Source organism: Phyllobates terribilis, unplaced genomic scaffold (assembly GCF_046119375.1).
Source record: "Phyllobates terribilis strain yellow unplaced genomic scaffold, ASM4611937v1 Scaffold_1__5_contigs__length_1240528914, whole genome shotgun sequence".
NCBI classification, from domain to species: domain Eukaryota; kingdom Metazoa; phylum Chordata; class Amphibia; order Anura; family Dendrobatidae; genus Phyllobates; species Phyllobates terribilis.
Window position 1 is genome coordinate 796,007,783 of NW_027362761.1, and position 72,089 is coordinate 796,079,871.

Here is a 72,089-nt window from a genome sequence, read left to right on the forward strand (position 1 = left end):
TCTGGAGAAGAGGAGACTCTCCTCCAGACCCGGGTACCATTAGTAAAAAAAAGAATTAAAACTTAAAAAATAAAAAAAAAACATTATACTTACCTCTCCGGTGGCCCCGGTCTCCTCTCCGGTGGCGTCCTCTGTCCTCGGCATCCCCCGGTGTTCAGAAAGGACCTGCGGTGACATCATTTAGACAGCTGACAGGTCACGCGACCACAGATGTCAGCGGTCGCGTGACCATCACATGACGAACTAACGTCACCACAGGTCCTTTAAGAACACCGTGGGACGCCGAGGACAGAGCACGCCACCAGAGAGGAGTATAATGTTTTTGGTATTTTTTACATTTTAATTATTTTTTTTACTATTGATGATGCATTTAAAGCATCTAAGTTGGTCACACAAGATAAATCCATGCCAGTTGAATGGATTTATATTGTGTGACCAACTTGTCAAGCACTTTTCCAAGTGATGCACAAAATCGCTTGGAAAAGCGCTTGAAAAAAAAAAACGCATGCACAATAAGCATGCGTTTTTTCTGCCATGGAGAGGCAGAAACGCTCAGGAAAAATCCGCATCCTGGGCACATAGCCTTAAATGTTAACACTCAGTGACTATAATATTGTATTGGTATTTACAGCCAGTTGTAAAGTAATTTAGATATCTTGGCAATTGTAGCTTTACCATTGATCCACTTAACCACTTCGCGCCAGAGCCTGTTTTTGCCTTCGTGACCGGGCCAATTTTTTGAATTCTGACCACTGTCACTTTATGAAGTAATTACTCTGGAACGCTTCAACGGATTCCCCTGATTCTGAGATTGTTTTTCGTGACATATTGTACTTCATGATAGTGGTAAAATTTCTTCAATATCACTTGCGTTTATTTATGAAAAAATCGGAATTTGCTGAAAATTTAGAAAATTTAGCAATTTTCAAACTTTGAATTTTCATGCCCTTAAATCAGAGAGATATATCACACAAAATAGTTAATAAATAACATTTCTCACATGTCTACTTTACATCAGCACAATTTTGGAACCAAAATTTTTTTTTGTTAGGGAGCTATAAGGGTTAAAAGTTGACCAGCGATTTCTCATTTTTCCAACAAAATTTATAAAACCATTTTTTTAGGGACCACATCACATTTGAAGTCACTTTGAGAGGTCTTTATGACAGAAAATACCCAAAAGTGACACCATTCTAAAAACTGCACCCCTCAAGGTGCTCAAAACCACATTCAAGAACTTTATTAACCCTTCAGGTGCTTCACAGAAATTTTTGGAATGTGGAAGAAAAAAATTAACATTTAACTTTTTTCACAAAAATGTTACTTTAGACCCAATTTTTTTTATTTTCGCACGGCTAACAGGAAAAAATGGACCCCAAAATTTTTTGTGCAATTTCTCTTGAGCGCGCTGATACCCCATATGTGAGGGAAAACCACTGTTTGGGCGCACTGCAGGGTTCGGAAGGGAAGGAGCGCCATTAGACTTTTTGAATGTAAAATTTGTCTGAATAATTAGCAGACGCCATGTTGCGTTTGGAGAGCTCCTGATGTGCCTAAACAGTGGAAACCCCCCACAAGTGACACCATTTTGTAAACTAGACCCCTTAGGGAACTTATCTAGATGTGTGGTGAGCACATTGGGAGACATAATAAACAAATCAGTAGCAGATGAAGAATTGGTTTTATTTATTTTTTACGCCGTTCCCCGTGCGGTAAAAGTGATGAGATTACTTCATTGCGATTACAGAGATACCAGATTTATATCGGGTTTTTATGACAGCTGTCAACACTAAAAGACGCTTTTTTTTGCAAAATCTAGTTTTTGCATCGCCATATTTTGAGAGCTATCATTTTTCCATATTTCGGCCGACAGAGTCATGTGATGGCTTGTTTTTTGCGGGATGAGTTGACATTTTTATTCGTACCATTTTTGGGTACGTAACATTTTTTGATCGCTTTCTATTCCGTTTTTTGGGAGGTAAAATGAACAAAAACCAACAATTCAGGAATTGTTTTTTGAGGTTTTTTTTTATGCCGTTCTGCGTGTGGTAAAAGTGATCAGGCAGCGTTATTCTTCGGGTCAGTACATTTACAGCGATACTACACTTACTGTATATTTTTTTATGTTTTGGCGCTTTTACACAATAAAACTATTTTATATAAAAAATATTTTTTTGCATCGCTTTATTCTGAGCTATAACTTTTTTATTTTTCGGCTGATGGGGCTGTATGGCGGCTTTTATTTTGCGGAACAAGATGACGTTTTCAGTGGTACCATTTTTATTTCTATTTTGCTTTTTGATCGCATTTTTTCCACTTTTTGTTTGGCAATATGGAAAAAGCATAGTTTTTTGCTCCGTTTTTTATTTATTTTTATTACGGTGTGCACAGAAGGAGTTAATTAGTGTGACAGTTTTATAGCTCGGGTTGTTTCGGACGCGGCGATACCAAATATGTGTACTTTTTTTGTTTTTGCATAAATGTACGGATTTATCGGTTTAATATTTTATTTATCTATTTTTATTTATTTTGTGATTTTTTTTAACAGTTTGAAAACATTTTTTTGACCTTTTTTACATTTTTACTTAGTACCTGCATGGGACATTAATTTTTATTTTTCTGATCACTGATCTCATGTAATGTAATAGACATATATTACATTGTATGAGACCACTGCTGACAGTTTCACACTGTGTCTCCTGCTGGACTCAGCTTGCAGGCTGAGCCTAGCAGGACACCATATATGGCAGATCTGGAGGCGGTCATGTGACCTCCAGCTGCCATAACAACGCCAGGTCCTGGAAGGTATCAGGGGTCGTCGGAGAGGTAAGTAGACGACCCCCTCTCCTCTCACTATCTTCTATATGCCGCGATTACTATAGATCGCGGCATATAGAAGATAGCAAAGGGTTAACATCACTGGGACCTGATCCAATCAGGTCGCGATGATGTTCCCTGTCAGAGCTATCGCTCGGCACCGCACCCGCAGCACTTGCAGGACCCTGGGGGTCCTGAGCGCTGCGGGACCACTCACCGTTTTTAAACATCGGCGCTGCACAGAGCCCAGGCAGCGCCGACGTTTATATACAGTGGGCGGTCGAGAAGCAGTTAAAAAAGAAAAACAGCGCACAGATGACACCGGAGTTGCATCATAGTTACGTCCATTTTTCACTGACTACAAATTAAGTATTTCCACAGTACAATCTGCCTGTTACATGCTGATGTTATCATGGATTTGCAGTTGATTTCACCATATGCACCCCGTGCAGAATTATTAGGCAAATGTGTATTTTGATCACATGATACTTTTTATACATGTTGTCCTACCCCAAGCTGCATAGGCTTGAGAGACAGCTACCAATTAAGTAAATCTGGTGATGTGCATCTCTGTAATGAGGAGGGGTGTTGACTAATGACATCAACACCCTATATAAGGTGTGCTTAATTATTAGGCAACTTCCTTTCCTTTGGCAAAATGGGTCAGAAGAGAGATTTGACGGGCTCTGAAAAGTCCAAAATTGTGAGATGTCTTGCCGAGGGATGCAGCAGTCTTGAAATTTCCAAACTTTTGAAGCGTGATCACCGAACAATCAAACGTTTCATGGCAAATAGCCATCAGGGTCGCAAGAAGCGTGTTGGCCAAAAAAGGCGCAAAATAGCTGCCTATGAATTGAGGAAAATCAAGCGTGAAGCTGCCAAGATGCCATTCGCCACCAGTTTTGCCATATTTCAGAGCTGCAACGTTACAGGAGTATCAAAAAGCACAAGGTGTGCGATACTCAGGGACATGGTCAAGGTAAGGAAGGCTGAAAAACGACCACCTTTGAACAAGAAACATAAGATAAAACGTCAAGAATGGGCCAAGAAATATCTTAAGACTGATTTTTCAAAGGTTTTATGGACTGATGAAATGAGAGTGACTCTTGATGGGCCAGATGGATGGGCCAGAGGCTGGATCAGTAAAGGGCAGAGAGCTCCACTCCGACTCAGACGCCAGCAAGGTGGAGGTGGGGTACTGGTATGGGCTGGTATCATCAAAGATGAACTTGTGGGACCTTTTTGGGTTGAGGATGGAGTGAAGCTCAACTACCAGACCTACTGCCAGTTTCTGGAAGACAACTTCTTCAAGCAGTGGTACAGGAAGAAGTCGGTATCATTCAAGAAAAACATGATTTTCATGCAGGACAATGCTCCATCACATGCATCCAACTACTCCACAGCGTGGCTGGCCAGTAAAGGTCTAAAAGAAGAAAAAATAATGACATGGCCCCCTTGTTCACCTGATCTGAACCCCATAGAGAACCTGTGGTCCATCATAAAATGTGAGATCTACAGGGAGGGAAAACAGTACACCTCTCGGAACAGTGTCTTGGAGGCTCTGGTGGCTGCTGCACGCAATGTTGATCGAAAACAGATCAAGCAACTGACAAAATCTATGGATGGAAGGCTGTTGAGTGTCATCATAAAGAAAGGTGGCTATATTCATCACTAATTTTTTGGGTTTTTGTTTTTGCATGTCAGAAATGTTTATTTCTAAATTTTGTGCACTGATATTGGTTTACCTGGTGAAAATAAACAAGTGAGATGGGATTATATTTGGTTTTTATTAAGTTGCCTAATAATTCTGAACAGTAATAGTTACCAGATATCCTCCTAAGATAGCCAAATCTAAAAAAAGCCCACTCCAACTTCCAAAAATATTAAGCTTGGATATTTATGAGTCTTTTGGTTGATTCAGAACATAGTTGTTGATCAATAATAAAAATAATCCTCTAAAATACAACTTGCCTAATAATTCAGCACACAGTGTACATTGCAAAAGGTGAAATCCACAATGAAAATCAGCAGAAAGAATTGACATGCTGTGGTCAATTTATGTGCAGAAAATCCATACCATGTGAATTTACAGCCCCCAAGTGACAAAATCAGTGAACTACAATAAAAAGTGCCCACGAGCTTAAGCTTCATTCAGACCTCCTTTTTTCACAAGTGTGCTGGATCCATTTTTTGGTTTCAGTATTTATAACCCCTGTATATTCTGTTTTTCTCTTATGAAGAAAAAAAAGGGTTTTCCAAGATTCTCCTATCAACTGCTCATTAAACCCTTCATGACGGGGTCAATTTCCATTTTTGCGTTTTGTTTTTTTCCTTCTTCCCGGAGCCATAACTCTTTTTATTTTCCTGTTCACATAGACATATAAGGGCTTGTTTTTGCAGGACGAGTTGTACTTTTGAATGACATCATTCATTTTACCACATAGTGTACTGGAAAACGGGAAAAAATGTCCAAGTGGGGAGAAATCATGAAAAAAAACAAACAGAATTCTGACATTGGTTTTTGGGAATTGTCTTTACGGTGGTCATTGTGTGGTAAAAATGACTCTGCAATATGATTCTGATCATCAGTACGATGACGGCGATACCAAACAAGTTCAGTTTTTTTTATTATTTTAGTGGTAAAAAAAAATCTGAAGTTTGCAAAAAACATTTGTTGGAGCTGTGTTGCCATTTTCCAAGAACTGTGGACGTGTGAGATCGCTTATCTTTTGCGGGTTGTGACGGTTTATTGATACCATTTTGGAATAGATGTGATGTTTTGATCGCTTATTACAGCATTTTTGTGGAATTGCAGTGACCAAAAAAATAATTTTGGTGTTCTTGAATTTTTTTCATTTAGGGTGTTTACCGAACGGCTTAATTATTTTTGTATTTTGATAAATCGGACTTTTCTTAATGCAGTGATTCCACTTTTGTGTATTTTCTTTATTTTTTTAAGTCACACTTTTTCCTTCCACTCAACTTTCCATTAACACCTTTCCGACCTTGTTAGTAATAGTACGTAGCAGCGCCCTGGGACTATAGGTGCCAGCTACGTACTATTACGCGCGATCTTTAATGCGGTCCTGCGACTGAAGTCTCGGTGACCGCATTAAATTTCCGGCGCCATCTTACCTTAGGGTAGATGGTGCCGCCCCCCCGCTATCACGATCACTGTGATTGACTGTTCAATTCTCAACAGCCAATCACAGCATTTCTCACTGTTTCCGGCAATTAGATTGCCGGAAACAGTGATGTGCAGCCTAGGATCAGTGCTCCTAAGTGCACCAATCCTATGCTGTTGCCTAGAGACCCCAGCCCTCTCCCCAACCCGTTATGATCGGTGCGATCGCCAATCACATCGATCGCGACCGCGCGGTGACAGGGTGGTCACGGGGCGGTGACCAGCTTGTGACCTGCCTGTCACCACCCCATGACCCCCTGTAGTGTTTGTCCAGGCCCCAGCCACCTCTGATTGAAGCGATCAATGATGACATCGATCGCTCCAATCAGAGTACCTGAACACAGGTGACAGGGTGGACACCTCACTGTGACGCCCTGTGATGCTGCCCAGGCCCCAGCCATCTCTGATTGGTGCGATCGATGAATACATTGATCACACCAATCAGAGTACCTGACCGGGAGGTGACCAGGTGGTGACCGGCCTGTGACCTGGCTGTCACCACCCTATCACTTCCCTGTGACCGCCCTGCAGATCCTCACACTTGGTGAGGATTTCTACAAAGCGGTCACGTCTGATCTGTGCTGTGCTGGGCCTTGTAGTGCCACATAATTTTCTGTGACACTACAAGACCTTTCTTCTACCTGCTCCGGTCTTCTGAATCTCCTGCTTCGGTGTCCAGCTGCTGCTCCGGTGTCCTGCTCCAGTCCTGCTGCGGTGTCCTAGATCTCCTGCTCCGGTCTTCGATCTCCTGCTGCTGCTGGGCTCCTGCTGCTGATCCTGCTCCTGACCCTGCTCCTGAGAAGACTGGTAAGTCCATCTCTGATCTCCCCTCATCCACCTCAACCCCCCTTCCCCCCTCATTTTACTCCCCCTCCCCATCCCCTTTTTCTGCCACCGAGCGCATTTTTTTTTCATGCGTCCTGCAGCAGCCGAGCGCTGGCCAGTGACTAAGTCACTGATCAACGTCCGTGCTCGCGGTTTTCCAGGACTTTTTTTGTCACTGTCCATTTTTTCTCCCCCACCCTCCCACTTTGCACCACCTCCATGCATGCATCCAACAGCCGCTGAACGTTGATCGGTGACGCAAATCACCAATCAGCACTCGCGCTTGCTACTTTACACTTTTTTTTCCACTAACCTTTTTTCTTTTGTAGAGGGCAGTCGTGCTGTCCTATTGTGCGCCACAGAAGCCTGTGACACCACAATCGCCGCTCCTGCTACAGAAGACATCTGACAGAAGACAACTGTAAGTAGGATTTTTTGATCCGTCTTCATCCACCCCAAGCCCCCTCTCTCCCCTCTCCTCCTTCCCCCCTTCCCATGCGCCTTTCTAACACCAAGTGCTGTTCATTACTTGATCAGTACTTGATCGCTCGACTTTTGTCCGTTTTTTTTTTTCGCGTTTTCTGCAGCGGCTGAGCGTTGATTAGTGACCACAGATCACTGATCCACACTCGTGCTCGCAGTTTTACACTCCCCCTCATTTGCACCACATCCGCGCGCACACCCAGCAGCTTCCGAGAGTTGATTGGTGACATAGTTCACCGATCCGCACTCATGCTCGCTGTTTGCACCACCTAGGGTTGTTCTTTTTTTTCCAGAAAAAAAAAGTTCACGCCAAGCACACTGACTCACACACACATGTCCCGCTCATCCCAAACTCGCTATTCAGCGGAGACATAGGCTTTCCTTGCCTCCAATATTGACAGCGAGGGCGAGGGTCCCACCTTTCTTTATTTTTCTGATTCCTCGCCTAGCTCCTTTTCTTCTTCCTCCTCCTCTTCCTCCTCAGGTGCTGCTGGACCGCCATGCAGTCGCCCCAGGAGAGAAGATGAACCAGCACCCCCCATTATTGACCCCGTATGGACCTCGCCCCCCGAAAATTATGAGCCACTGATTCCTGATTTCGTGGCGGAATCAGGAATCAAGTTTGACACCACCGGCCTCACAGAAATAGACTTTTTCAAAGTCTTTTTCTATGAGGATTTTGTAAGCCTCATGGTGGGCCAAACTAATTTGTACGCTCATCAATTTTTGGAACAAAACCCCTCTTCATCATTTTCTAACTCAGGGTACACTCGCAAGTTTAGAGTTTACGAAGGGAAGGACTCCCGGATTGAACCCCCTGAATGCCCCCCTGTCCTGGGAGTGAGTGGGAAAATTGTGTGGGATTTGGTGCTCCCACAACTGGATAAAGGTTATCACCTCTATGTGGATAACTTTTCTACAAGCGTCCCGCTGTTCAAGTCCCTCTCTGTGCGACGTACCACAACCTGCGGTACTGTCCGCAAAAATCAGAGAGGCCCCCCCAAAGACGCTAATTGGGCAGCTGCTCAGAAGGGGTGAGAGCAGAACCCAATGTAGCGACCACCAGTTGGTGGTCAAGTACAAGGACAAGAGGGATGTCCTTATCTTGACCACTATACATGGTGATGGCAGCACCCTCAGCACTGTACGAGGTTCCACTACACAGGTCGTCAAACCAGACTGTGTAGTGGGGTACAACAAGTATATGGGGGGAGTTGATCTCTCTGATCAAGTCCTCCAGCCGTACAGTGCTTTGAGGAAGTCCAAGGTATGGTATAAGAAGCTGGCCATGCACATCGTTCAGATGGCAATGCACAACACTTTCCTTCTGTCACAATGTGCAGGCCAAACTTCTACGTCGTACCTTCACTTCCAGGAGGTAGTTATCAAGGCACTGATATTTGGCAGTGGTGATGGAGCGAGCCCCACTACCTCCGAAACTGAAGGACCTTGAATTGTACCAGGCCAGCATTTCCCGGGAGAGGTCCCTCAAGCAGGAAAAAATGTAAGTCACAAAAGAGGTGCAGAGTGTGTTGCAAAAGGGGAATACGCAAGGACACCACTTACCAATGCGACACCTGCCCCGACAAACCTGGCCTGTGCATGAAAGAATGCTTCAGAAGGTACCATACTTCCATGCACTACTAAATTAATTTCTGACGTATGACAACCTGATGAACACTACACAACTGACTTAGTGTTCGTCAGGTTGTCATACGTCAGTTGTCTAGTGTTCGTCAGGTTGTCCTACACAACTGACGTATGACACTCCATTATAGAATTCACAAATCAGGTATCAGTTCCAAAAAGGAGGCACTTATTGGGCATTTGCACTGTTTAGGCACATCAGGGGCTCTGAGAAAGTGACATGACGCCCGCAGACCATTCCATCAAAGTCGGCATTCCAAAGCGTCACTCCTTCCCTTCCGAGCCTTGACGTGCGCCCAAACAGTAGTTTTCTCCAATACATGGGATGTCAGCGTACTCAGGAGGAATTGGACAACATATTTTGAGGTCCACTTTCTCCTGTTACCCTTGTGAAAATATATTTTTTTTACATTTTTGCGGAAAAAATGTATTTTTTTTTATTTTCACAAGTCAACGTTATAATTTTCTGTGAAGCACCTGGGAGTTCAAGATGCTCACAACACATCTAGATAAATTCAATGGGGGTCTAGTTTCTAAAATGGGGTGACTTGTGGGGGGGTTTCCACTGTTTAGGCACATCAGGGGCTCTGAGAACGTGACATGACGCCGGCAGACCATTCCATCAAAGTCTGCATTCCAAAGTGTCACTCCTTCCCTTCCGAGCCCTGACATGCACCTAAACAATGGCTTTCCCCACATATGGGGTATCAGCGTACTCAGGAGAAATTGCACAACAACCTTTGGGGTCCAATTTATCCTGGTACCCTCGTGAAAATAAAACAATTGCGGCAAAAAGATAATTTTTGTGGGAAAAAAATGATTTATTTTTCACAACTCTACGTCATAAACTTTTGCGAAACACTTGGGGGTTTAAAGTGCTCACCACACATCTAAATAAGTTCCATAAGGGGTCTAGTTTCCAAAATGGGGTCACTTGTGGGGGATTTCCACTGTTTAGGCACATCAGGAGCTCTCCAAACGCGACATGGGGTCCACTGTCAACACCAGCGAGTTTTGGATTGAAAATGTCAAATGGCGCTCCTTCCCTTCCGAGCCCTGCCGTGCGCCCAAACAATGGCTTTCCCCCACATATGGGATACTAGCGTACTCAGAAGAAATTACACAACAACTTTTGGTTTCTAAATTCTCATGGTACCTTTGTGAACGTGAAAAAATTGGGGTCTAAAGTAGAATTTTAGTGAAAAAAAGTTAAATGTTCATTTTTTCCTTTCGCGTTCAATTAATTGCTGTGAAGCACGTAAAGGGTTAATAAACTTCTTGAATGTGGTTTTGAGCACCTTGAGGGGTGCAGTTTTTAGAATGATGTCACTTTTGGGTATTTTCTGTCATAAAGACCCAAAAGACCCATAAAGTGACTTCAAATGTAAAGTGGACCCTAAAAAAAATGGTTTTGTAAATTTTGCTGTAAAAATGAGAAATCGCTGGTCAACTTTAAACCCTTATAGCTCCCTAACAAAAAAAAAATTTTGTTTCCAAATTTGTGCTGATGTAAAGTAGACATGTGGGAAATGTTATTTATTAACTATTTTGTGTGACATATCTCTCTGATTTAAGGGCATGAAAATTCAAAGTTTAAAAATTATGAAATTTTATTTTTTTTTGCCAAATTTCTGTTTTTTTCACAAATAAACGCAATTGATATCGAATTTTTTTTACCACTATCATGAAGTACAATATGTCATGAAAAATCAGTCTCAGAATCAGGGGATCCGTTGAAGCGTTCCAGAGTAATTACCTCATAAAGTGACAGTGGTCAGAATTGTAAAAATTGGCCTGGTCATTAACGTGCAAACCACCCTGGGGGGTAAAGGGGTTAATATGCTTGGATACAGCACTCTGTGAACAGCCAGCTTCTTTAGCAATGACCTTTTGTGGCTTACCCTCCTTTCCCATGATTGTGGAGCCTACTGAGACAGGCTTAGGGACCTTTTTAAATGCTTAGGAATCCTTTGCAGGTGTATTTTGTTAATTATTCTAATTTACTCAGATAATGACTTTTCTGTTTTCATTGGCTGTAAGCCATAATCATCAACATTAACATAAATAAACACTTGAAATAGATCACTCTGTTTGTAATAACTTTTTGATGATATTCTAATTTAGTGAGAAGCACTTGTATATGGTGTAGGGGTGCAACTCTCCGGTAGACACTAGTGCACACACGGGGATCCGATTTTGGTGTTCAAACAGTTAGCAGTTTATTGAAAGTCCATAAACAGTCATGGCTTATAAAACAAAACAGCCTTTTCCTGGCATAAAAAGTAAAAATAAACAGTTCACATGACAGCACGGGCACACCAGTTTGGATAACAGTCATATTCTCACAGACTCTGGCAGAGACTGTTCTACATAGAAGCTGGTATTGCACCTCCACACATAGACAAATTTCTGAGGCAGCACAGCTGCCTTATAAATGACCTGCAAAGCCTTGATTGGAAAATAGGAATGACCAGTTCCGCCTAGCTCTTCCAGTCGTTCCTTAAACCCAGACCCAAAATACAGGATCATTAACCCCTTTACCCCCCAGGGTGGTTTGCACGTTAATGACCGGGCCAATTTTTACAATTCTGACCACTGTCACTATGAGGTAATTACTCTGGAACGTGTCAACAGATCCCCCTGATTCTGAAATTGTTTTTTTGTGACATATTGTACTTTATGATAGTGGTAACATTTCTTCGATATCACTTGTGTTTATTTGTGAAAAAAATGGAAATTTGGCGAAAATGTAGAAAATTTTGCAATTTTCAAACTTTGAATTTTCATGCCCTTAAATCAGAGAGATATGTCACACAAAATACTTAATAAATAACATTTCCCAAATGTCTACTTTACATCAGCACAATTTTGGAACTAACATTTTTTTGGTTAGGGAGCTATAAGCGTTAAAAGTTGACCAGCGATTTCTCATTTTTACAACAAAATTTATAAAACCATTTTTTTTAGGTACCACATCACATTTGAAGTGGCTTTGAGGGGCCTTTATGGCAGAAAATACCAAAAAGTGACACCATTCTAAAAGTTACACCCCTCAAGGTGCTCAGAACCACATTCAAGAAGTTGAATGAACCCTTCACGTGCTTCACACCAATTAATTGAACGTGAAAGGAAAAAATTAACATCTAACTTTTTTTCACTAAAATTTTATTTTAGACCCCAATTTTTTTATTTTCTTAAAGGTGCCAGGAGAAATTAGACCCCAAAAATTGTTGTGCAATTTCTCCTGAGTACGCCGATACCTCTTATGTGGGGAAAGCCATTATTTGGGCGCACGGCAGGGCTCGGAAGGGAAAGAGCAGCAATTGACGTTTTCAATGCAAAACTCGCTGGAATTTACAGCGGACACCATGTCGCATTTGGAGAGCCCCTGATGTGCCAAAACAGTGGAAACCCCCCACAAGTGACCCCATTTTGGAAAATAGACCCTCAATGAATTTATCTAGATGTGTGGTGAACACTTTGAACCCCCAGGTGCCTCACAGAAAATTATAATGTTGACTTGTGAAAATTAAAAAAAAAAAAATTTCCACAAAAATGTTAAAAAAAATATTTTCACAAGGGTAACAGGGGAAAGTGGACTTCAAAATCTGTTGTCCAATTTCTCCTGAGTACGCTGATACTCCATGTGTTGGAGAAAACTACTGTTTCAGGACCCAGAAGGGAAGGAGTGACAGTTTGGAATGTAGACTTTGATTGAATTGTCGGTGGGCGTCATGTCACGTTCTCAGAGCCCCTGATGTGCCTAAACAGTGGAAATGCCCAACAAGTGCCCCCTTTTTGGAACTGATACCCGATTTGTGAAGTTTATAATGTAGCTTCATACGTCAGTTGTGTAGGACAACTTGACGAACACTACACAACTGACCTCACAACCTGACGAACACTACGTCAGTTGTGTAGTGTTCATCAAGTTGTCATACGTCAGAAATTAATTTAGTAGTGCATGGAAGTATGGTACCTTTTAAAGCATTCTTTCATGCACAGGCCAGGTTTGTCGGGGCAGGTGTCACATTGATAAATGGCGTCCTTGCGTTTTCCCCTTTTATAACACACTTGGCACCTCTTTTGTGACTTACCTTTTTTTGCGACTTGAGGGATCTCCCCTGGGAAATGCTGGCCTGGTACAATTAAAGGTCCTTCAGTTTCGGAGGTACTGGGGCCCGCTCCATCAACGCTGCCAAATATCAGGGCCTTGATAACTGACTCCTGGAAGTGAAGGTACGACACAGAAGTCTGGCCTGCACATTGTGACAGAAGGAAAGCGCTGTGCATTGCCATCTGTACAAGGTGCACTACCAACTTCTTTTACCACACCTTGGCCTTTCTCAAAGCACTGTACACTTGGAGGACTTGATCAGAGAGATCAACTCCCCCCATGCACTTGTTGTACCCCACTACACAGTCTGGTTTGACGACCTGTATAGTGGAACCTCCCTGTGACCCCCTGTGGTGCATGCTCTGCCCCAGCCATCTGATTGGTGACATTGATTGCACCAATCAGACATGGCTGGGGCAGAGCATACACCATAGGGGATCACAGGGAGGTGACACCTCCCTGTGACCGCCCGGTCATCTGTATTCAGGGACTCTGATTGGAGCGATGTCATCATCGATCGCTCCAATCAGAACAGTCTGGGGGCTATCATCACATTACAGTGGGTCATGGGGCGGTGACAGGCAGGTCACAAGCCGGTCACCGCCCCGTGACTGCCCTGTCACCATGCGGTCACGCTACGATCGGTGCGATCGATGTGATCGGCTATCACACCGATCATATCGCTTTGGGGTCAGGGCTGGGGTCTCCTAGCAACAGCAATCTGATTGCCGGAAACAGTGAGAATGCTGTGATTGGCTGTTCAGAACAGCCAATCACAGCGATCGTGGATGCGGGGAGGCTGTGACACCCACCAGGATGCCGGCGCTATCTACCCTAAGGTAAGATGGCGCCGGAAATTTAATGCGATCACCGCGACTTTGGTTGCAGGACCGCATTAAAGACCATAACCTAATAGTACGTCATTGGTCCAATGGGCCCAAGTCACCAAAACGTACTATTAGGTCACACATCAGAAAGGGGTTAAAACAAATCCTGTCAGCACTATATGTGTTGGAGCATGCTCTTTCCAGGTTTCACATTACCAAGGTGCCTAGCCTTGGCGGCACAAATCTCCCATCCAGTACCTGTCCAGCTGCATCCTTACAATGGCTATGGGTAAACTGACTTCCTTATTGCTGATAGGGTGAATGAGCGCTCCCATTTGATTGATAGTTCAAACCATGGGCTTTGTACTACAGGCTTAAATTGTGAGATCCCAAGTCTGCGCAATGAGGCTGTTTTGTCTCTGCAGCATTGGAAGTGCAGCAAGAAAGAAGTAGACCAGAATCAAAAGCTAACTTATAGTCCAGCAATCTCAGCCAGCCACAGTTCAGTGCTTACAAGCACAGTAGGAAAGAGCTTACAAGCATTGAGCATATATACAGTGCCTTGAAAAAGTATTCATACCCGTGAACATTTTCACATTTTTTCACCTTACACCCACAAACTTAAATGTATGTTATTGGGATTTTAAGTGATATACCAACACAAAGTAGCAAGTATTTGTGAAGTGTAATGGAAATAATACATGGTTTTCTAATTATTTAAAAAACATATATCTGAAAAATGTGATGTGCATTTGTATTCAGCCCCCTGTAGTCTTATACCTCTAAATAAAATCCTGAGTGGACAATTGCACCCAGAAGTCCCATAATTAGTAAATTGAATCCACCAGTGTGTAATTTATTCTCAGTATAACTACAGGTGTTCAGAGAAGGCCTTAGAGGAACACATCACAAAGGTCAGGCATAACGTTCTGGAGAAGAGTAAAGCAGGGTTAGATTATAAAAAATAGCCTAAAATCTGAACATCTATAGGAGCAGTATTCAATGCACCATCTAAAAATGGGAGGAGTATGGCATAACTACAAAACTATTAATACATGGCAGTCCACCTAAACTGATAACCCAAGAAAGGAGAGCACTAATTAGAGAAGCTGCCAAGATGGTCACTCTGGAGGAGCTGCAGATATCCACTGCTCAGGTGGGAGAATCTGTCCACAGCACAACCATTAGTCACATACTCCACAAATCTGGCCTTTATGAAAGAGAGTCAAGAAGAAAGACATTTTTGAAAGCAAGATATAAGAAAGTAACCCTGCACATCACTCTGAAAACACCAACCTCCCCATCAAACATGGTGGTGGCGGCGGCATCATGCTGTGGGGACGCTTTTCTTTAAAAGGGACAGAGAAGCTTGTCAGAGTTGATGGGAAGATGAATACAGGGCAGTTCTGGAGGAAAAACTGCCAAGAGGCTGCAAAAGACTTGAGACTGGGGCATAGGTTCACATTTCAGCAGGACAATGACCCTGCCAGAGTTATAATGCCATAACTGCCAGAGTTATCATGGGATGGTTTAGATCAAAGCAAATACATGTGTGTGTGAAAGGCCCAGACACAATCCAAACTTAAATCTAATTGAGAATCTGTGGCAAGACTTGAAAATTGCTGTTCACAGACGCTCTACATATAATCTTACTGAACTAGAGCTAGTGTGCAAAGAAGAATGGGCAAAAATGTCAGTCTCTAGATGTGCAAAGCTGGTAGAGGTAGTACTCAAAAAGACTTGCAACATTAATTGCAGTGAAAGTTGGTCCTACAAAGTAATGACTCAAATACAAATGCATGTCACAATTTTCAGATTGATATTTTTAAAATAATTAGAAAACCATGTATCATTTCCTTTAATTCCTTTACACTTCACAAATATTTGCTACTTTGTGTTGATAGATCACATAAAATCCTAATAAAATACATTTCAGTTTGTAGGCGTAACATGAAAAAATTCACAGGGTATGAATACTTTTTCAAGGCATTGTAGCTGTGGTGACTGGTTTCCATGGTAATCAGCAGTAAAATATAAAATAAAAGCATTAACATCAGGAGAACAGGGCTAAATTGGAAACTTGCTTGTTTTTTTGAACACTATCCAACCATTTCTATTTATGAAGGTGTGAATAACTTTAGAGTAAGGCAGAGGCTTAGCTAGGGGTTCAGCTCAGGGGAGTGAAACTTCTGAGTGGGCCCCTAACCAGGTAACCCTGATTACAACTACGGTGGTGCACCCTAAGGCCACGGCTCCACTATCAGTATTTGGTCAGTATTCGGTCAGTATTTTTTCTCAGGAGTGGGAGCCAAAACCAGGAGTGGGTGATAAATGCAGAATTGGTGACGTGTTTCTATTATACCTATTCTCTGATTGTTCCTCACCTGGTTTTGGCTCCCACTCCTGAGAAAGCATACTGATCGAATACTGACCAAATACTGATAGTGGGGCCGCGGCCTAATAGTGGATGTAGGGGAACCTCAGCAGATGACCGCGCTTACTGAAAATAATCTCTATACAAAGACCAACACTGATAATGTCATATGGCAACCATATAGTGGTAGATACGAGTGATGAGCGAGCACTAAAATGCTCGGGCACTCGTTGCTCGGGTCGAGCAGATTGGAATGCTTGAATGCTTGGTCCAAATAACGAGCCCAATGTAAGTCTATGGGAAACTTGAGCATTTTTCCGGCGCCCCCCCTGGCCGTCTGTAGAGGGCCTAAAAATTGCCCAAATCAATGGGAACAGTGCTCAAATGACATGGGAACAGCATGGAGAAGACCCCTGGAAGCATTTCTGACTCCCAGGTCACTGCTGTCAACAATGTTGTCAGAGGTATTACGCCACAATAAAACATACAAAAACGAAACCAAAATAATTTATCAGGGAAAAATGTTAAGGAACATCCTTTCCAGGGTAATGACTTGTATATAAGGCAAAATAAATATACAAAAACAAAAATCCTCCTCCACACCTTGGGCTATATTCATACGTACCGTTTTTGATGCGTTTTTGCACTTTTGCATTGCTTTAAACGGTGAAAATACATTCACCGGTAAATGTCATTTTAACATTTTACTACTTTATCTTGCCATGTGGTGTGTGAGACATAATCAGACACATCCTGTTTCATTTATGAAGGAGGGACTCTGAAAGTCACAAACACAATTTTTATAGGGCCATCAGGCAGCCCTTACTATTCTTAATGGGCCAGCAGTCGGCTATGCTTTGTTGTTCCCATTATTAAAGAGTGGGTCTCCTATACTGTTACTGGGTATGCAGTTGTGACGCCCCTGAGGGTTCAGTCGCCACAGAGGTACTGCACCTCACCCAGAGGTATGGCATCTCCTTCTCTCAGGTAAGGATGGACTACTGCCCTGGGACCCCAACACCTGCACTCAACATTACACTACTCCAGGCCGGCTGGAAGGACATTATGCACTTCTTCTGCTGCCCTGTCCCTGGCTGGAGTGGGGGGAACCAAAGAGAGGGGGAACCAGTAGTGGGTGTGGGTGGAGGACGTAGAACAGGGGAGCACTTAGAGAATAGATATATATAGGGAGCCATCTTAGTTAGTGAGTTAGAGTGGGTTCAGTGAGTGAGTGATGCAGTGAGAGAAAGGAGGAGGGGAGCAGAGTCTCTTCAGGAGCTCTGCTCCATAGTGGGGCCTAGTGAGAGGGGAGTCAGGGAGGAAGGCTCCGTTACAGAAGGGATCCCAGGGGGTGCGATGAGTGCAGGACGGCAGCCGTACGCCCGAATCTGCCAAGTGTCAGAGGGATCAGGCCGCAGGAAGGGAACCGGTCCCTGGCCCAGCCGTGTTACTCCAGGTCTCGGCTGGAAAATGAGAGGGTCCTGCACTTTCATGGTGCAGTTGCCACAACCTCACCCTAGCCGCCGTGAAGGGCACCAAGTAGGTCAGGGAACTCCAGGTTGCCCAGAGGGATCTCAGAGTACCCGATCGGGACTGTGTGTGGGGGAGTGCAGGGCAGGAGGGAGAAGACCCAGCGCGGGAAGTCGGTCAAGGAAGGAACATAAAGACAGGGGGTCCCGTTAAGTGCTTCTAATATACCTAAAGGAGTGCTGAACCCCTGCCTGGCAAACGCAGTGCGACGCGGGAGTCTGACACCTGGACAGTGTACCTAAGGAACCTTAAAGAACTGTGAGTAAACTCGGATGACTGCACTCCGCTGTCTCTGTCAGTTATTTCCACCCCGCTACCGCTCCTGCACTACAACGCCCGGCATCACCAACTGCACCTACACTGCCCCGGTGGCCCGCTCCGCCTGTGGGGAGCAGAAACATCACAGCTGCCATCCCATCACCCCCGGAGATCTGCAGCAGCGCCGGTACTCATTACCGGGAACCACAGGTGGCGTCACGAGACAAAACTGTTAACAAAACCCCCCTTTTAAAGGAGTGACCCCAGGGTACGGGCCCGGGAGCCGACTGCCATGACATCCCACAGAAGGTCAAGGCCCGGGTACCGAGTTTCCCCCATATCCCCCTGGGCGAGTCACAGTGACTGCAAGGGCTGCCAAAAATTCGGACGCACCCCTATACCCCTTTGAAGAGACAAATAGGAGGGCCTCAGTAAAAAAAAATGGAGTGGGTCTCCTATAGTGGTAATGCCCATGCAGTGACTGCAAGGGCTGCCAAAATTTGGGAAAAACCCCAATAACAATTTAAAGACACATAGAGGTGGGCCACAGTAATGACATGTTCCCATTAGAAAGGAGCGGGTCTGCTATACAGTTATAGGGTATGCAGTGAGTCCAACGGCTGCCATAATTAAGGAAAAACCCCAATACCAATTTAAAGACACATAGAGCTGGGCCACAGTAATAACATGCTCCCATTAGAAAGGAGAGGGTCTGCTATCCAGTTATAGGGTATGCTGTGAGTCCAACGGCTGCCAAAATTTACGAAAAACCCCAATACCAATTTAAAGACACCTAGAGATGGGTCACAGTAACGACATGTTCCCATTAGAAAGGAGTGAGTCTGCTATACAGTTATAGGGTATGCAGTGAGTCCAACGGCTGCCAAAATTTAGGAAAAAGCCCAATACCAATTTAAAGACACATAGAGCTGGGCCTCAGTAACGACATGTTCCCATTAGAAAGGAGCGGGTCTGCTGTCCAGTTATAGGGTATGCAGTGAGTCCAATGGCTGCCAAAATTTTGGAAAAACCCCAATACGAATTTAAAGACAAACAGAGCTGGGCCACAGTAACGACATGTTCTCATTAGAAAGGAGCGGGTCTGCTATCCAGTTATAGGGTAGGCAGTGAGTCCAACAGCTGCCAAAATTAAGGAAAAATCCCAATACCAATTTAAAGACATATAGAGCTGGGCCTCAGTAACGACATGTTCCCATTAGAAAGGAGCGGGTCTGCTATACAGTTAAAGGGTATGCAGTGAGTCCAACAGCTGCCAAAAATTTGGAGGGACTCCAATGTCCCTTGCAAGAGATGTAGAGGTTGGAGGGCCTCCTAAAAACAATATTCCCATTATTATTTATTATTATAGCGCCATTTATTCCATGGCGCTTTACATGTAAGAAAGGGGTATACATAGCAAAAACAATTACAATAATCTTGAACAAAACATGATGGAGCGAGGACCCTGCCCGCGAGAGCTCACAGCCTACAAGGGATGGGTGAGGATACAGTAAGTGAGCATAGGGCTGGTCGTGCAGCGGTATGGTGGAGCGGTGGTTACTGCTAGTTGTACGCTTGTCGGAAGAGGTGGGACTTCAGGTTCCTTTTGAAGGCTTCCACGGTAGGGAAGAGTCTTATATGTTGGGGTAGAGCGTTCTAGAGTAGGGGGAATACACGGGAGAAATCTTGTATGCGATTGTGGAAAGAGGAGATAAGAGGGGAGTAGAGAAGGAGATCTTGTGAGGATCGGAGGTTGCGTTCGGGTGTGTACCGGAATGCTAGGTCAGAGATTTATGGAGGAAACAGGTTGTGAATGGCTTTGCATGCCATGGTTAGGGTTTTGAACTGGATTCTCTGGGTAATGGGGAGCCAGTGAAAAGATTGACAGAGAGGAGAGGCCGGGGAAAAGCGGGGGGACAGGTGTATTAGTCGGGCAGCGGAGTTTAGTATAGATTGGAGGGGTGTGAGAGTGTTGGAAGGGAGGCCACAGAGCAGAAGGTTGCAGTAGTCAAGGCGGGAGAGGATGAGGGCATGCACAGGTGTTTTTGCAGATTTATGGTTGAGGAATGTGCGAATCCGGGAGATATTTTTAAGTTGGAGTCGGCAGGAAGTAGAAAGGGCTTGGGTATATGGTTTGAAAGAGATGTCAGAGTCCAGGGTTACCCCAAGGCCATGAGCTTGCAGGACTGGGGAGAGTGGATAGATAGGTCAGTTGGGGGGGTTGAGTGAGATGGCGGAAAGATGATGAATTCTGTTTTATCCATGTTAAGTTTTAGAAATCTAGCAGAGAAGAAGGATGAAATAGCGGACAGACATAGTGGGATTTTGGTTAGTAGGGAGGAGATATCGGGTCCAGAGAGGTAGATCTGTGTGTCATCGGCATAGAGGTGATACTGAAAGCCATGAGACTCTATGAGCTGTCCCAGGCTTAAGGTGTAGATGGAGAAGAGCAGGGGTCCTAGAACTGAACCATGGGTAACACAGACAGATAGGGGGCGAGATGAGCAGGTGGTATATGAGTGGGAGACACTGAATCTCCGGTCTGTTAGGTATGAGGAGATCCAGGATAGGGTCAAGTCTGTGATGCCGAGAGATGACAGAGTCTGTAGTAAGAGGGAATGCTCCACTGGGTCGAAGGCAGATGACAGGTCCAGGAGGAGGAGGACAGAGTAGTGTCTCTTGAATTTGGCAGTTAGTAGGTCGTTGGTGACTTTAGTCAGTGCAGTTTCAGTAGAATGGTGCAGTCGGAAACCAAATTTTAGGCAGTCGAAGAGGGAGCAGGAGGAGAGGTGGGAGGACAGATCAGAGTGGACGTGTTGTTCCAGTAGTTTTGAATCATAGGGGAGAAGTGATATGGGGCGATAGCTAGTCAGAGAGGAAGGGTCAAGGGAGGACTTTTTGAGGATGGGTGTGATTGAGGCATGTTTGAAGCATGAGGGGAAGACGCCAGTTGTTAGTGACAGGTTGAAAAAGTGGGTTAGGGTTGGGATGAAGATAATTGTAAGGTTTGGGATGAGGTGGGATGGGATTGGGTCAAGTTTACAGGAGGTGAAATGTGATTTGGAGAGTAAAGAGGAAAGTTGATCTTCCGTAATGGTGGAGAAGGTGGTTTTGGAGGAGGAGGGTTGAGTGGATATGAGGAGGGGCTGTGGGGACTTTAGGCAAAAGCTTTATCTGATGGTATCAATCTTCTGCTTGAAGAATGAGGCAAAGTCTTCGGCTGAAATAAGAGGAGAGGGAGGAGGCACTGGGGGACGCAGGAGAGAATTGAAGGTGTTGAATAGCTGTTTGGGGTTGTGAGACAGGGAGGATATGAGAGATGAGAAGTATGTTTGTTTTGCTGCAGTGAATGTGGACTTGAAGGTAGTGAGGGACTGTTTGAATGCGGTGAAGTGCTCTTTGGTGTGGGACCTTTTCCATCTACGCTCAGCGACCCTGGAGGCCCGTCGCAGTTCTTTAGTTAGGCTGGTGTGCCAGGGTTGCCTGTTGATTGTTCGAGCTTTGGTCTGTGTGAGGGGGACGACCGAATTGAGAGCTGCAGCTGTTGTGGTGTTGTGTAAAGTGGCAGCAACGTCTGCATCATGTAAGGAACTGATGTCTGTAAGAGGGAGGAGGGATTCAGAGAGTGAGTGTAGGTCAAGGTGTTTAAGATTTCTGCGAGGGTGTGCAAGTTTGTGGAGTGGGGATTGTGGATCTGTAAAGGAGAGGGTAGAGAATGTAAGTAGGTAGTGGTCAGAAAGAGGGAGGGGTGAGTTAGAGAGGTTAGACAGGTAGCAGAGGCAGGTGAAGATGAGGTTCAGAGGGTGGCCATCTTTGTGGGTGGTTGCGGAAGACCACTGAGTAAGGCCGAAGGAGGAAGTGAGGGATAGAAGCTTAGAGGCAGCTGGGAGGGAAGTGTCAATGGGGATGTTGAAGTCGCCCATGAGGATAGTGGGGATGTCAGTGGAAAGGAAATTAAGTAGCCAGGTGGTGAAGTGGTCAAAGAAGGTGGTGGCTGACCCTAAGGGACGGTAAATGACAGCCAGTTGGAGGTTGGAGGGGGAGTAGATGCGCACACAGTGCACCTCAAAAGCAGGGAGAGTAACGGAGGGCAGCAGTGGGATTTGGGTGAAGGAGCAATTATCTGATAGGAGGAAGCCTACTCCTCCACCATGCTTGCCAGTGGGGCGGGGTGTGTGGGAAAGGTGGAATCCACCGTACGAAAGTGCAGCAGGAGAGGCCATGTCGGAGGGGGTGAGCCAGGTTTCAGTGATGCCAAGGAAGGAAAGCTTGGTAGTGATGAAGAGATCGTGAATGTAGGAAAGTTTGTTGCAGACGGAGCGAGCGTTTCATAGAGCTCATGTTAGAGGGACTGCGGAAGAGGGGGCTGGGTGGATGATTATAAGGTGAGAAGGGTTGCGAGAGCTTGTGATAGATCGTGGGTAGGAGGTGGAAGTGACTGTGGGGATGTTGTGAGGAGGACCAGGATTTGGGGAGATATCACCAGCTGTGAGGAGGAGCAGAGAACGTGTTAGTAGATAGGAGCAGGAGAGAGCGTGAGGTGGCTTTCTGTGTTTTGAGACACAGGATAGAATGTTGAGGAATAGTTCTGAGGAGGAGGTGAGATGAATGGGGAGGATGGAGGTAGAGATGAATAGTTCATTGCTAGGTGTAGGGATTAGGGGTGGTTGTAAAAAGTGAAAGGATTAAGGGGGTGAAAGTGAAAACAAACACAAACATTGTTTACTGTGACTTAGTATCCAGTTACCTTCAGGTTCAATTCGGGTATAATTCAGAATTAGGAAACGGGTCTCCTATACTGTTTTCCTATGCAGTGAATGAAACAGCTGACAAAAATTTGGAGGCACTTCAATGCCCCTTGCAAGAGACGTAGAGATCAGAGAGCCTCATGAAAACAATGTTCCCATTATTGGGAAGTGAGTCTCCCATACTGTTTGTCTATGCCGTGAATGCGACAGCTGCCAAAAATTTGGAGGAACTCCAATGTTCCTTGCAAGAGACGTAGAGGTCTGAGGGCCTCCTGAAAACAATGTTCCCATTATTAGCAAGTGGGTCTGCCATACAGTTTACCTATGCAGTGAATGCAACAGCTGCCAAAAATTTAGAGGAACTCCAATGTCCCTTGCAAGAGACGTAGAGGTCGGAGGGCTCCTGAAAACAATGTTCCCATTATTAGGAAGTGGGTCTCATATACTGTTTGCCTATGTAATGAATGCAACGGCTGCCAAAAATTTGGAGGAACTCCAATGCTTCTTCCAAGAGACGTAGATATGGTGATATGGTAGATATTGTGGTGATATGGTGTTGGAGGATGAGGATGAGGAGAAGGAGGAGGACAAGAGCAAATAGACAAAATCAGGAAGTGTATACCCATGTCTGGGTGTGAAGACAGAGGTGCATGCGAATAGAGTTAGACCTCCCAAAAAAAAGACTGTATTTGAGTTTATGCTATGCTGCTATCATTCAGTGGTGTTGAGAAGTCTGGCCCAATCCAGACCTTATTTATTTTTTATAAGAGTCAGCCTGTCAGCATTTTCAGTTGACAGGCGGATGGGCCTAATAATAATCATTTTTATTTTTATAGCGCTAACATATTCCACAGCACTTTACAATTTTAGGTGGGACTTATACAGACAATACAGACGTTACAGAATAAGAATAACTCATATCAAAAGGAGTGAGGGCCCTGCTCGCAAGCTTACAGTCTATGAGGAAATAGGGGAGACACAAAAGGTAAATAAAACATATGTTGTATAATACAGCCATAATATACTAAATCGGGTATGTACCTAAACCTACATGAACTGGTCGCCAGCCAGTATATGTACAGTCCAGACAGAGGCTATTCACTGCATGGATGGTATGAATATTAATTTAAAGAAAATTTTAATATGGGCCAAACTAGGACAGTTAGATACTGTAAGTATGTTGATGCGATAGGCCAGTCTAAAGAAATGAGTTTTTAGGGAACGCTTAAAGCTGTGGGTATTGGGAATTAATCGAACTGTCCTGGGTAGTGCATTCCAAAGAATTGGCGCAGCACGTGAGAAATCTTGGATACGGGAGTGGGAAGTTGGGATTATGGAGGATTTTAGTTTTAAGTCATTGGCAGAATGGAGGGCACAGGTAAGGTGGTAGACTGAGACGAGGGAGGAGATGTAGGGGGGTGCTGAAGCATGGAGCGCTTTGTGGGTAAGAGTGATAAGTTTATATTGAACTCTGTAGTGGATGGGTAACCAGTGCAATGACTGGCACAGGGAAGAGGCATAGGTGTGGGTGAGGAATATGATCCTGGCTGCTGTGTACAGGATGGATTGGAGAGGGGAAAGTTTAGCAAGAGGGAGACCAATTAGTAAAGAGTTGCAATAGTCCAGACGAGAATGAATAAGAGCTACAGTAAGAATTTCTGCCGAGTCAAAAGTAAGAAAAGTTCTGATATTGGTTATAACTCCACCAGCAGCACTAAAAACCCGCTGACAAAATGCTAGTGGCAGGGCAGGCCAGGACCTCCAAGGCGCAGAGAGCCAGTTTATGCCACGTGTCCAGCTTGGATACCCAATGATTATAAGGCACAGAGGAATCACGGAGGACGTTGGTAAGGTCGGTAAGGTACTCCCTCAGCATCTTCCGAAACTTTTCCCACCTTATGAGAGTACCCCGCGCCTCAGGACATGTGCGATGGGAGGGTCTGAGAAAACTGACCCAGAACTTTGCCAGTGTTCCCCTGCCTCTGCTGGATTGGAGTTGTGTCTCTCTAGCCTGTACTACTTGCTTGTCCAATGAACTGTGACCTCTGCCGCCAGCGTTTTCAGATGGGAATTTTTAAAAAATTCCGCAACAAGGGCATTCTGGTACTGCCCCATTTTATTAGGCCTGTCCAGCAAAAGAATAAGAGACAGAAAGTTCTCCTTGTAGCGTGGGTCTAGAAGTGTCACCAACCAGTAATGAATGTCACCCAAAATTTGAACAATGCGAGGGACATGGGAAAGGCAGCGTAACATAAACTCAGCCATGTGTGCCAGACTGCAAAGAGGCAAGACTTCCATGTCCTCACCAAGAGGATGACTGACCATGCTCTCCTCCTCCTCCCTGTCCGCAGGCCATCCACGCTGAACAGATGGTATGACAGCTGTGCAGGTAGTACCATCTATAGCGCAGGAAACTAGCTCCTGTTCTTCCTCCTCTTCCTCATTGTCACCCAATCAGCGTTGGGATGAGATGAGGTTGGGCTGTGTGAAATCACCCTGCATGGTTCCTATCTCATCGTGCTCCACCTGCAATGTATCCTCTTTAATTCTGAGCAGAGAGCGTTTCAGAAGACAGAGAAGCGGGATGGTGACGCTAATTATGGCGTCATCGCCGCTCACCATCTTGGTGGACTCCTCAAAGTTTTGGAGTATGGTACAGATGTCTGACATCCATGTTGACTCCTGAGGTCTTATGTGTGGAGTCTGACCTGAATACTGATGGCCGAGTTGATGCTGGTAGTCAACAACTGCCCTCTTCTGCTCACAAATCCTTCCCAACATCTGCAATGTAGAGTTCCAACGCGTGGGGACATCGCACACCAGTTGGTGAGCTGGAAGCTGCAAATGCTGCCGAAGCACGGCAAGGGCGGCGGAAGCTGTAGCTGACTTTCTAAAATGGGAACACACGCAGCATACTTTGACAAGCAGATGTGACAGATCTGGGTAGGTTTTGAGAAACCACTGAACCACGAGGTTAAGCACATGGGTCAGGCATGGTACGTGTGTGAGCTCGCCTCGCTTCAGACCTGCCACCAGGTTCCGGCCATTGTCACACATGACCATGCCTGGCTGTAGCGTCAGCGGTGTCAGCCACAGATCAACCTGCTCTTTCAAAGCTGTCCACAACTCTTCAGCGGTGTGCGGTTTGTCACCTAAGCATATTAGCTTCAGCACAGCCTGTTGCCGCTTGGCCGAGGCAGTGCTTCCAGCTTCTGACTGATGTGGTCATTTCGGAGATGGAGGCTGAAGAGGAGGAGGAGGTGCAGGAGCTGTAGAATGTGGGGGCAAACCTGATTGACCCAGGGCCCGCAATCCTCGGCGTCGGGAGGACGTGTTCCGTCCCAAGGTCCGACTGGGTCCAGGCTTCCACTATATTAACCCAGTGTGCCGCAAGCAAGATCTACCGTCCCTGCCCACAAGCACTTGTCCACGTGTCCGTGGTTAGGTGGACTTTCCCAGTAACTGCGTTGTTGAGGCTAATGTTGTGGGACACATGCTCATGTAATGCGGGGACGGCACACCAGGAGAAATAGTGGCGGCTTGGGAAGGAGTACCGAGGGACAGCCGCAGCCATCAGGTTGCGGAAAGCTTCCGTCTCCACGAGCCTAAAAGGCAAAATTTCGAGCGCACGCAGTCGCGAAATGTGTGAATTTAGTAGTGTGGCCTGTGGGGCGTTGGCTGCGTATTTGCACTTGCGTTCCAAGGACTGGGGTAGGGACAACTGAACGCTGCGCTGGGACAAGGACGTGGACGTGCTTGCTGATGGTGCTAGTTGAGAGTGTACAACGACACGTGCAGGGTGGGAGGCATTTTCGCATGCGCCATGGACAGGGGATTGGCGTGCACGCACAACAGCGGAAGAAGCAGTGGTGTCACCCACAGACACTGTTTCTGGACCCTGGGGTTCGGCACACTTAGTAGGGTGCTTTGCTGCAATGTGCCTGATCATGCTGGTGGTGGTCAGGCTGCTAGTTTTGCTACCCCTGCTGATGCTGGCCTGGCAGGTGGTGCAAATGGCCTTTTTGGGGTTATCTGCAGAGTCTTTAAAAAAACAACCAGACTCGGGAAGACCTAACAGTTGTACTGGCAACTTCCGTCGTGGTGGTGTTACGGGGAATGCTTTCCCGCCTTGTGTCTGCGGCCACCACACTGCTTCTTCCTGCCTGTTGTGGTGCTACGCCTCCCTCCCCCTGTGTGCTGCTGTCCTCGCTCTGCATGTTCCCCTGCCAGGTTGGGTCAGTTACCATATCATCCACCACCTTGTCTTCCACTTCCGCTCCCTTGTCCTCCTCCTGACTTTCTGGCATTGTGTCTCATCATCATCATCATTCACCTCTTGCGACAGTAATTGCACTTTCCCACCGTTGCCTTCATGTGACCGTGGCTGCTCAAATATTTGGGCATCGCTACACGCGTTCTCCTCTTGACTTTTTGAAGCTGGCCGGACGAGAGGCCCGAATCTACAAATGGAAAAGTAAGAAAAACCTACAAGAAGCAAAATGAAAAGAAACCCACCTGTAAATAAATAAAAAGCAAGTGCATTTAAATAAAATAGGGTTCTTAATAACACTGTTTTTGATCAAAAATAGTATGAAAGCTATCCCACCAGCGACAAGGTGAACCCGTTCGGGATAGAACCTACTCTGTCTAATATTAAAAACCTTACCATGTGTCAAAGTTGACCTCTGTGTGAATAAGGGCAGACTGAGGCCCCGGGCCCAAACTAGGAACACCAGCCAAGGGAAGTTTTTTAAATGTGTTGCCCAGCTCTGGAAAAAGTGAACAGCTCTTCTGAGTGTCCAAGTGTGGAATTAGTTGTCTCCGGGCACTCGGCATGGTGGGGGGAAGGAGGATCAGGGTGAGGAATATGCGGTCTACTGAGACTGGACCGTGTGGAAGACAGGGTGGTAGTGGTGGTGGAAAAGTGACTTGAAGCATTATCTGCTATCCAACCAACAACCTTTCGACATTGCTCTGGGTTCAATAGTGGTGTGCTGCGATCCCCTAGCAATTGGGACAGGAAGGTCAGGCGACAAGATGTGGGTGTTTCTTGTGGCACAATTTCAGCTTGCCCACGGCCTCGGCCTCTGCATGCAACATCACAAATCACCATCACATCCACTTCCCCGTCCCTTGCCATGCACCTTGCCAATTTTAAATGGATGACAATATTTTCCACGTTCACTAGAAATGGCTGATTTTGAAACACAGTTATATGTGATACGTCTGACAGAGAACCACGGTTTTAAATAGCAGGCCTGTAATTTACTAATACTATTCTTCACAAATACCTAGTGTGAATAGCTTGACCGACACACTGCAACGAACTGGAAGTCAGAAATGGCTGATTTTGGAACACAGTTATATGTGAGATAAGTCTGACAGAGAACCACGGTTTTAAATAGCAGGCCTGTAGTTCAGTAATTCTATTCTTCTCAGAGACTTAGTGTGAATAGCTTGACCGACACACTGCAACAATATGAAAATGTAAGCCAATATTTTCCACATTCAGTTAAAATTTCTGGATTTTTATCGCTGTAATATGGAAAAGATCTGGCTGTATTCTGCAGTGCTAACAAGCAAATGGAGCAGAAAAAATGTGTACTCTGGATTGCTTTTTAAGCAAATAATCAGGATTAAGAAAATCTTTAAATGAGAAAGTGTGTCCAAACTTTTGGTCTGTACTGTATATATATATATATATATATATATATATATATATATATATATATATATATATATATACAGTGCAGACCAAAAGTTTGGACACACCTCATTTAAAGATTTTTCTATATTTTCACGACTATGAAAATTGTAGATTCACACTGAAGGCATCAAAACTATGAATTAACACAAGTGGAATTATATACTTAACAAAAAAGTGTGAAACAACTGAAAATATGTCTTATATTCCAGGTTCTTCAAAGTAGCCACCTTTTGCTTTGATGACTGCTTTGCACACTCTTGGCATTCTCTTGATAGTCATGAAAATACAGAAAAATCTTTAAATGAGGTGCGTCCAAACTTTTGGTCTGTACTGTATATGTTGTGGAATACCTATACTAACTATAACCAAGCAAATCTCTCCCTGACTCAGCAGCACCTCTCCCTACTCTGTCTGATTCCGGGGTACACTGTGACGAGCATAGCGGCGCCAAGTCTGATGACACTATGAGGCCAGCTAATCACTGTAATGCCACAACCAACGTGGCTACGGCATTACAGTGTGTGACAAGCGATCCCCGCATGTTCATTGGCTCTCAAAAGAGCGCCAAACATGCAGGGCGGGGACCCGAGTTCCCGTCCGAGCAACCCGGAAATACTCGCCGAGCTTGTCAAGCACTGTGATGCTCGGGCGAGCACCGAGCAGTGCGGAGCTTGTTCGCTCATCACTAGTAGATACCAGTCCTGCAGAACATACACGTAGTTACACTGCAGTTATAGATGGTAACTTACAGATGATGTTCTTTCTTTTGGAATCGTTCACTTTTCCCGTCTTTTCCATTTGGCCCAGACCAACATAACAACTTCTTCCAACCCGGACTCGTCTGCAGAGATTACAACAAAGAAACATTTGACTTCTCACATTACCAGCCGCGTCTCCATCTATTGCCAACTTGCACAAACGTCTCATCCTGCTGATACCCCAATACTGAGCCGCTGCTGCCGTATGTGTACCTATTACTGCACCTACTGTTTGGCATAACAGCGCTCCTCTTAGTGTCTCACACAGTAATGCCACCAATGTGCCACTCACATAGTAATAATGCCTCCTTTGTGCTTGCCAGATGGTAAAATTGCCTCCTACATATTAATGTCCTGTACAAGTACTCTAGAAAAGTGCTCACATTTTGCTCCTAGAATGTAATAATGCCCCATGTGCATCTTTGATGGTCACAGTACTCTGAGTGCCACAATAATGCTTCTTTAGTGCCCACTTAACATTCACTAATGTCCTCACACTGTATAAGGGCCCCACACAGTAGTCTGCACACTGTATGTTTGTCCCCACAAGTGTGCCACACACTGTATGTTTGTCCCAACGGTAGTCCGCACACTGTATGATTGCCCCCACGGTTGGCTTCAAACTGTGTAATGGCCCTCACATTAGCCCCCAAACTGTGTAATGGCCCCCACACTTTGAGGGCCCCTACAATGTATATACTCACCTAATTCAGGATTGCTGGGACTCTGACACCCAGTGCGTGCACCGGTGCCTCGGCCACTGCATCTCCCACTATGGAACAGAGAGCGGTAGTAGGGGGAAGAGCGTGTCTCCATGCACTACTGAACTACTGTATATTGGCGTGATATAGTTGAGAGTAGTTGTAGCTCCAGGTGGGTCCCTCTGAGTGCAACTGCCCCCTCTGGTAGCTATGTTACTTGGTTAAGGTGATCTATAGATTTCCTGAGCTCATGTTCCATAGGGAAGTCAGCAGCACATGTTACACACACGCCGCTAGGTTCAGATAGGGCGAGATGGGTTTCATGAATTTGTTGGAATCCTGGGGGAACCGTTACCCAGGGAGACCACAGGCTGCAGCTTCTCTCAGGCACACGATAGATTCAATTGCTGACTAGACACATCTGACAAGAGTCTTCATAAACAGTTGAACAGTGGAGTTTAATCAAGTACGGCCAGTGCCATTTAACTCTTTGAAGAAACAGGCTTCACCACAGTACAGTCCATTAAAGCAGGCACAGTAACGTCAGTCTCTTCAGTAGCATAATTCAGCACAGATTAGATCTCTTAGCAGCACACTTCTATGCATTCACAACCACAGGCTTTTCCTTCACAAGGACTCAATAGTACACAGCATTCTTTATCCTGCATGGAGATGGAGGGGGGGAGGGTTTGATGAGAGAGATAATACCTGTGACACGATTCCTTCCAGTCCTTATCTTTCTGCCCGATAATACTCTGCACTTTTAGTTCAGGGAGTCTATCTGACCCGTGTTTAGTTTCCCTCCTGAACTGAATTCTGTTCTCTTTCCTTCTTTGAGATACAGATCACACACCACCTTTCTCCCAGGCTCCAGCCTGACTAAAAAATAAGTTCCCCACAATCCCCCTGGGGCTCTGCTAAACACTCCCTGTCTCCTGTGACTGTGTTAACCCCTCTAGTTGCTGGATGCTTCTGGAGCACAACACTTCCTGTCTCCTGTGACTGTGTTACTGGATGCTTTTGAAGCAACAGCACTACTTCCGCATGTCACACAAAGAACCATGTAGATCTCGCTGCAGATTTCTCTGCAAGCAGCATATTTGGAAAACAATAAATATGTCTCCGCTCCAGGCACATCCCGGCCTTCACTGACAGCATTCTGTCCTGACTGGCTGCAGCGGTCACGAGACAGAATATCCGCACAGAAGGCCGGGATGTGCTGGGCCCTGTTTAGAAGCCCTGGTGGGACTGCAGAGATCACCCGAGGATGGCTTTTGAGGTTTTTTTAACATCCTTCTCGCAGAGATGCCACAAACTCCAGAGTGTTGCAAATTTATTGCAGGTTTCACCCACCCATTCTTGTATGTGGGGTTAAATTCACAAGAAACCCGCATAATAATAATCCGAATAAAAGCAACATGTGAATGAACTTAGAAGTGTCTCAGCCACTGAAGCCATTGTAGCTTCCCATTGTCCAAATGAATAACACTGATTCTGTACACTATATACACACAGCGCATCACGTGGGCACGTATACCGGAAGTCTGCACAAGTCCCACCTTTCCGCCAAAGCAGCCAATCCCGTAATGGGTCAGCTCTGCCCGACACCCCGGTCATGTGACCGTGACGTAATCGCGTGTCCTTTCGCCCAGTAAAGATGGCGGAGCTGCTGAAGCAGGCGCAGCTGCAGAAGAGGTACAGCGTCTCCTGGCCCCGGGACCTCGGGGCGTGCAGCGTGGGACGGCGCTTGTGTCCGGTACTGGGCTGTGTGCGGGTGACAGGGCATCCATTAATAGATGTGCCCCTTATTGTACCCTGTGTATGATAGCAACACCCACTCAGCTGTCCGATCAGTGCCCCTTTATAACAGTGTGCGGTTCATCATGACTGATGGATCCATAGTAGTCACTGACTAATCCCAGACACGCGGGGTCGCTGTGGAGCGATAATCAATGTAATCAAAGTGACTGCTTTATTCATGACAGGACATTGCTGTGGAAGTGCAGCCGCCGTACCCCATGGTGTGAGTGTAAAACACTGGCGGACCTGCACTCCCACACTCAGGACGGGTGCTCTGTGTATATAGCCCTTGTATAGGGTGCTGTAATGTGTAGTGCACCATCTATTGGCCCCGTCCCTACAGCTCGGTGCTGCCCTACGGTACCTCCTGCCAGCCCAGCATTCTCCCCATGGGGTGTGACCTCAGGAGCCGATGGATCTGCAGCGTACGCGGCCAGCCGATGGATCTGCAGCGTACGCGGCCAGCCGATGGATCTGCAGCGTGGCCCTAGTATAATGAGTGGGTTATACCCGTGCGGGTCAGCAATCAGCTGGCGTCGTAGCGGTTCCTCATTGCCTTGTGTTGCTTCATTCTGGTTTTCTTTGATCCTTTCACCATCTGTACATTTTCATCTTTTCAGCGTGAAGATTGCACCGGGAGCAGTTGTCTGCGTAGAAAGTGAAATTAAAGGGGATGTGACGATAGGTGGGTATATCCACGTAACCCTTGTGTTATACTTGCACCTGAGGAGCTATGGGACCCCCAGCCATATCAGCGTGATTGGCTCCTACATATGTGTTGGACAGTAAGTGCTTGCAATTGGGAGTGATGGTAAAAATCATTGATTCATGGAGTTTCATTGTCCAGGATTTTTTCCCCCACGAGGTTAAAGATATAGAAAATACCAAGCTCAGCGATACTCCACTACCCGGCGCAGTTCTGCCTCTCTGCTGCTACTCCCATCTTTGTTGACATCTGCAGTGGTGACCGCGTACTTCACCTTTGCAGCCAATCACTGAGCTCTGCAATGATGCTGTCAACAAAGACCAAAGTAGCTGAGAAGGACCTCTGGACTGGAGTATAGATGAGCTTTATTTTCTAACGCTGTAACGCTTTGGGTGACAAAATATATTCCAGGCCACCCCTCTTTAGACAGTGTACACCTTGCAACCATTTTATTTAAATTTCTCCAACGTCATTGCATCCTAAATTGATGAATAAAGCAAATTGTAACCCTTTAGACATACATTTTTGTTGCAGGTCGAATCAGGGGTGTATAGAGTGGGCTTTCTACTGGGCAGATGCTGGCTGTGTTACACCACCAGCATTTGCTTTTAACAGCAGTGACCGAAGTTAGCTCCAATCTCTGTTGAACGATTTTAAATGCTGCTGTCAATCAGTGACATCAGCACTTAAATAGCTGACTCCGATTGCCCCCCCCCCCTGCAGCTCTGTCGCAGAGAGCCGATTGGTCACTCTGGCAGCTGAAGGCTTAATGAAATCCCTCGTTGCTGCCATCGTAGTTCTCCTGTGAAGCGCAAATTGAGCTGGGCTTCATAGGAGAACATAATTTCTACTATATGCTGCAATACTGCAGTATATGGTATGAGCACTCAAACTATCTCTGGTTCAAGTGCCCTAAAAAGACAAAAAAAAAGTAAAAAATATGGTAGAAATAAAAATATAATTTGACAAGTTTTGGTGAGAATCAGAGTTCTCGAAAATATTGGCTAACGTGCATATCCCTATTATAAAATAATAATAATTTCTTTATTAATACACTTTAAAATCCGGACTAACAGCCCAAAAATACAGACACAAACGAAAGAACACACTATAAACATATACTGATAATGGTCCACGAGTATTACCTCACTCACCCGATCGACCCTGATTCTCAGTCTCTACCTACCTGAGGAGGTTGGCACCCTAGTATGTTAGACAATGGTGCCCTCGCTTATTGGTGGCTATCCCTGAAATCCCTCTTGAGTCCTAATATATGCATGCAAAAATATATATGCAAAAATATATGTACACGATAATGCGGAAATCTTTTGTATGTCAGGACCAAACGTGCCCCCCCAAAAAAAATATCTCAATATTAATGCAACAAAAGGATGGGTGTGGTATTAGATCAATTTAACTAATTTAAAAAATAGATATTGCTGGAGAAGTACTAAATCACCATATTAAGTACCTATTCCTGTGACCTCTACCTAACAGCGGAGGTTGGTACCCTAGATATACGGAATAGCGCCATTGCTCCATGTTGCCTATCCCTTGACTGCCCTAGATGGCCCTGAGCTGATATTAGGGATAGATACAGGAAATTTGAATGAAAAAATCTACAACAGATATTTATAGATACACATTAGAGGGGGATCTCATTTACATGTATAAATATATGTGTAGTCAGTACAAAGGACTGGCACATGACTTATTCCTTCCAAAGACCATACTAAGGACCAGGGGGCACTCATTTGGTGCTGGAATCTCCTTTCTCCACCCGAAAACAGGAAAGGGTTCTTTACAGTCAGAGCAGTCAGACTGTGGCATGCCCTACCACAAGAGGTAATAATGGCAGACACTATAACAGCTTTCAAAAAAGGGCTGGATGATTTCCTCGATACACATAACATTGTGGGTTACAGTTAAATTCGGCAAAATGTTACACCTATAGTAGTACATTTAATACGGTAATAGTAATTACATAACTAGTATCATAATTAGGTTTGATCCAGGGTTCTTGGACTGATCGCCTTTTCTCGGGGTCAAGAAGGAATTTTTCCCCGTGATGCAAATTGGCTGAATGAGTTCTGGGTTTTTGCCTTCTTCTGGACCAACAGATTTAGGCATAGGGATTTTAGTAATACCATTATTAGAATCACAAGAGTAATACAAAATATAAAACTAATAAAAAAAATTATAAACAGGTTCATTTTTAATTGTAATAGTGCAGCAATAATAAAAATAGTAATATAATACATTTGTGAGGCCAAGTCCCAGTATGTTGGTGTAGAGTTAGTGTAGGGAGTACAATTGGGGGAGAGAGGTTGAACTTGAAGGACCTAGGTCTTTATTATGCTACAACAGGGGTGCCTAGCTGGACTAGATATGTCCCTGGCTGCACCTTAAATGCATATAAATCTCATGGCATATACAATCCATTTAGTAAAAAGTGTAGTACTTATCCAGTCACCTGTTCAAACTGTTTCATCAACGCTTTTCACAAGTCGGCTCATCAGGCCTCCTGATGAGCCATTAGATCATGATGTCAGCAGCCATGTGTCTTTGGCCTAGAGGCCCTTGTTTAAATGTCTCACGTAAATTGAGACCGCTCCCCAAACATAAGCATGTGTTCCTGTTTAAGGGGACAAAACACAGATCAATATATAAAAACGGAGTCTTTTGAAACCTTACTGCGCCGCACTTCCTGACACTAGAGGTCCCTATGTACACTCTGCACGTGACCAGAAGTGATGTGTACCGGTCACAGCAGCGCATGTCCAAATTTTCAAGTTCCACGGTGAAGCGCACAAAACCCTTAGCGCTTGACTGTGCATTTCCGGGAGTGACATGTAATATGCCCTATTGCACGTGTCCATAATGATGCGCTCCACGCTGGAGCTCACAGAGCCGTCATCGCGCATGACAGGAAGTGTGCGTTCCATACTGGGACACATACATTGTTAAAGGGCTTTTCATCTGTTTCCGGATACATGTTTCGGTATTTGAAAATACGCCAGCGTTTGTCAAACCCTTAATCAGACAATATAGATATCTGATTGCATGTGACAAAACATTGACGTGGAGGAAAACAAGAAAAACAGTGGTGGGAGAAGAGGGTCCCCTTTTTGACCACATCTCAGACAACCACATTTGGGATGACCTATGGCCAGTATGAGTGGTTTGATATCGAAAAATATAAGATCTAATATGCCACAATAGTATGAGCTCCATAAACAGAGCAATAAAGAAGCAATGGACGGAGTTTAATCCATGGATGGAGGTCCACAATCTGATGGTATTTAAAGAAAACAGGCATATGAAATCTGCTCATTTAACCCCCTTGGGGTTAGTGAGTCCATTCGAAAAAATTCATTTGCTCTCCTTTTTGAAGATGTTTTTATCAAGATTACCCCATCTGACATTAGGTTTCACTATGTCCACTATGCAGAATATGTCTCTTACTTCACCCTGGTGCACCCCATTTATGTGTCTTGCCAGTGGGTTGTCTCGGTCATGCCATATATCCCCCAAATATTCACCCACCCTCCTCCTGAACTCCCTTTTGGTCTTTCCTATGTAGTCCAGGGGGCAGGTGCATATGGCCAAATACACAAGACCCTCAGTTCTGCAGTTGGAGAAATCCCTGGAAAAACGTTTTATCCGTGGATGGACTCGAGAAGTGTTTGCACGGATCATCCATTGGCATGTGCAACAGTCACCACACCTGAAGAACCTACAAGTTTTTAAAGTGTATTAATAATGATATTATTTTATAGTAGCGGTTTGCACATGTTAGCCAATAAAAAGAAAAATATATAAAAGTTTAAATTAACCCTCTCTTCAAAAAATAAAATAATCGTGTCCGCAAAAGTTTGACCAATCAACATATAAAAATATTTAAAGCGCTGGAAAAAAAAAATGGAAAAGCCAGCATTGCTGTTTTTTGGTCGCCACACTTCCTCAAAAAAATTTGTGAAAAGTGATCAGAATGTTGTATATATTCCATATACATGAAAATAACAAGTCCCCATACATCTTACTGACCTGGAGAATCATATTGCAGTTCATTTTTACAGCACAATGAACTCTTGTCAAAACAAATGTAGAGGTAGATCCAGCGATGTAGGCTCTGAGTCTTGTTATAATACAATACAGCTTTTATTGAGCCATTTAAAAAGCAAATCCAATCCACGTAACACACATTGGCATGGATGTACATTAGGTACTAGTGATAGGACCTTCGTTTTTCGACTTGCTTCTTACTCATGCTCTAACGTCTTGATCTAAAAAGTAAATTTATAGACATTTAAGGGTTTTTTGTAAAAAAAAGTTTTTTTTCTTCCCACCATTTTATTCCATTTGGATATTTTTTTTACCTGTTTTAGGCACATTATAAGGTGACATGCAAAACTACAACTCGTCCTTCAAAAAAACAATACCTCATACCGCTATGTCAATCATAAACCGTTATAGTTCTTCAAAGAAAGAGGGGGGAAAACAAAAATGCAGAAAGGAAGAATTGCCTGATCTTGAATAGGTTAAGTAGCCTTGGTTTTAATATTTTAACAGTTGGTGTTACAGCATCTGTGCAGACCTTTTCTCTGTGGTTGTGACCTAAAAACAAACCTATGATCCCTTCCATCCACAGTGTGTCTAGGAGGTCCCGTGACTAGACACTTGGTCACTGTGGTAAAGATATTGTCATTGCACAGAGTGAGGCCTGTGTTCAAAAATGGGGAAGAGGTCAGGCATGAGTCAGAATTGTGTACAGTGGGTACGGAAAGTATTCAGACCCCTTTAAATTTTTCACTCTTTGTTTCATTGCAGCCATTTGGAAAATTCTAAAAAGTTCGTTTTTTTTTTCTCATTAAAGTACACTCTGCACCCCATCTTGACTGAAAAAAAAACAGAAATGTAGAAATTTTTGCAAATTTATTAAAAAAGAAAAACTGAAATATCACATGGTCATAAGTATTCAGACCCTTTGCTCAGTATTGAGTAGAAGCACCCTTTTGAGCTAGTACAGCCATGAGTCTTCTTGGAAATGATGCAGCAAGTTTTTCACACCTGGATTTGGGGATCCTCTGCCATTCTTCCTTGCAGATCCTCTCCAGTTCCGTCAGGTTGCATGGTGAACGTTTGTGGACAGCCATTTTCAGGTCTCTCCAGAGATGCTCAATTGGGTTTAGGTCAGGGCTCTAGCTGGGCCAGTCAAGAATGGTCACAGATTTGTTCTGAAGCCACTCCTCTGTTATTTTAGCTGTGTGCTTAGGGTCATTGTCTTGTTGAAAGGTGAACCTTCGGCCAAGTCTGAGGTCCAGAGCCCTCTGGAAGAGGTTTTCATCCAGGATATCTCTGTACTTGGCCGCATTCATGTTTCCTTCAATTGCAACAAGTCGTCCTGTCCCTGCAGCTGAAAAACACCCCCATAGCGTGATGCTGCCACCAACATGTTTTACTGTTGGGATTGTATTGGGAAGGTGATGAGCAGTGCCTGGTTTTCTCCACACATACCGCTTAGAATTATCACCAAAAAGTTCTATCTTTGTCTCAACAGACCAGAGAATCTGATTTCTCATAGTCTGGGAGTCCTTCGTGTGTTTTTGTGCAAACTCTATGCGGGCTTTCATATGTCTTGCACTGAGGAGAGGCTTCCATCTGGCCATTCTGCCATAAAGGCCCGACTGGTGGAGGGCTGCAGTGATAGTTGACTTGTGAAACTTTCTCCCTACTGCATCTCTGGAGCTCAGCCACAGTGATCTTGTGGTTCTTCTTTACTTCTCTCACCAAGGCTCTTCTCCCACGATTGCTCAGTTTGGCTGGACGGCCAGGTCTAGGAAGACTTCTGGTGGTCCCAAACTTCTTCCATTTAAGGATTATGGAGGCCACTGTGCTCTTAGGAACCTTGAGTACTGCAGAAATTATTTTGTAACCTTGGCCAGATCTGTGCCTTGCCACAATTCTGTCTCTGAGCTCCTTGGGCAGTTCCTTTGAGCTCATGATTCTCATTTGGTCTGACATGCACTGTGAGCTGTGAGGTCTTATATAGACAGGTGTGTGCCTTTCCAAATCAAGTCCGATCAGTTTAATTAAACACAGCTGGGCTCCAATGAAGGAGTAGAACCATCTCAAGGAGGATCACAAGGAAATGGACAGCATGTGACTTAAATATGAGTGTCTGAGCAAAGGATCTGAATACTTATGACCATGTGATATTTCAGTTTTTCTTTTTTAATTTGCAAAAAATTCTACATTTGTTTTTTTCAGAGTGTACTTTAATAAGAAAAAAAATGAACTTTTTAGAATTTACCAAATGGCTGCAGTGAAACAAAGAGTGAAAAATTTAAAGGGGTCTGAATACTTTCCGTACCCACTGTATGTGATGACCCCTGAGGAAGCCACCCCTTGTGGCAATACACATGTGGAGTCCTCATTCCCATATGATGCTTTTCGTCTGAGCCAATTTACCTGAATGACTATACACATGGCACTTTATTGCAGTGTTACCTCTTCTATTCTTTTGCTACTTTATTATTTATGTATTATCTGTACATGTGTATTGCACCTTTCTTCTATACTGAATACTACATGACATCACTTTAGCTTATCGTCCATTCATACTTCTCTCTCATATCCACCACATTTACATAGGTCTATTGGTCATCATGCTGGCCATATGGGTTGTTTCCCATTTTGTGGCCTAGTTCTGGCGGAATGGGTTCATTTTTAAATGTTTTATTTGTCTTGTCTTCAACTTCTGTCTTCATTGCATAAGTTATATTTTTAAAACTTAGGAAGCGCAACCCATCTTTTCTATATGTTTTTGAATTACATATGTCTTACATATGTATATGTCTTATTTTGGTTAATACCTCCATTAATATACAGGTGGTGCCCGCTCTATTAGGATTTTTTTAGTGTGTGTGTGTATATTGATTATTCTTTTTTTTTTTTCCAGGCCCGAGGACAGTTGTCCACCCCAAAGCTCGTATTTATGCTGAAGCGGGCCCCATCATTATTGGCGAAGGCAACTTGATTGAGGAACAGGCTTTTATAAGAAACAGGTGATGTATTGAGATCAGTAGAGGTCATCATCGTACTGTATAATACTAGTGAATGGAGTATTATAAAATATGTTCCATTATATAGTATAATTGTGTCAGCATTTGTGTGCACAGCAAAATTGGAACATAATGACATACCTTCTCAATTGTATGACATATATGTGAAGAATATAACACTGAAAATTGCACTTTTTAGGTATAAAAATAGTGTAGAATTATGTGTTCTGTAATGTTCCTGATTTTAGAAACCAAAGAGGTTTACCAGCTTTTAGTAATTTCCATTGGAACGACAGGAAAAGCTGATATAAAAATCTGCAGCATAACATTTTGCCATATAGAGCACCACTGCAGTCTATAGGATTGTATTGCAGGAAATCCCAATTATTAACAATTATTTTTTACAATACTAAGTACAACCTACAGACTGAGGTTGCAAATCTTATTTTAAACCCAGTCAGATACATTGTGCTTTACTTTAGATTGCCATTTTGCTGAGTTTTATCTTTGCCACTCTAAGGGAGCATTCACAATGAATGAAGGGAGCATTCACAATGAATGAAGGGAGCATTCACAATGAATGAAGGGAGCATTCACAATGAATGAAGGGAGCAATTAAGAGATGCCCCCTGCGTGTCCCACTACATAGGAATACAGTGCTGTATGTCACCCATAGGCTACCATGTTTACAAAAGTATATATATACTATACATACGATACACACTATACACACATTACTGTGCAAAACTTATAGGCAGGTGTGGAAAAAATGCAGCAAAGTAAGAATGCTTTGAAAAATAGAAGTGCTAATCAGGGCTGTGGAGTTGGAGTCGGTGTCCATTTTGGTGGTGTCGGTATAAAATAGTCCAACTCCTAAAATATATAATAAATTGGGTACACTAGTTCAATGCAGTTTGTGGGGAATGTTTTTTCATAAGAATTTGGGAAAGTTATGAAATGTCCTATAAATGTCTGTCCTATTCCTGATCTAAGGGTCTAGACTTTTAGCTGAGATGAATCTGTGCTACAGTAAATTTATCACTTAAACATGAGCCATGTATGAGGGAGTCGGAGTCTTGGAAATTGAGGAGTCGAAGGTTTGGCTTACCGACTCCACAGCCCTGGTGCTAATAGGTCAACAAAATGCATATGTGAATGAACAAAAGAAAAATCTATAATCAATATTTCCTGCAACTGGTATTGGCACACAGTTTTTAAAAGAACTCTGCAGGGAGGTTCTTCCAAACCATAGAAATACCCACAGATCTTCTGTGGATGTAGGTTTATACTGATCCTTCTGACTCCATGTAATCCCAAACAGACTCGATGTTGAGATCAGGGCTCATTGGGGGGCCATATCATCACTTCCAGGATTCCCCTTTCTTTACTCTGAAGATGGTTTTTAATGACATTGGCTGTATGTCTGGGGTGAGTGGCTCCAAATTTCTTCTACAGCAGGACAATCAGACACCTCCCTGATGGTATTACATAATGGATAATTAAGTATCTGACTGTATTTCTGAGCATTAAGGACACCATTAATCCTGACCAAATCCCCAACTCCATTAGCTAAAATGCAGTTCCAAACTTGCAAGGAACCTCCACCATGCTTCAGTGTTGCCTGCACACACTCAATATTTTACAGCTCTCCAGCCTTCCGGCAAACAAACTGCCTTCTGTTACAGCGATATATTTCACATATTGACTCGTCAGTCCAGAGGACCTGTTGACATTTTTCATTGCTGAGTCACTTGACTTTGAGTCCACGTTTGAAAGTATGGTTGTTGTACTTCATTGAAAAATTGAAGCCACTTCTAGACAATTTTCCCTAAACAGTGTATGAGCGTAGCTTGGTCCCACTGATTGCTGCCAGTTCTGAGCTGATAGCACTGCTGGACATCTTCCAAGGGATTTTGAAGGAACCTAAGCATGTGTCTTTCATCTGCTCCACTAAGTTTTCTTGGCTCAACGTTGCCCTTTTCTTTGTGTTCTCCCTGCTGAGAAATAAAGGCAGATACTTATCCATCATATAGTACCATCAGGGAGGCATCCAAAATTAATCTGCAGCAAGACAACAACCCCAAACATTCGACAAAAGTCATTAACCCCTTCACAACCCTGGGATTTTCCATTTTTGCATTTTCATTTTTTGCTCCCCTTGTTCGCAGAGCCATAGCGTTTTTATTTTTTGGTCAATATGGCCATGTGAGGGCTTATTTTTTGCGGCACGAGTTGTATTTTTCAACGCCATTACTAGTTTTACCATATCGTGTACGGGAAAACAGGAAAAAAAATTCCAAGTGCGGTGAAATTGCAAAAAAAGTGCAATACCACAGATGATTTTTTTTTTTTTTTACCACGTTCACTGAATGCTAACACTGACCTGACATTATCATTCTCCAGGTCATTACGAGTTTGTAGATACCAAACATGTATAGGTTCTTTTTTATTTAAGTGGTGAAAAACAATTCCAAAGTTTGGTAAAGGGAGGAGACTAGAAGCAGCACTTGTCTTATCGCCTCTGCTACATCACCTCTATGTAGCAGAAATGGTCCTGTGCTATGAGCGCCGACCACTAGGTGTCGCTCATAGCGACCAGCTCATGACAACCACTGGAGTCTGCTGCAGACCCAGGGTTGTCATGCCCACCCATCGGTGACCCGCGATCACGTGACGGGGTCACCGATGGGCGGGGTAAGTGGCGCGCTTCCGGCGCGGCGCTGTTACATGCCGCTGTCAGAGATTGACAGCGGCATTTAACATGATAGCAGCCGCGGGTGGATCGCGAGCTGTAATAATCAGCTGACATGTGCCCGGTTCAGTGCGGGCTCAGCGCCGGAGCCCTCACTGAACCGGGGGATTACAGCCTGTGCGTACTAATACAGCACAGGCTGTAAAGGGGTTAAGAACAATCTTCAGTGTAAAGAAAAACAAGGAAGTGATGATGTGGCCCCTACAGAGCCCTGACCTCAACTTAATTGTGTCTGGGAATAAAGAGAAGGATTTGCAGAAGTCTACATCCACAAATGATCTGTGGTTAGTTCTCCAAGATATTTGTAACAACCTCCCTGTTGAGTTCCTTCAAAAACCAAGTGTAAGTGTACGTAGAAGAATTGATTCTTTGACGTTATTTTGAAGGCAGAGGGTGGTCTAAGCAAATACTGATTTAATTTAGATTTTTTTATTGTTCAATCATTTTGAATTTTGGAAAGGTTAATCTGCCGGTAGGTTTTTGGTATGTAATCAGAAGGCACCATAATGTAGGAGCAGAGATCCTTATTCCAGTGATGTATTACTTGCTGGCTGTTTTGTTGTTTCATTGCAATCTGTGTTTTTATGAGCAAGAGATTGTCATAATGTAATGGACAAATCTCTAAACCATCTCTTGAGAGGGGACATGTTACCCTCGTATTGAGGATTGAAGCATCGCTTAATTATAAATTGTAAACGGGGAGGGTGGGGGGGGGAGCTGACAGTCATTGTAAATATGGAAAAAAGAACTGTGACCCATTTTTGTGCTACAATCTCTCACGGTGGACAGGTAATTGAAGTGAGTTATCTGATGGAGAGGAGACACAGTATGTTCAAGAGGCTGGGAGGTGAGACTTTTCTCGCCTGTGGAGAGAAGTCTTCCTATGTTCAAGGAATTACAGGCAGACAGGATGGTACCAGATTCCAGCTATGAATTAGTGGGGTTTTTGTGACAGGCGTAGGTCCTATAGTTATGGGAGACCTATTTTTGGTGTCATGACGCACATAACATAACGCATTAACTTACATCACTGTGCATTCTGTGCGTCAGCCCTGAATTAATATCTGCCAGATGAACAAAGTTGGATATGCCATGTCTCCTATCCATAGAAAGCTACAATGATGGGAAATATGGCATTAATATCTACCGCCTGGGACCTTTGGGGGGGGGGATATTCTTTAAGAATGGGGATCCTATAACTTTTAGCAGCTTTCTTGTCACTATAAAATTTACTCAGATAGCTGTGATGTGAGCATGGTTATGACCACCTCAACTGAGCTCTACAAGATCTGCAGTAGAGAAAACTGACTATTATAACTGCTTCATCCAGTATACTAAGATACATCACTGGAATCGGTGTCTCTCCCCACCTCATGCTGCTGACAAATTCCCCTTAATTGACAAAAATAAGTTATTATTATTATGCACGGAGGTTTAATGTACTTACACTGGATTATATACATAAAACCACAAGCTTATCTGATCCACCAATCTTAAAAAGGAGCAAAACAGTTGGATCCCATTCACACTCCTGCAGGAGTGTCTGCACATGTGATAAATCCTGCTATCCCTTGTTGTCTCTAACTAAAATTACAAAAGTCTTGACTCTACACCTGTTTCAAAACAAGAGGGATGAGGGACTCATCCTCCAATAGTGAAGCATTGCAGGGCTTATTGCAAAAAGCATATATATATATACAGTATATGTTATATTTACAGGATGCTTTAGTATAACAAACAGTGAAGACCAATGGCCGTCTGAGTTTCGCCTTCCGGCTTCTTCTTGGGGGCCTTGCCTCCTCACATAATAGGAGATGAATTTAACTCTAAAAATGCTATCATAAACAATGAAAAAAGCCACTTATAAAATATAAGTATTCAGAAGTTATTAAACATGTATACGAAACCACCTAGACAAAAAGGTGTATATAGACAATTGACTTATTTAACAGGAAAAGAAAATCAATATAAGAACAGCCTTTAGAGAATTCTGGATAATCAGGACCAATAAAAAATATCAAGGACTAAAAAATAACAAGTCAACGAAAATAAACATAAATAGCCATATGAGGTTTAATGTAAAACTTTTTTGATTAATTACTTTTCTAGTTTTCCAGAAAATATCGCACCTGACTCGGAAGATGTTGAGCCAAAAGCGATGATCATCGGCACCAATAATGTGTTTGAAGTTGGATGCTGTATCCTTCCTGTATGTAAATAGGCAGTGACACTTTCAAAAAGCCAAAAAAAATGGGGCCCACCGTTCTGCGTGCCCATAAGCCTTCACCTGCGACATGCCAATGAGTTGCTATTACAGTCAGAAGTCTGTACCCATATCTACCAATCTGGCTCTGTTGAATCACAGCCTATGGCTGGGCGTCAAAGGAGACCTCTTATTTTTAATATATACAGGCAGTTCCGAGGTTACGAACTAGATAGGTGTTTTATAGGGTTGTTCATAACCGAAATTGTCAGCTGCAATGGGGGCGGAAAAAAAATAACTAGTCCTCATTGCTAACTCCTCCAGCTGCTGTGCTTCCTGCTGTCCAGCCGTCTACTTTCTGCTTTAGCGCACCGCACCTCCAGCCTGTTCATTATTGCCCAGGACTTTGGGATGAGTTCAGACCTCAGAGGTCTCTACATGTTGTAATATCATGACGCCACGATGTGTTCTGTGACCTTCGAAGCCTGGATGCAGCCTGAAGTCCTGGCGTATGGTGAAGAGGCTGGGGCAGCGCGGTGGCCAGAGAGGTGAGCGATTAGGTGAGTATTAGGGGTTTTTTGCTAGTTTTTTTTTTTACATGTGCGTACAACTCCGTTATGAAAGCAATCGGCTGGTCATAAGCCATGGACTGCCTGTATAGTAATACTGAAATGTTGCAGTATATAGTACGAGTATAAGTGATCAGACAGTTGCAGGTTCAACAAGTAGAGTAAAAAAAAAAAAAAAAAACTTGAATCGCCCTCATTTTCCTCCATTGCAAATATTTTTTTAAAAATTCATACGTGGTATCACTGCATCTATAAATGGTCTGATCTAACAAAATATAAAATTAATGAACCAGGTCGGTAAACATCGTAAGGAGAAATAAATTCCAAATTGCATAATTCCGGGTTTTTTTTGGTCACTAAAATGACATAAAAAAATTTGACACAAACTTATCAAAATGTATCTATCTTAAAATGGTATCAATGAAAACATCTGCTCGCTTTACAAAAAACAAGCCCTCATACAAGTTTGGTGTCTCCAGAATCGCACTGACCTGGGGAATCATATTGTCAGGTCATTTTTTACCACACTGCGAAAAAAAAAACTGTCAGAATTTTTTTTTTCAATTTTTTTTTTTGTTTTCTATTTCACCACGCCATGAATTTTTTTTCATGTATTCCAGTATATGGTAAAATGGTGGTGTTAAACAGTATAACTTGTCCCTCAAAAATCAAATTGTCTTAAGTCTGTGTAGAAGGAAAAATAAATGTTATGGCTCTGGGAGAAGGAGGATTGGGGGGGGGTAAATTGAATATGCAAAAACAAAAATTGGCTGCATTGGGAAAGGGTTAATCCTGCATTTACTGTCAATTTATGGCAGGGCTTAGTGGAGCTGCTGGGTCCTTGCAGATCCATATCAGCTCTGCCAGTGACTTATGGCGGCAAGTCACTGCAAGCCAGCTGCCTTTCTCCTATAGATGCCTTATTTTTTGGGGATCTCTTGGGTAATGAACTATGTGAAAAAAAAACAAAAAAACCCCCACATATTTGTTGTCCACAGGTCAAATATAAGTTGTATGTCGTATGCCGGCTTCCTGACTTTGATGCAAGCTTGCACGCCAAGCCTGCATCTTCCCCAGCACATGGTGACTGATTTAATCAGCTGTCATGTGCATCTAACAGCCGCGGGTGGAGCAGCTGTAAACCTGTTAAATCCCACTGTCAATCTGACACCGGCATTTAACATGCATCGGCATTCCACGCTCCCATCGGCGTGCCTGTGACGTGATTGTGTGGTGCCAATGGGCTTTCATGATAGCCGAGGGTCTATTGCCTGTCATTACGATCGTCCTGTGAATGCCAAAGTCTAGAGATTGTGATTTTCTCTATACATATAAAAAATTGCCCCATTAATGAAACAATTTAAAAAAAAAATACACTTTTTTGGTATCGCTGCATTTGTAAAAGTCTGATCTATCAAAATATAGAACAAATTAATCTGATCGGCAACCTGCGTAACGAGAAAAAAAATAGAAATATCAGAATTACATTTTTTGGCCGCCCCAACATTTCTATAAGAGGCGATCAAAACATCGTATCCACCCCAAAATGGTATTAGTAAAAATGTCAGCTCAGGGAGGAAAAAATAAGCCCTCACACAGCCCCATATCCCAAAAAATGAAGACTTAAAGGGGTTGTCTAAATTGGTAAGTCTGCAGTCACTCTGTGTGACTGCAGACTTCTGAATCCCCTCGCGCACTGTGAGGATTCGCCGTTTTCTGAGCCGGGAATGGTGGTGATGTATATAGTGGGCGCGACGTCGCTCCATACGCTTGTATGGAGCGAGGCCGTGCCCTGTCTAGTACTGCGGCTTTCCATTGGGCGCGGCTGTCTAGTGCAGACTTATCAATTTACACTGGACAACCCCTTTAAGGGGTCTCTGAATAAGGCAACACGAAGTTTGAATTTTGTTTTTAAGAATTTTGGATTTTTTTTTTCAACACTTAAACAAAAAACTATACAGGTTTTGTATTTACATACTCGTTCTGACCTGGAGAAGCGTATTTCCAGATCACTTTTACTGTATAATAAACATGGTAAATAAAAAATTGTGGAATTGCACTTTGTTTGCCGTTTCAACACATTCAGAATTTTTTTCCCGCTTTTCAGTGCATCAAAGATAAAATGAATGGTGTCATTCAAAAGTACAACTTATCCTGCAAAAAACAAACCCTCATACGGCTATATGGCCAGAAAAAGAAAAAAAATTGTGGCTCTTGGAAGAAGGGGAGGAAAAAAAATGGAAAATGACCACGGCATGAAAGGGTTAAAGAATACCCCTCATATTAATAGTTAATTTGAAAATAAGCAACTTTATAATCTATCATGTTAGATGAATCTGCTTGTTTCTCCTCCTGGACTGATTTTTTTATTTTCAAAATTCTCAGTCCACGGGTAAATTCAGTGAAGACAGACTTTGCCATTGCTGAGATAGGAGATGGCAGCTGGTGCCGATAAAGCAGCAATGGGGATGCCTGTGCCGGCCTCTAGCTCCTCTCTTCATAGGGTTTAAAGGGAACCTGTCACCATGAAGATACAGTCCAATCTGCAGGCAGCATGTTCTAGAGCAGGAGCTGAGTATATTGATATACAGTTGTGTGAGAAAATATTCAGAATAACCGGTGTTTTATCATTTTAAACCTCTGCTCTTTCTGGGATTTTAGGACCGCTCACAGGACCAATCAGTGACTGACATCTATCTCTGTATGCATACTTATACATAGAAAGCTGGCAGTCACTGATAGGGACCGCTCATAGGACCCAAAATCCCAGAAAAAGCAGTGGTTTCAATGATTAAAACGCAGGTTATATTGAGTCTATTATCACAAAACTATGTATGAATCTCCTCCTGCTCTATAACACGGTGCCTGCAGATTGGAGTGTGTGCTCATGGTGACAGGTTCCCTTTAATAATGCATCAATTGTCATCTCCTATATCTGTATGTAACAGTCAGGCCGGTTCACCCACGCTTTTATGCCAGAATGCTGTCTTCTATAATGTGTTGTATACGTAGATACGACTATTTCCATGTACTTTAGACCTACTCTCCCTGGATTTCATTTTGTATTAGTTGTGTACATAGCTGTGTGTTTATATCTTTCTAGTTTTTTTGTTTGTTTTGAGAATGTATATAAAAGACCTTAATGCCAATATCTAGACTCTCAAGCCATGAAAATGGGAGACAACAATGTTATTGAATCCAAAGGTAATATGTACACAAATGTCGGCACAACACACTGACTGACAACCTAATGTGCATGGTGGTGTCGCCATTCTCCCCTGACGGCAGGCGGTGGGGGGGAAAGGAGGCTGTCCTCTTTTGTTTATGGGAGGATCAGTAGGAGCAACCAACAGATAACTACCACCATTATATGATTCCACAATGTGCTCCTAAATATCTTGTGATGTTAATTAGAAGTTGTTCCCCTCTCCTTCTTTTTCATTTTGCACCGCCAATGTCGTGAGCCTGATATATTTCTTATGCTACATATCACTGATATTTTTTACTATTTGGAAATTGCAAGGGAAAATTTTGAAATCTGATGTTACATTTTTTAATTACTGTAGAATGTCTGGCATATTGTTGTGCATCTCAGCATTTGGAAACTCACCCATCAGATATTTGTTTAAACGGGTCATATTAAGTTTGGAAGTTATCCCTGATCTATAAGATAAGGAATAACTTCCCTATCGCTGGGGTCCAACCACTGGGTTTCCCAACAATCCTGAGAACTGGGGCTCTGAAGACCCCTATGTGAGTGGAATGGTGGTTGATCATGACTTCCTCGCTATTCATTCTAATGGGGGTGCAGAAGACCATCCAAACTCTGTGCTTGACTATCACCAGCTGTCCCATAAACTGTGAATGGAGTGATAGTGCACATGATCTACCGCCGCTTTATTTACTCAGGGCTCTTCAGTACCATGGATGTGGAGTCTGAGTCAGTGTCCATTTTGGTGGAGTCGGTATAAAATGGACCGACTCCTAAAATATATAATTGGGTTCAGTAGTACAATGCAGTATGTGCTGTAAAATGTATTCATAAGAATTTGGGAAAGTTATGAGGTGTCCTATAAATGTCTGTTCTATTCTTGATCTAAGGAGCTCTGCTTTTAGTTGAGATGAATCTGTGCTGCACTTTATGTACATGCTTAGTAGTGAGGCAGTGCTGTGGAGTCGGAGTCAGGGTAATGTCGGAGGTTTGGCTTACCAACTTCACAGCCCTGTCCAGAGCCCCAATTTTTGGGATGTGTAGGGGTCCCAGCAGTCCCCTACAGATAGGGGAGAACTTCCAAACTTGGTATAACCACTTTAATTGCAATGTATCAACAGCGATTATGTGAAGAACCATACTTTTTATCAGTATGATTGGTGTAAAATAAGTTTCTTATTGTGCTTGTCTCACATGTAAACCTGTCGCTTTATTGGAAATTACAAGTAATAATGTTTGTAATTGTGATACTTAGTGGTGACCTGGTCAGTTTTTAAGCCACCTGCCTCTTCTTTCTTAGCTTATGTAGGAAGAAATGTCATCCTAACCAGTGGCTGCATCATTGGTGCTTGCTGTCAGGTGGACACATGTGAGCTTATTCCTGAGAATACAGTCATATATGGATCTGATTGTCTACGTAGAGTACAGACGGAGCGACCACAGGTTGGTACAGTTCAGTTATGCTTTCCAATGCATTTACCTAAACTATCATAATACAATGACTATACAATCTATGCAAATTAGTGATGAGCGAACGTGCTCGGATAACATGTTATCCGAATATCTTCGGCATGCTCGGATAACACGGCTGCATGATTCGTGGCTGTTAGGCAGCCGCTATACTTGCGGGGATTGCCATTTGTGCTGACAACAAAATCACACAAAAATCATCAGTGGAAATCAAATTTATTAACCAATGGAGGCCTGGATTTGGAGTCACCCCCAAAATGAAAGTGGAAAAACACACTATAGGCTGATCCAACTTTGATGTAATGTCCTTAAAACAAGTCAAAATCAGGCTCAGTATTGTGTGTGGCCTCCACGTGCCTGTATGATCTCCCTACAAAGCCTGGGCATGCTCCAGATGAGGTTGCGGATGGTCTCCTGTGGGATCTCCTCCCAGACCTGGACTAAAGCATCCACCATCTCCTGGACAGTCTGCGGTGCAACGTGGCGTTGGTGGATGGAGCGAGACATGATGTCCCAGATGTGCTTAATCGGATTCGGGTCTGGGGAATGGGCGGGCCAGTCCATAACTTCAATGCCTTCATCTTGCAGGAACTGCTGACACACTCCAGCCACATGATGTCTGGCATTGTCCTGCATTAGGAGGAACCCAGGGCCAACCGCACCAGCATATGGTCTCACAAGGGGTCTGAGGATCTCATCTCAGTACCTAATGGCAGTCAGGCTACCTCTGGCGAGCACATGGAGTGCTGTGCGGCCCTCCAAAGAAATGCCACCCCACACCATTACTGACCCACTGCCAAACCAGTCAGGCTGAAGGATGTTGCAGGCAGCAGATCGCTCTCCATGGCGTCTCCAGACTCTGTCACATGTGCTCAGTGTGAACCTGCTTTCATCTGTCAAGAACACAGGGCGCCAGTGGCGACTTTGCCAATCCTGGTGTTCTGTGGCAAATGCCAAGCTTCCTGCACGGTGTTGGGCTGTGAGCACAATCCCCACCTGTGGATGTCGAGCCCTCATGCCACCCTCATGGAGTCGTTATCTAACCGTTTGTGCAGACACATGCACATTTGTGGCCTGCTGGAGGTCATTTTGCAGGGCTCTGGCAGTGCTCCTCCTGTTCCTCCTTCCACAAAGGTGGGGGGTAGCTGTCCTGCTGCTGGGTTGTTGCCCTCCTATGGCTCCCTCCACATCTGGTATCTGCTCCATGCTCTGGACACTGTGCTGACAGACACAGCTACCCTTCTTGCCACAGCTCGCACTGATGTGCCATCTTGGATGAACTGCACTACCTGAGCAACTTCTGTGGGTTGTACTGTAGACACCGCCTCATGCTACTGTACCTCTAGGGGTGAGAGCAATGGCAAAATGAAAAAGTGACCAAAACAGCCAAAAAGAATGAGAACAGAGAAATGGTCTGTGGTCACCACCTGCAGAACCACACCTTTATAGGGGGTATCTTGCTAATTGCCGATCATTTCTACCAGTTGTCCATTCCATTTGCACAACAGCAGGAGAAATTGATTCCCAATCAGTGTTGCTTCATAACTGGACAGGTAGATTTCACAGAAGTGTAATTGACTTGGAGTTGCATTGTGTCGTTTAAGTGTTCCCTTTATTTTTTTGAGCTGTGTAATATGACGATTGCAATATATTTAGAGGATAAAATCTTTACTGGGAGTGCTTCTTTAAATAGATTATATATTGCAGGTGCTATCAAAAGTTGGCTTCCTATAGCTTGTGTTCTCTACAAGGACTCGCAGTATTCCTGCATCAGCATCAAATGAGGAAGGCAGAGGACCCCCCAAATGTCCTGGTTCTAAGAATGCGGATGGAGGAATGCTGCAAGAGTCTAAAGAGAGATCAAGTTTTATCTCAATATAAAAAAAAAAAAATGCGTTCCAATACAACGCATAAAGACTTGATTTTTACCATTTTAACAGTAAGTCCTCCCTTTCCTGGGACTTTGATATTGATGGACTGAACAATGTCTTACTGCTGATGGTCCAGTTTCCAACACTTCCGTGTCCAGTAAGCATCTCCTCCCCTTAATTTTTTACTGAGCACTACATATCCTACGTTTTTGGACCTCACTATAGCACGTCATAAGGGAACAACAACTACTCAGATGTATTTAAAAAAGGTTGATCTTGACAGCTACCTAAGTTACCTGAGAAGCCACTATAGTAAATGGAAAAACAACATCCCCTTTAGCCCATACACTTGGGTTTGGAAGAACTGCACTTCACAGCAAGCTTTAAGCAACATGATCGCATCCTTATTCAGAGGCACAAAAAAAAGGATACCCATGATGTTTTAGGACAGGGACATATAAAAAAAGAACTTGGTGTTTGCAATCCAAAGAAAAGCCTCTTCCACTGCCTGACCCTGTCCATGATGTCTAATTCATTGCTGCTTACACCATTTCTCAGATGGCATTGGCACATCCTACTACAAGATCCTAATTTGAAGACTACTATTCACAACCTCCTACGAGTAACTTTCACTTGGGCCCCATCCTTTAAAGATATTTAGCTCCCAGCCATTTGAGAACAAAGAGCACCTTACCATGTAAGGCTATGTTCACACGTTGGGTTTTTTGCTGCGTTTTTTAATGCAAATTTTAAGCATCAAAGGCTGAGATTTCAGAAATCTCATGCACACTTTTTTTTTTTTTTCTGATCAGTTTGGAAAACTGTGTTTTTGGAAATTGCAGCATGTCACTTTCAGCTTTTTTGCAGTGTTTTTTCACCCATACAAAGCAATAGGTAAGTGCAAAAATGCAGTAAAAAAAACTCTAGTATCACGTTTTGGTGCAAAAACATACATGCAAATGTACCTGGCAAAAACTCAGAAAACCTGCTTTTTGAAAGCAGCTTCTTTGCTGCCTAGAGCAGGTTTTGCCTGCAGAAAAAGACGCAGCAAAAATGCAACTTGTGAACATGGCCTTAGGGTAGGATTCATCAAGACCATCATTGTTCATACCAGTCTTGATGAGGGGTGTGATAATTTGTTGATAGGCTCACACCTCTCAATGAATCAGATGCATCATAAAGGTGCCTCCATACTTAAATGTTCCTTGCCACAAATCTTCGTTGCGTAAGGTGTGCACAACTAATCAGGACTTGGACAAGCGGGTGTCACCATGCCCCATCCCACCCCAACTCCACCCTTTTTGGCAAAGCTGTCCGAAACTGGCGTGAAAACCTCAAAAACATTACATTTCTACACATCCTCACTTTGCACATAAAATGTTGCGACTTTTCAGTGTTTTATACCAAAACACTTTGATGAATCGGGTACACCAGTGTCTAAAAGATGCCGTATGCACTTACTTACTAGCTTTAACATACTTGCCGTAAAGCTGCGTCTTTCTTCCGGTGGTGGGAGGGGGGTCAAAAAATGATTATTCTAGCAGAAATCGCTTCTATTCTCTAGAGTTTTGAAAACCTGAAGCATGGCTTTTTAAGCGGGTTTTTTTTACTCCTTTTATGGGTGCTTTTTTTCAACCCCATACTTTGTTTTTGTACATGAAAAAAAAAGTAGAAAATGCTAGCGTTTTTAACTTTGTAAGGCAAAAACACTGACAAAATGCTGTAAAAGATGCCAGGTATCTTCTCGGCATCTTTTTAGCCTTCTCATTGACTTCCATTGTAAAGTATGATGAGTCTTCATAGGGAGAAAACGCCCCAAAAATATACATTACTTTTAAACCCCTGACGTCTTTGTTCCATTCCCTGTCTGCTACATTTATTCCATTCACTTAAGCTGAGCTCCCGGTGGTGATCGCGCTGGCACAGCCATTTGCAGGAACGCACTTAAAAATAGGATGTACCGGTACATCCCATATCAAAAAGCGCCAGAAAAATGTACGTTACTTCTTTTAACCCCACTGACGTCTTTGTTTCTTTCCCTGTACACTACATTATTTCATATTTCGAGTCCTACAGCTCAAGCACCTGTATTGATGTGAAGGTGGAATTGTATCTATTTTAATTATATGTTGCATTTATGAACACTGCGTCATGTATTAACCCATTACTTGGGCCAGTTGACACATTTCACTTCTTGAGGATACAATTTTTAAACCTTCACATTATATTTTGCATATACCATTACTTTTAATTTGACTTGAATTTGTAAAAAATGTGACTTTTTTTTCATGTAGCGTACATTTAACTACCACCATTTGTTATTCACTCTGCTCCCTCTGTTCATAAATTGCCACCTTTTATGTCCTTTTTTCAAATTTTGTACTCAAGTTTAGTTTTTAGGTATGTACCTGATGAAGAATCCGGTCCGGCTCCGAAATGCATTTTCCCAATGCATGTACCTCCAATAAATGATTTAATTATACCTGAAGAGAGGGATTATTCACTAGGCATGCAGAATTATCCAATTTTAAAGCCATGTTAATTCCCCCTATACATTACAACACCGATGCTTGGCGGCAGCATTAGAGGAGCGGATCGTGTCCTCTCCGGTGGTACAGCTTATCCAACGAACAGACTATTAATGACAAAGTCTCAGGAGACCCCTTAAAACCACAATTATGACCAATAGGACATGCTATGATTTTCAGTTACATGTTGCGAATGTGATTTCTGAAGTTTCTATTCTTTGCATTGTAATATTTTCCTGCTGCTATAAATTATACTAAAAAAAAGCTGCAAATATTGAAAAGGTCCTTGGACAAATTGAAGTCCTATTAACCAACACTGTCTTATATTTATCGGTGTTGTTTTAAGGCACATGACTTACAATCTGTAGAATTAATCATCGATTCTTGTTTTCTTGGAAATACAGCCACAAACCTTGCAGTTGGACTTCCTGATGAAGATCCTTCCAAATTATCACCACCTCAAGAAGACCACAAAAATCAGCAATGCTCCAATGAAAAACTAGTGCATCCATGCTGCTCTTCTCCGGTGTTTCTCTTACCATATACTGTACATTTACCATTATTTTCCATGCTATTTATTTATGGTCTGTTGTAATATGTGCCCCATTGTACTGATAGATAATAGCACAGAGATGTATAATAGGACATCACCTTCTTTATTCTGAATAAAATATCTGCTTTATCTGGTAACGTATCACTTGTTGTGTTTGTGTCACATATGCCTATAATGCATTGCTTATAGTAAGAGCAGGAAGATGCTCCTTGGTCTCAGATGCCACGGCCTACATCACCTCTGCAAACCTGCTCAGAGTGAGATATGCCATAGGAATAACAGCAGACAGAACATAATAGATCGTGAAGTCATACCCAAACATATCGTGCTTAGTGATATTTACTTTTCTTCTCTAGAAGTAGTATTTCTATGGCAGAATAACTTTGTGATATGTCAGGTGTACATGCTATGATATGAAAGCATTAGAGATCTACACAACACAGATCTGTTATGCATACGCGCAGATACTCTGCTGCTACCAAGAGTCCATTCTTTAACTTATAGTATCACTTTGTAAGTCTCCTACATGCCCTGAACTTTCATACACATACAGTGAGGAAAATAAGTATTTGATACACTGCCAATTTTGCTAGTTTTCCCACCTACAAAGAATGGAGAGGTCTGTAATTTTTATCATAGGTACACTTCAACTGAGACAGAATCTTAAAAAAAAAAAAATATCCAGGAAATCACATTGTATGATTTTTACATAATTAGCATTTTATTGCATGAAATAAGTATTTTGATACAATAGAAAAACATAACTTAATATTTTGGTACAGAAACCTTTGTTTGTAATAAGAGGTCAGACGTTTCCTGTAGTTCTTGACCAAGTTTGCACACACTGCAGCAGGGATTTTCGCCCACTCCTCCATACAGATCTTCAGATCTTTCAGGTTTCGGGGCTGTTGCTGGGCAACATTGAGTTTCAGCTCCCTCCAAAGATTTTCTATTGGGTTCAGGTCTGGAGACTGGCTAGGCCACTCCAAGACCTTGAAATGCCTCTTACAGAGCCACTCAGTTTCCCTAGCTGTGTGTTTGTTTTGGGTCACAGTAATGCTGGAAGACACAGCCGAGTCCCAATACTCTTACTGAGGAAAAGAGGTCGTTGGCCAAAATCTTGTGATACATGATACCATCCTCCATTCAATACAGTGCAGTCATCCTGTCCCCTTTGCAGGAAAGCACCCACAAAGTATGATGTTTCCCCCACCATGTTTCACAGTTGAGACAGTGTTCTTGGGGTTGTACTCCTCCTTCTCCCTCCAAACATGACGAGTGGAGTTGATGCAAAAAGTTCTATTTTCTCATCTGACCACGTGACCTTCTCCCATGCCTCCTCTGTATCATCCAGATGGTCATTGGCGAACTTCAAATGGGCCTTAACATGTGCTGGCATAAGCAGGGGAACCTTGCATGTCCTACAGTATTTTAATCCATGGCAACGTAGTATGTTAGAAACGGTAATATTTGAGACTCTGGTCCCAGCTCTCTTCAGGTCATTGATCAGGTCCTCCTGTGTAGTTCTGGGCTGATTCCTGACCTTTCTCAGAATCATTCTTACCCCACAAGGAAGATTTACAGTCATCTTGTGTTTCTTCCATTTTCTATACAAATTGTCTCTGGGAGAGGAAGAGTACTTCAACTCTCTAGCGCCACCTGTTGGAAACAGCAATCCTACACATCCCTATCGATCCTTTAATGAGTCTTGCAATTTGACTTAAGATAAAAGCCAAATCAGAATCTCAATTTACAGACACTGTGTTTCGGGGTATTGCCCTTTGTCAGTGCAAAGTATGAGAACTGATTTGGCTAGGCGAGAGGCTCTGGACTGAGGTCTAAGAGTTAATGTTTATCCTTGTGGAGAGTGACATACTGGCTTTGGCATGCCAAGGTAAGGAGGATTGCTGCTTCCAACAGGTGACACTATAGAGTTCAAGTACTCTTCCTCTCTGAAGAGACAATTTCCATTTTTAATAATTGTGCCAACAGTTGTTGCCTTCTCGTCAAGCTGCTTGCCTATTGTCCTGTAGCCCATCCCAACCTTGTGCAGGTCTACAATTTTGTCCCTGGTGTCCTTGGACAGCTCTTTGGTCTTGGCCATGATGGAGAGGTTGGAGTGTGATTAAGTGTGTGGACAAATGTCCCTTATACAGGTAATGAGTTCAAAGAGGTGCAACTAATACAGGTAACGAGTGCAGAGTAGGAGGGCTTCTTAACTAACAACTGAGAACCAGAATTCTTGCTGGTTTGTAATTGATCAAATAATTATTTCATGCAATTTAATTATTTAAAAATCATAGAATTTGATTTTCTGTTTTTTTTTCTGTAGATTCTGTCTCACAGTTGAAGTGTACCTACGATAAAAATTACAGACCTCTCTATTCTTTGTAGGTGAGAAAACTTGCAAAATTGGTAGTGTATCAAATACTTATTTTTCCCACTGTATAGGCAGCAAAGTAATGAACAGACAATACATGGTAGAGAAACTAAAGTGGCGTAGCTTTAGAAGAATTTGCTGGGGGTCTTTGCTGCACCACATCCTGCCCTTGCCCTGACCACTTTGGAGGGTCAGGCCGGTACTAGAGTGAAAATGGCTAAAATCGCAAAAAAATGTGCACAACTTTGTGTTGTGCAAAAAAAAAAAATTATAACTTTTCAAAGTGTTTTACACCAGATATCTTGCTAAAACACTTAAATGAATCTAGACTCTAGTCTTTTTTAATGAAGGTATGTGGAACATAACCTGGGAGGATGAGTAGCTAGAGTACATTATAGTGGGTGGGCCTGAGCAGTGCAGTTCTGAGGAAGGTACACAGACTGCGGTAAAGAATAAAATGGCCATTACGCGAATTGCCCCACTATAGTTTCCACCACAGCTGAATCTAATTTTTCTGTTGCCTGCGACAACATTTTAAATGGTACCCCTCACCACATTGCAATTAACCTGCAGTGAACAAATTTAATTCATAGTTTTTTTGCTTTTGCAATATTCACTAATATTTAGTCCCTTTAGGGGACTTGAACCTGCGATCATCCAATTGCTTATACGATGTACTACAGTACCAAGGTATTGCAGTATATAGAACAAATCAATGTCTCCTAAGAAGGGATACAGCAAAAGAACCACCTTCAGTACATGAATATATCACCAGAACCATCATCCATTGATGAATGAAGCACCAGAACCACCATCAGTACATGAATACAGCTCCAGAACCACCATAAGTATATAAATACAGCAGCATGCTTAGTATAGGAATCAGTTACAATATTATCATATTCATTGGTATCAGCCTACATCAGCATTTACCGACCTGTCTTTCAAGTTGCGTAGGGATACATATTTTGGCAGCCCTGCACCTCCAAACACAGACCATAGAGGGCACCCCTATTATCTGGTGAAATAGCTGTAACCAAGGTGAGGCATCCCCCTGTATACCCTTTTGGTACTGCACTCTAGCTACCACCATCTGTAGGGTTTAGGTATTGGAACAAAGGTGGAGGTGGTCCGCCCTTGTCGATGGGATGTAGACCATTTGCACCCATTTCTGCATGTATTGTGTGTTTCTTGCATAAATAACTAGTTTCATTTTGTTCAGTATTCTTTGCCAAATAATTTTTGCTGTTGCTTTTATACATTTTTATACATTTACCTTCCACTGTCTTGTAAAGGTCATATTGAACAGTTTTGTCAGTATGGAGCCCTGCCTTACTTATCTGTAAAGACCTCTATTGGCCACATTGTACAGTCATGGCCAAAAGTATTGAGAATGAGACAAATAGTAATTTTTCCAAAGTTTACTGCTTCATTTTTTGTAATGGCAATTTGCATATACTCCTGAATGTCAAAGAGTGATCAGCTTAACAGAAATTACTGTACTTGCAAAGGCAATATTTGCCCAGAAAATGAACTTTAACCCCCAAAACACATTTCAACATCATTGCAGTCCTGCCTTAAAAGGAGCAGCTAACATCGTTTTAGTGATTGATCCATTAACACAGCTGTGGGTGTTGATGAGGACAGGGCTGGCGATCAATCAGTCATGATTAAGTAAGAATGACATCACTGGACACTTTTTAAAAGGAGGCTGGTTCTTGGTATCATTGTTTCTCTTCAGTTAACCATGGTTATCTCTAAAGAAACACGTGCAGCCATCATTGCAGTGCACAAAAATGGCCTAACAGGGAAGAGTATCGCAGCTACAAAGATTGCACCTCAGTCAACAATCTATCGCATCATCAAGAACTTCAAGGAGAGAGCTTCCATTGTTGTCCAAAAGGCTCCAGGGCGCCCAAGAAAGACCAGCAAGCGCCAGGACCGTATCTTAAAACTGTTTCAGCTGCGGGATCGGACTACCAGCAGTGCCGAGCTTGCTCAGGAATGGCAGCAGGCTGGTGTGAGTGCTTCTGCACGCACTGTGAGGCGGAGACTCTTTGAGCAAGGGCTGGTTTCAAGGAGGGCAGCAAAGAAGCCACTTCTCTCCAGAAAAAACAGGGACTGACTGATTTTCTGCAAAAGGTACAGGGAGTGGACTGCTGAGGACTGGGGCAAAGTCATTTTCTCTGATGAATCCCCTTTTCGATTGTTTGGGACATCTGGAAAACAGCTTATTCGGAGAAGAAGAGGTGAGCGCTACCACCAGTCTTGTCTCATGCCAACTGTAAAGCATCCTGAAACCATTCATGTGTGGGGTTGCTTCTCAGCCAAGGGAATCGGCTCACTCACAGTCTTGCCTAAAAACACAGCCATGAATAAAGAATGGTACCAGAATGTCCTCCAAGAGCAACTTCTCCCAACCGTCCAAGAGCAGTTTGGCGCCCAACAATGCCTTTTCCAGCATGATGGAGCACCTTGCCATAAAGCAAAGGTGATAACTAAATGGCTCATGGAACAAAACATAGAGATTTTGGGTCCATGGCCTGGAAACTCTCCAGATCTTAATCCCATTGAGAACTTGTGGTCAATCATCAAGAGACGGGTGGACAAACAAAAAACAACAAATTCTGGCAAAATGCAAGCATTGATTATGCAAGAATGGACTGCTATCAGTCAGGATTTGGTCCAAAAGTTGATTGAGAGCATGCCAGGGAGAATTACAGAGGTCTTGAAGAAGAAGGGGCAACACTGCAAATATTGACTTGCTGCATTAACTCATTCTAACTGTCAATATAACCTATTGGTACTCATAATATGATTGCAATTATATTTCTGTATGTGATATAATCATCAGACAAACACTAATAAAAACCAGAGGCCAGCAGATCATGTGAAAATATAATTTTGGTGTCATTCTCAAAACTTTTGGCCATGACTGTACTATAGATCCATAATTATGGAGTATGTTACATATAGAAGGTTGTTAAAGGAGTTCTCCACTACTCGAACAACCCCTTCTCAATCTCTGTTTCTCCCCAGTAAAATAATAAAACAAACTGGAAAGACATAAAGCGCAAATAGGGTCTAATCTGATAACCAAGTGGTGTAAAATGTTATAGGTACACTCACCTGATGGTGTTGTGACAGTCACAATTCCTATAGAGGCATGGAAAGGCTGCTGCAGGTCCACTAATAAGATACAATGCAATAAATGAGGAGTACGGTGGTTCAGAGTCCACAATGCCCACTGGTTCAAATATACAGTACAGACCAAAAGTTTGGACACACCTTCTCATTTAAAGATTTTTCTGTATTTTCATGACTATGAAAATTGTACATTCACACTGAAGGCATCAAAACTATGAATTAACACATGTGGAATTATATACTTAACAAAAAAGTGTGAAACAACTGAAAATATGTCTTATATTCTAGGTTCTTCAAAGTAGCCACCTTTTGCTTTTATGACTGCTTTGCACACTCTTGGCATTCTCTTGATGAGCTTCAACAGGTAGTCACCGGAAATGGTTTTCACTTCACAGGTGTGCCCTGTCAGGTTTAATAAGTGGGATTTCTTGCCTTATAAATGGGGTTGGGACCATCAGTTGTGTTGTGCAGAAGTCTGGTGGATACACAGCTGATAGTCCTACTGAATAGACTGTTAGCTGCTTTTTTCTTGCCATAATACAAATTCTAAGTAAAGAAAAACGAGTGGCCATCATTACTTTAAGAAATGAAGGTCAGTCAGTCCGAAAAATTGGGAAAACTTTGAAAGTGTCCCCAAGTGCAGTTGCAAAAACCATCAAGCGCTACAAAGAAACTGGCTCACATGAGGACCGCCCCAGGAAAGGAAGACCAAGAGTCACCTCTGCTTCTGAGGATAAGTTTATCCGAGTCACCAGCCTCAGAAATCGCAGGTTAACAGCAGCTCAGATTAGAGACCAGGTCAATGCCACACACAGTTCTAGCAGCAGACACATCTCTACAACAACTGTTAAGAGGAGACTTTGTGCAGCAGGCCTTCATGGTAAAATAGCTGCTAGGAAACCACTGCTAAGGACAGGCAACAAGCAGAAGAGACTTGTTTGGGCTAAAGAACACAAGGAATGGACATTAGACCAGTGGAAATCCGTGCTTTGGTCTGATGAGTCCAAATTTGAGATCTTTGGTTCCAACCACCATGTCTTTGTGCGACGCAGAAAAGGTGAACGGATGGACTCTACATGCCTGGTTCCCACCGTGAAACATGGAGGAGGAGGTGTGATGGTGTGGGGGTGCTTTGCTGGTGACACTGTTGGGGATTTATTCAAAATTGAAGGCATACTGAACCAGCATGGCTACCACAGCATCTTGCAGCGGCATGCTATTCCATCCGTTTTGTGTTTAGTTGGACCATCATTTATTTTTCAACAGGACAATGACCCCAAACACACCTCCAGGCTGTGTAAGGGCTATTTGACCAAGGAGGAGAGTGATGGGGTGCTACGCCAGATGACCTGGCCTCCATAGTCACCAGACCTGAACCCAATCGAGATGGTTTGGGGTGAGCTGGAGCGCAGAGTGAAGGCAAAAGGGCCAACAAGTGCTAAGCATCTCTGGGAACTCCTTCAAGATTGTTGGAAGACCATTTCCGGTGACTACCTCTTGAAGCTCATCAAGAGATTGCCAAGAGTGTGCAAAGCAGTCATCAAAGCAAAAGGTGGCTACTTTGAAGAACCTAGAATATAAGACATGTTTTCAGTTGTTTCACACTTTTTTGTTAAGTATATAATTCCACATGTGTTAATTCATAGTTTTGATGCCTTCAGTGTGAATGTACAATTTTCATAGTCATGAAAATACAGAAAAATCTTTAAATGAGAAGGTGTGTCCAAACTTTTGGTCTGTACTGTATGATCACACGTGAAGGTGAATCATGAATGCGGTTTTATTTTGTCAGCGAGTTTCAAGGTTTTCAAACCTCTTCATCAGGATCAAACCACAATGATAACATACGACCAAAAAGTGTGGGAATATATAGACAAAGTATTCAAAAAACGGCGCGCAGCAACGAACCTTTGCGGTCATATGATATCACATCATTGCAGAAAATACAAAGACTGCAAACAGAATAAAATAAAATATATGACAATAAAAATAAAAAAGAAATGTATAAATGTACTTGTGACAAATGTATGAGGATAAAAATATTAAATATGTATGTACCAGTTTTCAGAATTAAATGTCATGTGTAAAAGGAGGGGACTGAACTTGTTCTTGAACAGTTGGAAAGTTTGGTGTATATACCAAGTGTACTAGTGGTGTGAGCTACTGGAGACAGAGGTGCAAGATAAGATTTTGTTGGGGGTTTTTTGTGTTTCCCTTCACTCTTGTACCAATGTGTTTGTGCCCCTCCCCTTAGATTGCAGCATAGGCCACCATATACAGTATTTTGGCTGCACAGCCCCCTTTATATAGTATAATGGCCCCACAGTCTCTCTATGTACAGTGGGTATGGAAAAGTATTCAGACCCCTTTAAAATTTTCACTATTTGTTTCATTGCAGTTATTTGGTAAATTCTAAAAAGTTCATTTTTTCCTCATTAAAGTAGACTCTGCACCCCATCTTGACTGAAAAAAAACAGAAATGTAGAAATTTTTGCAAATTTATTAAAAAATAAAAACTGAAATATCACATGGTCATAAGTATTCAGACCCTTTGCTCAGTATTGAGTAGAAGCGCCCTTTTGAGCCAGTACAGCCATGAGTCTTCTTGGGAATGATGCAACAAGTTTTTCACACCTGGATTTGGGGATCCTCTGTCATTCTTCCTTGCAGATCCTCTCCAGTTCTGTCAGGTTGGATGGTGAATGTTGGTGGACAGCCATTTTCCGGTCTCTCCAGAGATGCTCAATTGGGTTTAGGTCAGGGCTCTAGCTGGGCCAGTCAAGAATGGTCACAGAGTTGTTCTGAAGCCACTCCAAATGTGAATGTGGCCAAAATCCGAAGTTTTTGCAGATTTGAGCAAAAACGTCCTAGCTTGCATTACGTGTTTGGACTACACTTGTTCTTTCTATGATGTAGAATAAATATTGAGCTTTTTGAATTACAATATGACCGATCGTTTTGTCACCAATTGAGATAAGCTGCCGCCAGAGGTGTCTGGGATTGACTAACTCCCTTCTCCCTATTCACAACACATGCATACTTGGACGAACCGAGCATGCTATTGTATAGGGAGTTGAACAGGATAAACCGATAATTAGGCCAATTTATTCAGGTATCTCCTAATAAACAATATATAAACCGATACAAAAAGGAGACCTTATACTTAAAAAAATAATTTTTATTTAGACATGATTAAAAAACCTGATAAGGACAAGTAAAAAACATGAAATGATACAAAAAAAACAGGCATCAAGTGACATAACCAAGCGTTAAATATATGGTGTAATGAAGCAATTTTTTTAAAATAAAAAAACAATAGGGAGTAAGCTTTATATATAAGGTGACATAGATTAGAGTTTATAGAATTTTTAGAATAAAGTGCTTAGTGCATACATATACATTTCTCAAATTAATTTTCCTTCATAAAATATATAGAGTTCTCATTTCAATGGTGTGGTGCCACCTAGTGGTCAATAAATTATTAACACAAGTATTAAATCCAAAATATTGCTAAGCAACATATAAATAGTTTTATCACATATAATTTATGTCACCAAATCTATTTGCTCCATTAGTTGATGAGTCCACCTATAAAAAAAGGAAAGGGTATCCGTCTAGAGAGGTGATCCATCATGGGTAAAGAGATCCAGTATTAATATATAAGTTTGCAGCCACTGTGGTAAAATAATCCTAAGATCTCTAACACACATGAGGCACCATCATACAGACACACAGCACACCAATGCATATATTTACCCACAAAAATGGACGCTGGTTAGTCACAAGGAAACCCCGTTGAAGAACAAACCAATCAATTTTGAAGCAAATCAAGTGAGACATGTCCCTCAAAGCAAGGATCACCAAGCTACAACTTACTTCTTTGGACCCATCATACAAGAGAGGAATCACTGGAGAAGGACATCATGGTCATAAAAATAGAAATAACAAGGCGAAGAGAAAAACCAGCAACTCAATGGCTTGATACAGTCAAAGTAATGACAGAGAAGACCCTGGCAGACCTATTTAGGGCTGCACAAGATGGATCTTCCTACAGACATCAAGTCACCAGAGCTCGAAATTGATTCAAAGGGTATTAAAAAAAAAAAACTCCAAATGTATGAAAATATATTTTTCTTTATGTAATGGGCTTCAGACCTTAAAGATTGCCATACATATTAGACTTAAATCAGCCATCTTTGTATATTTGAGCAATAACAGCCTACCTTGTAATTTTCATTATGTGTTTTGACGACATTTGTTCTTTCTATGCTGTGGCATAAATATTGGGCTTTTTGAATTACCTTATGACCCAATTCACAACACATGCATGCTTGGACAAACCGAGCATGCTTCTGTATAGGGAGTTGAACAGGAATAGCTGTGGCTTGGTTAAATGTGTGTGGTCAAATTATTATTATTATTATTATTTATTATTATAAATTAAGAGGTAATATCAAATAAGTGACAGCTGATTTGTAACCATATATCTTTCTAATATGGTAATATGATGTTTCGACCTTAAAAAGTCTTACTGTCCACCTGCTTGGAAGCGATAGCTACATGTTCACGTTCCTGGGCTCTGATAACTACCAGTCATGGTACCCAGATCAAGATATAGTGGGGTCTTTTAGGCCTAGACCACATCAATATGAGCTTTTACTTCTGAACAGCAAATCATGAAGCGAGCACAGTATAATGTAAATGGAGCTAAAAGTTTACTCTTAAAGATATTTACTGGACAGCGCTATGAAATAGACATTGCAAGGCTGCATACAACATTCTCCTTCTACTTTTCCTAAATTATGAGCAAATTGATTAAAGATGTGGAATGCGTGAAAATATGGTTTTAGTTTCTGTAATATTCTTTATAGTAAAGGTTCCCATACTCAATAGACTAAAATCACGTGATTCTGTATATGTGGATAAAATCCACCTATCTTGTAATTTGCATTATATGTTTCTCTGGCCTTTTAGGTCTAAGTGAGCTAAAAGGTTACTTTCGAAGATATACCCTTCTCGAAAAAATAAAGGGAACACTTAAACAACAGAATATAACTCCAAGTACATCAAACTTCTGTGAAATCAAACTGTCCACTTAGGAAGCAACACTGATTGACAATCAATTTCACATGCTGTTGTGCAAATGGAATAGACAATACATGGAAATTATTGGCAATTATCAAGACACACTCAATAAAGGAGTGGTTCTTCAGGTAGGGACCACAGACCACATCTCAGTACTAATGCTTTCTGGCTGATGTTTTGGTCACTTTTGAATGTTGGTTGTGCTTTCACACTCGTGGTAGCATGAGACGGACTCTACAACCCACAGAAGTTGCTCGGGTAGTGCAGCTCATCCAGGATAGCACATCAATGCGAGCTGTGACAAGAAGGTTTGGTGTGTCTGTCAGCGTAGTGTCCAGAGGCTGGAGGCGCTACCAGGAGACAGCCCAGTACACCAGGAGACGTGGAGGGGGCCATAGGGGGGCAACAACCCAGCAGCAGGACCGCTACCTCCGCCTTTGTGCAAGGAGGAACAGGAGGAGCACTGCCAGAGCCCTGCAAAATGACCTCCAGCAGGCCACAAATGTACATGTGTCTGCACAAACGGTTAGAAACAGACTCCATGAGGGTGGTATGAGGGCACAACGTCCACAGATGGGGGTTGTGCTCACAGCCCAACATCGTGCAGGACGCTTGGCATTTGCCACAGAACACCAGGATTGGCAAAGTCGCCACTGGCTCCCTGTGCTCTTCACAGATGAAAGCAGGTTCACACTGAGCACATGTGACAGACATGACAGAGTCTGGAGACGCTGTGGAGAGCGATCTGCTACCTGCAAGATCCTTCAGCATGACCGGCTTGGCAGTGGGTCAGTAATGGTGTGGGGTGGCATTTCTTTGGAGGGCTGCACAGCCCTCCATGTGTTCGCCAGAGGTAGCCTGACTGCCATTAGGTACCGAGATGAGATCCTCAGATCCCTTGTGAGACCATATGCTGGTGCGGTTGGCCCTGGGTTCCTCCTAATGCAGGACAATGCCAGACCTCATGTGGCTGGAGTGTGTCAGTAGTTCCTGCAAGATGAAGGCATTGAAGCTATGGACTGGTCCACCCGTTCCTCAGACCTGAATTCGATTGAGCACATCTGGGACATCATGTCTCGCTCCATCCACCAACGTCACGTTACACCACAGACTGTCCAGGAGTTGGCGGTTGCTTTAGTCCATGTCTGGGAGGATATCCTACAGGAGACCATTCGCAACCTCATCAGGAGCATGCCCAGGCGTTGTAGGGAGGTCATACAGGCACGTGGAGGCCACACACAATACTGAGCCTCATTTTGACTTGTTTTAAGGACATTACATCAAAGTTGGATCAGCCTGTAGTGTGTTTTTCCACTTTAATTTTTGGAGTGACTCCAAATCCAGGCCTCCATTGGGTAATAAATTTGATTTCCATTGATGATTTTTGTGTGATTTTGTTGTCAGCACATTCAACTTTGTACAGAACAAAGTATTCAATGAGAATATTTCATTCATTCAGATCTAGGATGTGTTATTTGAGTGTTCCCTTTATTTTTTTTAGCAGTGTATATGCTAGACAGATGTGTGAAGTAGACATTGCAGAGCTGTGTACAACATTCTTCTACTTTGATGAAATTATGAGCAAATTATTTCTATCAAAATGGGAGAAAACACACCTATATTGGTGAAGGAAAGGAGGCTTTGAGGGGATATGGAGGAGGCCTATGTTTTTTTTCTACAATTTTCTTTTTGCTGTATGCAATCATCTGTTTGTTGATGACTTTGGAAAAGTAGCTAAAAATGTATGAAACTATCATAACTGGTAATTTTAAAGCTATGTAATGTGTGAAGCATAGTTTGGTTATTTCTGTGGTAATAGATTTGAGCAAAAACGTCTTACTTTGTAATTTTCATTACGTGTTTCGATGACATTTGTTCTCTCTATGCTGTGGAATACATATTGGGCTTTTTAAATTACCATAGGACCGATCCTTTTGTACCAAATTGAGATAAGCTGCCGCCAGAGGTGTCTGGGATTGACTAACTCCCTTCTCACTATTCACAACACATGCATACTTGGACGAACCGAGCATGCTATTGTATAGGGAGTTGAAGAGGAATAGCCGTCGCTTGGTTGACAGCTATTAAATGTGTGTGGTCAAATTAAAAAGCTATATCAAATAAGTGACAATTCTAAAAATATAAGAATAAATAGAATCTAAGATTTAACAATTTTAACTTAGAGGTCAAGCTGTTATAGGTAATATAGATTCTTCTAATGTCTATTTGCAGCTTATATTTAACTATATATCTTTCTAATACTGTATATTAATATGATGTTTTGACCTTAAAATGTCTTATTGTCCCCGTGTCAAGATTCCTGTTGTCCTTCTACAGTTTGACCACTTGTGGCCGCTATTGTTCACTTTGATAATTGTGCTGCAATTTCACTCTTTACCACTGGAAGCTGCTGTTGTGTTCTGCAATTGCCCTTTACTAAGATGGCAGATTCTGAACCTGTGGAATCCATCTTGTTTCCTGTTTGGGCCTACTTAAAGGCACATAGATCTTTCACTCATTGCTTGAGTATTGTGTCTAGCTGTTAGTCACATTCCAGTCTCCAGTTCCTGAACTTTCTTATCCAGATTGTTTTTATTTATCTATGGATTGTTTCCTATAACTCCCTCGCTATCTCCAAAGACTTCTATTACCATTGTTGTTATTTGATTATGCTCCTCCGGCCATTAGATTCCAGCAGTGCTACACCAGCATCGAAACTAGGATACTCAAGCCATCATCTTGGAAGCCACTGAGGGAGGAAAATTGGAGGTGCGTGTAACTAAAATGAACTGTTTGCTTACCAGCATGTATGCAGACATGCAAGTACTAAAACCAAATTCACGGCATTTGAAACTCAGACATCCCATAACATTCAAATTTTTGGACAAGTAATTCAGGATCTACAGAATATTGTACAAGATCTAAGCAATAAGATTGCACTGTAGTCTGAGCAGAGCTGAGCTCTGACCCCTCCACCCACTCTTCCACTCCCACCTTTCAGGTTGGTTTGGTGGAGACCATGACAAATTTTGTGGATTCATCAACCAGTGCAGATTGTACTTTGGTGCACACCCTGCTCACTCCCATACTGACAGATCAAAAGTATTGTGTATCATTATACTACTGCCACATAAAACTTTGGCTTCGGCCAGCCCCGTTTATGAAACCCATAATGATCGACTTAATGATCTGGAGGCCTTCCTAGCAGCCATGAGCCAGGTGTTTGATCATCCTAATCTTTGTGCAACAGCTTCAGCTACCCTGATGGTTCTACGTCAGGGTAAATACTCTGTTGCAGAGTACGCCACAAAATTCAGACGGTGGGTGATTGATACTAAATTGAATAATGCTGCAAAATTATCTTTTTTTTAAGAAAAGACTCTCCAGCTCACTCGAAGATAAACTAGCCTGGGCCGATGCTCCCACAAATTTTGATGACTTTATTTACCATTGCATCTCTGATTATCAGAGAGAAGATTGGAAAAGTGGAACTCAAACTGGTCCCGCAACAGTAACCATTATCCATCTGCTACAACTACCAGTCCCAGAGACTTTGAGATAAAGAGTCCTCACACATCTGAAGCTGAACCCTTGCAGGTTGACAGACTATTAAAATTAGAAAGTGCTGAAAGAAAAGAACAGAGACTTCGGGAAAATCAATGTTTTTATTGTCTGACCACTTTCTTATCAATAGTCCTTCTCGACTACGTAGGCAGCGGTAGCTGATCCCAACTTTTCCGATGAAGAATCAGTCTTGTCTGAATCAACGCCTCCAGTGAATGCTGTCAATCCATTCAATTTCCTCTATTGCACCCAACATTAAAAAAGAAAACAAGGACTTTCATTGCTTAATTTCTAGGAAGTTTGAAGTTGATTCTCAATGGATTTCCATATCTGCCAATGTTGATTCAGGAGCAAAAATACATTTTATGGACATCTCTTTCACAAAAGAACATGGAGTAAAAATTCAAAACAGACTTTTATCTATTCATGTTATGGAGAGTGACACACCAGCTCTGGCACGTCAAGGTAAGGAGGCTTATTCGCCATGCAATGCTCCTCTGGGAAATTTAATATGCAAATTGCCTCTTCAGAGAAAAAGAGGACTTGTACTCTATAGCGCCACCTATTGGAAGTAGCAATCCTGCAAGTCACAATCAACCCTTTAACGAGTCGTGCAATATAACTTAGGATAAAAGCCAAATCAGCATGGCGAATAAGCCTCCTTACCTTGACGTGCCAGAGCTGGTGTGTCAATCTCCATAAGGAGAAACGCTACCCCTTAGACCTCAGTCCAGAGCCTCTCACCTAGCCAAATCAGTTCTTATACTTTGCACTGATGAGGGCCAACAGCCTGAAACACCATGTCTGCAAATTGAGATTCTGATTTGGCTTTTATCCTAAGTCATATTGCACAACTCGTTAAAGGGTTGATTGTGACTTGTAGGATTGTTACTTCCAATAGGTGGCGCTATAGAGTACAAGTCCTCTTTTATCTGAAGAGGCAATTTGCATATCTATTTATGGAAATTGTTGATGGCTCTCCACTAAATTCAGGACCAGTGAATTAAGAGACTGAACCTTTAAAGATAGTTATGGAAACTAATCACCATGAGGTTTTATCCTTCTTACTAATCCCATCTCCACATTTTCCAATAATCCAGGGGTTACCATGGGTACAGACTCAAAATCCCACAATCAATTGGGAAAACAAAGAACTGCACCCCTCAAAGTCCTCAAAACCACATTCAAAAATCTTATTAACCGTTCAGGTGCTTCACAGGAATTAATGCTATATAGAAGGAAAAAATTAACATTTTACTTTTTTTCCACAAAAATTTTACTTCAGCCCAAAATTTTTTATTTTAACCCCATTGGCTGCACAGAAGTTTATAACGAAGAGCCATGAAAATGAGAAGCCACATTTGTCCCACAAAAATGTTCTTTAGCCCCAAATTTTGCATTTTCACAAGGGTGACAGTAGAGAATGCACCATACAATTTGTTGTGCAATTTCTCCTGAGTATGCTGATACCCCATATATGGAAGAAAACTACTGTTTGAACGCATAGCAGGGCTCGGAAGGGAAGGAACGCAATTTGACTTTTTGAACCCAAAATTGCTGGAATCAATAGCGGACACAATGTCACATTTGGAGAGCCCCTGCTGTGCCTAAACAGTGGAAACCCCTCACAAGTGACTCTATTTTGAAAGCTAGACTCCTCATGGAATGTATCTAGATGTGTGTTGAGCACCTTGAACTTCCATGTGCTTCACAGAACTTGATAATGTTGAGCTATGAAAATAAAAAAAATCTAATTTTTCCCACAAAAATGTTCTTTTAGTGCCAATTTTTTTATTTTCACAAGGGTAGCAGGAGAAATTGCACCATACAATTTGTTGTGCAATATCTCGTGAGTATGCCAATACCCAATATGTGGAGGAAAACTACTGTTTGAGCGACATTTGATTTTTTGAACGCAAAATTTGCTGGAATCATAAGCGGACACCGTGTTGCTTTTGGACAGCCCCTGATGTGCCTAAACAGTGGAAACTCCACACAAGTGACACCATTTTGGAAACTAGACCCATCAAAGAACTTATCAAGATGTGTGGTGAGCACTTTGAATACCTGGGTGCTTCACAGTAGTTTATAATGTTGAACTGTAAAAATGAAAAAAAAAATTCCCACAAAAATTTTGCTTTTGCCTCAAATTTGTAATTTTAACAAGGATAACAAAGCAAAATGGACCATACAATTTGTTGTGCAATTTCTCCTGAGTACACCGATTCCCCATATGTGGTCGAAAACTATTTTGAGGCACAATGAAAAGCCCAGAAGAGTAGAAGCGGCGTATTGGAGTTCAAATTTTGCTGGAATGGTTTAAGGGTGCGTCATTTTACAAGCAACGCCTCCCAATTAGTGTTGAGCGAGCACTAAAATGCTCGGGTGCTCGAAGCTCGGGCCGAGTTCACCGTGATACTCAGGTGCTCGACCCGAGCAACGAGCCAAATGTTAGTCTATGGGAGACCCAAGCATTTTTGCGGCAGCACCCCCGGCAGTCTGTAGAAAGCCTAAAAAGTGCCCAAAACGATAGTGACAGTGTTCAAATGACATGGGGACAGCATGGGGATCGCCCCAGGAAGCATTTCTGACCCCCAGGTCACTGCTGTCAACAACGTGGTCAGAGGTATTAAGCCACTTTTGCGGGCTCACAATAAAACGTTCAAAAACGAAACTGAAACGGTTTTCCTGTGAAATGTGTTAAGGAACTTCCTTTCCAGGGTAAAGACTTGTGTATAAGGTAAAATAAATAATCAAAAACAAAAATACTCCTCCACACCTTGGGCTATGTTCACAAGTAGCATTTTTTATGCGTTTTTGCACTTTTGTATTGCTTTCAACCGTGAAAAATGCATTCACCGGGAAATGTCATTTTAACATTTTACAACCTTATCTGGTCTTGTGCTGTGTGACACATGCATACAGTGCTGAAAAGACATGGGAACAGCATGGGGAAGACCCCAGGAAGCATCTCTGACTCCCAGGTCACTGCCTAAAAGTGTGCCCATCAGAAGTGATCCTTGCCGCATCAGAAGATGCAGACTTGCAACTATCCCCGTTCAAGTCCTTGTCCCAGGGCAGTGTTCAATTGCACCTCCCCCATTCCTTGCAATGCAAGCGCAAGTATGCAGCCTGCCACCCACCCATCCCCAGGCTGCAATACCATACTGCTTGCTTGCTTGCACTTGATATTGGGCCTTTTAGGCATGT

General features: G+C 42.9%; 1 protein-coding gene across 1 annotated transcript; it reads left to right on the forward strand.

Moving 5' to 3' along the window:
* The first annotated feature begins 31,555 nt into the window (after positions 1 to 31,555).
* DCTN6 (dynactin subunit 6) lies at positions 31,556 to 54,840 on the forward strand. The gene is made up of 7 exons (XM_073637056.1): positions 31,556 to 31,671; positions 32,397 to 32,461; positions 39,444 to 39,549; positions 44,408 to 44,496; positions 48,227 to 48,274; positions 49,582 to 49,724; positions 54,555 to 54,840. The coding sequence occupies exons 1-7, from the start codon at positions 31,634 to 31,636 to the stop codon at positions 54,651 to 54,653; spliced, it is 588 nt and encodes a 195-aa protein (XP_073493157.1). The 5' UTR covers positions 31,556 to 31,633; the 3' UTR covers positions 54,654 to 54,840.
* The last annotated feature ends 17,249 nt before the right edge of the window (positions 54,841 to 72,089 follow it).

Coding starts and splice junctions, on each gene's coding strand:
- DCTN6 (XM_073637056.1), top strand. CDS start 31,634: ATGGCGGAGCTGCTGAAGCAGGCGCAGCTGCAGAAGAG. Junction 31,672..32,396: donor CAGGCGCAGCTGCAGAAGAG/GTACAGCGTCTC, acceptor TCATCTTTTCAG/CGTGAAGATTGCACCGGGAG. Junction 32,462..39,443: donor TAAAGGGGATGTGACGATAG/GTGGGTATATCC, acceptor TTTTTTTTCCAG/GCCCGAGGACAGTTGTCCAC.